The sequence below is a fragment of the Euphorbia lathyris genome, chromosome 8 (genome assembly GCF_963576675.1).
Source record: "Euphorbia lathyris chromosome 8, ddEupLath1.1, whole genome shotgun sequence".
Lineage (NCBI taxonomy): Eukaryota > Viridiplantae > Streptophyta > Magnoliopsida > Malpighiales > Euphorbiaceae > Euphorbia > Euphorbia lathyris.
The window spans coordinates 58,587,398-58,659,486 of NC_088917.1; the positions used below are offsets into that span (position 1 = coordinate 58,587,398).

At 37.6% G+C, this 72,089-nt stretch overlaps 1 protein-coding gene and 1 long non-coding RNA gene across 6 annotated transcripts; both read right to left on the reverse strand.

The window, feature by feature from the left end:
* Positions 1–2,810: 2,810 nt before the first annotated feature.
* LOC136201954 (uncharacterized) lies at positions 2,811–6,094 on the reverse strand. The gene is made up of 2 exons (XR_010674222.1): positions 5,235–6,094; positions 2,811–4,717 (listed from the first exon to the last, which is right to left on the reverse strand). It is a non-coding gene; the product is annotated as an uncharacterized lncRNA (long non-coding RNA).
* Positions 6,095–20,184: 14,090 nt separating this feature from the next.
* Positions 20,185–37,903, reverse strand: LOC136203213 (ubiquitin-like domain-containing protein CIP73). 5 transcript variants are annotated; one of them, XM_065994311.1, is made up of 17 exons: positions 37,724–37,903; positions 37,018–37,105; positions 34,662–34,805; positions 32,828–32,945; positions 32,243–32,323; positions 25,264–25,370; positions 25,111–25,185; positions 24,688–24,837; positions 24,506–24,575; positions 24,233–24,411; positions 23,733–23,897; positions 23,566–23,637; positions 23,353–23,467; positions 22,836–23,264; positions 21,390–21,826; positions 21,137–21,214; positions 20,185–20,505 (listed from the first exon to the last, which is right to left on the reverse strand). In XM_065994311.1, the coding sequence occupies exons 2-17, from the start codon at positions 37,018–37,020 to the stop codon at positions 20,497–20,499; spliced, it is 2,232 nt and encodes a 743-aa protein (XP_065850383.1). In that variant the 5' UTR covers positions 37,021–37,105; positions 37,724–37,903; the 3' UTR covers positions 20,185–20,496. The 5 variants fall into 5 exon arrangements, with proteins under 5 accessions (XP_065850383.1, XP_065850382.1, XP_065850384.1 ...); XM_065994310.1 differs by having other exon boundaries at positions 23,353–23,482; XM_065994312.1 differs by having other exon boundaries at positions 23,353–23,482; positions 25,264–25,349; positions 37,724–37,902.
* Positions 37,904–72,089: the final 34,186 nt, after the last annotated feature.

The following is a 72,089-nucleotide window of genomic DNA, read 5'->3' on the forward strand; positions in this document are numbered from 1 at the left end:
GCCCTAATAAGAAAGACAAATGTGATCAAGATTCATCTAACATATTCACATGCATTCGGGTGACGGCTTGATTAGGCATATACCATAGGTCATGCAAAGCATTAGGTTCTTTGGCAACGAAGGCTAAAGCCGTAGCCCATCCACGAAGCCGCACTCCTAGTGGTCTCTAGCGAAGGCAGGTTTACACAAATTCAGCATAGATAATTCCATGGTCAGGTTCTTATCTATCTATAATCCTATTTTTGTCAGGTTTATAGGCATTAGGCACAATATATACATAAAACAGGCTAGTTGATCGTCATCGAGTCTCATTCTAGCAAAAATCCTATTCCTGACAATTTCAAGGCATTAAGCATGCATAAACTGATCAATCAAAAGGCCTTGGATCCCTAATCATACATATTCATACAATCAATTTCATCCTCATCACAAATTGGATGAGGATTAGTTCATAGAGAAACCAATCATAGCAATAGGACAATAGGAATAATGGAAAAAGCTTCAATTAAATATAAAAGTAAAAGACAATAGTGAGAGATAGAAATCCAAAACCCGCTTTGTCGATTCCGATTACAGAAATAGAAGATAACGAGCTTCTCCCATTAATTGTTCTTCAACAAAAGAAAATAAAAACTGAAATAAACCTAATCTAGAAAGTTGGAAATCTAATCTAAATAAAAATATAAATCTACATCGTGGAGGAGAGAAAGCCCTAGCGGCTCTCTGATTTATTGAATATCTAATCTCCCCCCTCAAAGATTAGGATTAGCTCCCTATTTATAGAGTTAGGAAGGAAACCCTAATGCCTCAGGGGTAAAAAATGACATTTACAAAGTGTTTTAATGGGCTTCAGGCCCAAATCCGCGCATTCCAGCAAGGGGGAAGGCGCTGGTGCGCCTTTCCCCGCCTCGTCTCGTCGAGACAAAGAGTGTCTCGATGAGACGAGGGCCTGTCTCGATAAGACATGTAATGTCTCGACGAGACAGGTCCTAAATGGGGCAATTTTGCTCCGATTTTTATCTGTTTAGGTCATTGGGCTTCCAAAATATGCTCTAATGGTCCCTGATGAATCCCAAAAGTGCTCCGACGGTCCCTGAATAATCTAAAAATGCTCCAATAGGCTTGGGTCTGGTTCGGAAATGCTCGAATAGTCCCTGAAAATCCCTAAAAACACTGAAAATGCCATAAATAATGGAAAATATTAATTTTAACTAAAAGGTAATAAAACGATACTGAAATCAAAATACAAACAAAAGGAAAACGATCTAAAACGATCCTAAAAACACTATACAAATGGGAGCTATCATTTGGCCATGTTGAGCTCTAGGGACATTGCTTTTACTAGAAGCATGTCAACCAGTTGGAATGAATTCAAATCACAACAAAAGTGATAAAATAAGTGAAAGCAGTATTGAACTTACATCCATCATCCATCTGACAGTTGTTGGTCCAACATGAGGTTGTGGGGCATTTCCATGTGATGATGTTGATGCCTTACAACTCCTATTATGATTTTTGCCTCCTGCTTAATCTTCTCTTTGATCCAGATGCTTCAATCTTTTCCGACTCCTTTCTCCTTGCTCTCTTCTTTCGACCTCTCTTTGTTTTAACTAGAGATATATGTATAACAGGTGGATGCCTTTCTACTACGAGCCATTAATCATGGACATTAATTGGCTCAATATAGTAGCTATATACCTTCTTATATGTATTAATACTATAGTTGTCAGTCAAGTAGTCTTCAGGATGTTCAGTTTGCTCTATAATAACAACTACGACATGATAGCAAGGGATTGCATTAAGCTACCAGATTTTGCAAGAGCATGATCTATCTCCCAAATCAATAATGAACTACTCTCCACCACCACCACTCACTTGCACCCTTTCCCTGCTAGAGAAAACACATGTATATGCCCCTGCCAACTATTTTGATTTTTCTAAATGTTTCAAGATTTTTGGGCACCATTTGTAATTGTATTCCTTGCTCCAGTCTCATTTTAATTTCACCCTCCTTATCATCTTAATTCTGATTAACTCAAACATTGTTAGCAGTCCTTTATCCCTCGCATCTGTAATATACTTATTAAATGATTCGCACATGTTGTTTAACAAAATATCACATTGGACTGTGATAGTGAAGAATGCCTTTGACTAATACTGCCTAGGCCTTTCCCTTAGCCATTCTCTAGCGTATGTTGGTCTTTTTATAAAAAATTTCCAACCACTTGTTCAATTAAGCCTTGTAAGAAGCCCAAGCTGCATTCTATAAAAGGTCTTTCAGTTTCTTCCCTTTGAACCTTTGCTTAAAGTTTATGTACATATGGCATACACATAACCTATTAGCAGCATCAGGAAATAATGTCTCTACTGCTCCAATCAGCCATTGTAAAAGAGAACATCAGAATTACAACTAAAGAATATCCATGTCTTTATAGATAAAACAACGAAGAACGTTACCTTCTGCCTATCGGACATAAAAGTCCACTTGCTGATGTCATTTATCTCCAAATTAACAGTAATGAGCTCTAAAAACCAAGTCAATGTCTCTTTGCTCTATGTTTCAACCATTCTATATGTGATGGGGAAAATACAGTCATTTAGATCAATTCCAACTGCTGATAGAAGTTGTCCACTATACGTACCCTTCAACCAACACCCATCCAAGCAAATCAAAGGCTTACAACCTGTCTTCAAACCTTTTTTAGTGCCAACAAACCTACCATCTTTATACCTTCCAGTCACAGTACTTCCAGTGTTGGTTCTCAAAATTTCAGCGTTATATTTACAATATAATAAACATAAGTAATATATGCACAAGAATGAGTACATTATCATAAGTAACATTACAAACAAGGAGTACAATGCAATAAATATAACATTACAAACAGTAGAAACATACATGAATATATTATCATATTATGATCGTTCATCACTAATAATCATTTCAAGTGCTACATATTTTGCTCTGTACACCTTCATTAAGGTCGTAGTTAAACTCTTTTCCCTTTTCAACTATGCAAGCAAACTAGCCATTTTATAATCATTACCGATTCTCAAATCCTCTAAATAATGCTCCGTAATCTAGCGTTGGGTTAAGTGAAAGTTATTGTGCACCTTTGGACATGTGTGCTCGAAAGTCCCTGACTTGATTTGGAAGGTTTTATTTGCTTTAACCTTCTTATCCACCTTCGAAGCCCATACCCTCCACCAAAATCTTTTATTCTTGCATATTACACAAACTTTGTCATTCTCATTGGGATTGACCATATTTGCCACCTATAAGAAGCAATTACACTCTAAGAATTAAGTATAAGCAACATAACATATAAACCACTAACATGTTATTGATTCCATGGTTTTTTCAAGCTTTCCTGAACTGTCTAGCATTATCAAACAACATTCCAATTTGAAATTGTGGATTGGGTATGTCATGCACACTAAAATTTGGAAATCATTGAATGCTCTCATCTTTTGAATCCTTTCTGTGTGTAACTCATCTTCATCCTTATACTTGGACTTATTATCAACTACTTCAAAGTTCATTTATGAGTCTATACCAATAGCCCTCACACTAGCTCCACTTCCTCTAGGTCTTCCCAATGGGTTTTTGATTTATGCGTTTTGTACCCCTTATGCCAGATCTTCATCACCCTCTTCTAAAGGATAATCATCATAGAAGGAATATGATTCCTTGGTAGGTTGAGCTTGAGTAGTTTCTAGTTGAGGTTGAGCTTGAGTAACTTCTAGTTGAGGTTGAGGTTGAGCTTGAGTAGCTTCTGGTTGAGCTTCTGGTTGAGGTTGAGCTTAAGTAGCTTTTGGTTAAGGTTGAGGTTAAGCTTGAGCTTGAGCAGCTTCTAGTTGAGGTTAAACTTTAACCCTTGAATCTTTCATAGTTGGAGCTATTAACTCTTCCACATTTGGTGCTCTTGACACTTCTACATTTGGACTCATTGGCTCATCCATTGTAGCCATATAATTATCAAACCATTTATTATATCAAAATTTGGTGCAGTTGGTTCTGGATTACCATCATTCTGTGCAATTGGTTATGGCTCAACATCATTTTGTTATCCCTCATGATATTCAGTTGCTTCAGCTTCTGTTGCTTCAGGTTCAAGTGTAAAATCATGATGTTTAGTATCTTCCTAAATCTCCATATTGCTATCAACACGTACATGGGTTCTTCCTCATGATTTTCAGTTGCTTCTTGTATCTTCATATTGTTGTCATCATATACATCTTCCTGCCACTCTATGAATAACTGGCTTGTAGTACCAATTATGCCCTTAGCTTTATTTCGTTTGGAAGGTCTCACAAAAGGTACATATTCATTTTCAATCTCCTCTATCACAACTGTATTGTGAATTGGAGAGGTCTGCAACAAATGTATTTCCTTTTCAATTTCTTCGATAATCACTTATTCACATACAAGTTTATTGGTCCATCCTTAGCATCCTCAATGGCCATATTGTACACATCTCTTATCATTTCCTAAAAATCTTTAAGTCTTTCAAACTGTAAAATTGATTGCAACTCTTCCAATAATATCTTAAGGTTCCTTAACAGTCGATTGATTTCAGCCTGCTGCTAATTGCTATTAGGGATAAGGTGTCCTAGTAAGCATCAAGATAGATATATTTCTTGCCATCGAAATAACCATATTCACCAAGATCCACATCATAATTTATAATGATATCGAAACATCCATCATCTGGATCTGCATACACATACACACATCTATCAACAATGGAAGCACTAATAAAAGTAGAGTGCCATAGACAATACAAAAGTCCATACTTTCATAAAAAAAACAGAGTGCCAATTATGAACAATGACCCAATAACAGAGAGTCATATTAAAAAAAATCCACACTTTTCCAAAATATCAAACCAAACCAGTATAAATAAACACCAAAGCAATGACAGAGTCATATTTAATAAAAAAAAACATCATACTTCTCCATATAACTACACTTTTACCATTTTTAAACTAAACAGTAAACAATAAACTGTAACTTTACAACCATAATTTTTAAAGAGGGGAAAGAGAATCAGTCACATTCCATCACTTGCGAAAAGTGGTCTAGAGTTTGATTGCACAAGATAAGATTATTGTTAAATCCTTCTCTAGTTAAATAGGCAATGACAAAATGAAGCACAAAAATAATCAATAAAAATGCTCTGTCAAAGCATCAATACAAAAACTAAGAGGACACCCATGAACAAAGAGGTTACCTTTCATTTTGCTGAAAACAGTAGAAATAGAGACAACGTCATTTTTTTCCTCTTTCGTTCCTTGGTTTCGTTCTTCACTAATCTTTGCACTAATATCTTCAGTTAGTTTTGCTTAGGGTTTTAGAAAGGTTGGTAGGAAGGAGAAAATGAAAATTGGAGAACTGTAAATGGAAGTCTTGTGGGAGATGAAACGTGAGGAAGGAGATAAAATGTGAAGTGAAAGGGAGAGAAAAACTTTTTGATTGATATGAGAAGTGGTGAACAGATGCCAACCTTTTAAAGGGTAAAATGGATATTCTATCTTTTAAATGGAGGGAAATGAGAGAGGTAACTGGTGGAAAACGGGAGTCAACAGTTGGAAAAGTTGGTCAATGGTCACAGTGGCTACCGATGCTAAAAAGTGTAAAGTTGAGGGACTTTTATATTACGTTTGGAAGTTTAGTGGTCATACCGTTAAAAAAAAGCAAAGTTGACGTGGTAAGGAGCATTCTTCTTCTTCTTCTTCTTCTTCTTCTTCGTAAATATAAAGAGGCTTCGGGCCAAGAGATGAACTTCTCTAAATCTTCCGTTTGTTGTAGCCGAAATGGCTTAGGGGATGTCTATTAAGAGCTCAGTCACACTTTATGGGTATCACTAATTTCCTGTTCGGGTTAATACTTAAGTCTTCCATCTTTAATTGGTAGGAAGAAGATTGAGATTTTCAGCTACTTAGAAGAGATGTTTAAATAAAAATTAACGAATGGAAATCTAAATTTCTTTTTTGAAAGCCAGTAAAGAAGTTATGGTCAAGGGTCCATTTGGTTTACCTGATGTTTGTTGTGTTGGAAAAACATAGATTCACTGTTGTTGGAAAATGCTACTTTTCATATATAAAAGTCAAACAACGATACTGTAACCAAACATCTAAAACTCTCAATATGAAAATATGAAAATGTAAACAATAAAAAAAAATGGAGTAAAACAAATACCCCAAACTCGTCTTGCAAGCTCTTACTTCATATACAGTCAGTTTATTCCTTATCCTAGATCTCCTTTATGCTGACTTGGAAAAAATGTCAAATTCTTTCTTGTGGGATTCAAAGAGTAACATTAGAAAAAATATTCGTTGATAGCCTTTACTTTCATTTTTTATTGATTAAATTTTGTGTAATAAAATATGCATTTTACTTTTTATTTAATTTATGTAACCAAATGGTATTACTATTATTCATGGGAAAGAAAAAGGAGGATTCCTCATATTTTCCATTACATTTCCCACCTGAAACACGTTTACTTTCTTTAGTCTTCAATTAAACGTTTTATTAATATCGGTTGATTGGAATTCAATTTTCCAACTGAAATGGATGCACCACGTGTTGCACATATTTTCTTTATTTTATCTACACGTGTCCATTATTTAAAGTATAATAACATTGAATGCAAGAAAATAATAGTTTCTCACTTTAGTACGATATAATTAGAAAAGATAAATAAATATAGGGAGCCCAAAATATAACCTTAACATTTTAAAAGAAATACACGTATGATAACATTTTTAAATAACATCAATTTTAGTTTTGTTTTATAAAAAATCAGAAAAGAATAGTACGATTGGTATTCAATTGTCACTTTTTTTATAGAAATTGGGACGAGATAGAACTTGGGCGGGGTGAACACCCGTGGCCCAAGAACTGACAAACCCGCAATATATTAATAAACGAAAAATGAATGTTTGAACAAGAAAAGAGGAAGGAGAACAAACAAAAAGAAGGAGGGAGGAGAAAAGTTTAGGAAAGTCAAGAAAAACGCAAGTGAGAAATACTACAAATGTCATCATTGATAAACCTGTGGCAAAAAGCAGGAGCTGAAGGCCACCAATTGATCACTGAGAAAGAGACTTCAAACTTTGCCAGTGCATCAGCAACTCTATTTCCTTCCCTAAAGATGTGTGTAAAAAGAATGTCCATCCTAGAGCAAATGCTAAGACAATGCAACCATTCTTGACGAATACTCCAAGGAACATCCATGGAACGATGTCTAAGCAGATTAACAACGTACATTGAGTCTGACTCAACCCAAAGCTGATGCCAATTTTTCTCCTAAGCAAGTTCAATTAATAAAATAGCAGCTCTCAATTCAGCCATGTAAGCAAAAGAAAGAGGGGTAGAAAAAGCAAAACAGCCTTTGGAAAATCCACGATAGTTGCGAAAAATACCTCCCGCTCCTGCCTCGCCTGGAGTGCCAAAAGCAGAGTCGTCCACATTGACTTTAACCCATCCCGGAGGAGGTTTAAGCCAATGGACCGGAATAATATTGGGAGCCGAAGGCGGCCTAGGAGAAGCCAGAAGACGGGATAAGATAACATCATCTCTCCGTGAAGAGCAAAAACCTTTAGAAGTGGCAAAGGACTCTCGAATCATTCGAAAGAGGGTGATCTTCGAGTGCTGAATAGAAGGAGAAACTTCCTTAAAGATTGCTTCATTCCTGCAATGCCAGATTAACCAGATGCAAGTGACAACGGCAACACGCCAGATCATCGACACTTGTGAGCCAAAATGAATGCTACGAAGAGAGCTAAAGAAGTGGATGAATTGTGAATAACGAGGCAAAGAGCAGTCAAAGTGAAACTCAAGGGCCCTCCAAAGAGAATCTGCAAAAGAACAGCTAGGGATGTAAACGGGGCGGGGATTACCCGTCCCTGACGGGGCCCCGCCCCATCGGGGATGGGTAATCCCCGCCTCGTTTTATTATGGAGCGGGGACGGGGACTAATATGTGCCCCGTTAGCGGAGACGGGGCGGGGATGGGAAAGGGTATCCCCGCCCCGCGGGGATCCCCGAACCCGCCCCGTATTATGCCCCGCGGGGATTCCCGACGGATTATCCGTTTAATCCCCGATAACATATTATTAATCATAGAAAATAAAAAAATACGTATAGAAAAACTTAAAACTACTATATTGCACGAAGACGAAAACCGAGAAACATAGTTAGGAAATGGAAATAGAAACGGAAACGAATACGAATCACAAAAACAATGCTGCTGAAGAGGAATTTATGTGCAACAAAAATTCAACTATACAAGTGCCATCTAAAACTTGGAATGGCCATTCTTCTTCATTTACTTACATGTATTAAAATTAGGTCTTCAATTTTTATTTTATTCTTTTTTAAATTTCTTTTTTTCCTAATTTTTTTTTAAAAATATGTTATCTACCTTACCTCAGAAATTTGTAGTTTACTCCCTGATAGAGCTTTGTGAAAGTTGTCTGTGTATAGATCTCATACTGTTGGAAGAAATGATGAGTTTCCTAGTGTGTAAAATTATTTATATTAATAAAATGCTTTTTCTTTGGCCTTTATTATCTCTCTAAGCTCATGAGAAAATTAAAAAAATCCCCTAAATTATGTCAAATTTTTCATATGATAATTTTCCATATAAATCAAACCTATGATTAATCCGATCCAAATGCTTTACCTCTATTCAATATCTATTTGTTCATCCTATTATCTTATTTCTTTATTTTTTTCTCTATTTTTTTCATTTATTTCTTTTTTCATATATGCTTTTAAACTTTAAATGGGTAAATGGGGATACCCGTGGGGTCGGGGATTCCCCGCGGGGCGGGGACGGGAATGAATTTTGTCCCCGTTTGTTTCGCGGGGCGGGTATGGGGATTCCCCGTTTAGTCGGGAAACGGGGATGGGAACTCCAATCCCCGCCCCGCCCCGTTTACATCCCTAAGAACAGCTAATGAATAGGTGGTTAATGGACTCAGCATCCCTACCACATAGAACACAATGAGAGGCAAAGGAGAATCCAAGATGCTGCATGAGGTCGTGAGTCAGAACCCGGCCATGCAAAACTCTCCAGAAAGTGAAGGAACGAGAAGGGGGAGTGTGAGCATTTCAAACAAATTTATACTAGTCCACCAAAGAGGAACTAGGACTGATAATCGAATAGTACTCTTTGGTAGAGAAAATACCCTTCGTAGAGGGCTGCCAAACGCAGAAATCAAGATCATCTCTACCCCTGTGAATAGATCGAATACTGTCTTGAACAACCAAATGAAGAGTGCCTAAGTAAAGCCACTCCGAATTAACCAAAAAATCATCAACAGAATTAAAGCATGAACGCTTATCCTGATGATCAAGACCCAATTTGTCCGCCACCGATGGAATGATCCACCTATCTGTCTAGAAATTGAGCTTTGAAGAATGGTCAATCCATCAAAAGATCTGGTCCCAAATGGATTAATAAACAAACTTACAAGAAGACCAAATCGAAGATGGAGCAATGGAAGCTTTAGGCAAACTAGAGACAGCCAGAAATCTAGACTTCATCAGAGAAATAGCAACACTGGTGCCTTGAATTAATTCCCAACACATCTTATCCAAGAGAGCCTAGTTAAAGATCCTAAAGTCCTTAATGCCCAAACCTCCATCCTCCAAACTTTTGCAACAAGTTTGCCAGGGGACCGTGATTGACTTTCTCTGGTCAACACAACCCGTCCAAAGGAAATTCCTAACACTTCTATTGAGCTTATTCAACAAACCCACTGGCCACTTATAGATCAAGAATGAGTGAACCAGAGAACCAGTAATAGCAGATTTAATTAGAGTTAAACGCCCTACAAAGGAGAGAGAGCTACCTTTCCACTTGCTAAATTGAGAGAGAAATTTATCTGCAAGGCTACTGAGATAACAAGCTCTTGGAGATCCTTTAAATAGAGGGACTCTTAATTAACTGAAGGGGAGAGACTCCAGACGGATGCCAAGACAGTGAGCAAGACGAACCCTCCTCGAGGGACTCACTTGAGAACCAAAAAAGACAGCAGATTTGTCCCAACTAACCTGCTGACCGGAGATCTATCCATATAGCAGGAAGAAATTCTTGAGAGCATGCAAATTGCTTAAGGATGCCACTCTAAAAATGAGCATGTCATCAGCAAAAAGAAGGTGAGAGGGAAAAGAATTTCCACCAGAATAATACATAAGAGAATAAGTACCCTCCCTCACCGTCTTAGCAAGCCAACGAGAGAAAAAGTATTCAGCAATGTCAAACAGAAGAGGAGAGAGGGGGTCCCCTTGTCTAACCCCTCTAGAACAAGAAAAGTAACCCTTTGGAGAACCGTTAATCATCACAGAAATACGAGCAGATGCCAGAATGTTTAGGATCAAATCTCTGAAAGTGAGAGAAAACCCAAAAGAGTCCAATACAGCCAAGAGGAAGTTCCAATCTAAAGTATCAAAAGCCTTACGAATATCAATTTTTAAGGCCATGTGACCACCAAAACGTTTTCTATCAAGCATATTAACTCCCTGAGAAGCTAAGGCAATGCACTGGTGAATGCTTAAAGGAAACCATACTGGTTGGAAGAGAAAATCCTTGATGCAATAACTGCAAGTCGATCTGTAAGAATTTTTGAGATGATTTTGAAACCAAATATCAATTATGTCCAAAATATTTAGTGTAATATTAACAAACTAAAAAAATTATGTTAAAATGTTAAAAATTAAATCTGCTACATCTAACTTAATCATAATTTTTTTTTTGTCACAACTGTCTAAAATGTTTAAAATTGATTTTTTTTTGTCCAAGATATATCACATAGGACTAGTTTTTTTTATCAATTTCCTGGTACTAGTTCAAAATGGTTTACATTTCCTTTTAATTAGAAAAATATTTCAACTAACATGCTTTTTTATTAAACAAATGTATATGTGTGAAAACTGTTTGATTATTTGTTCTTCTAAAAAGAGATCTACGAAATGATTTAGAATTTATGTTCACACAAACATGAGTAGGTAATTGAAAAATAGAGACAAGGTTTAAAATTTACCGAAACTAAATATATACTTTTTAATTAAAAAAAAGTAAAATTTTATCTTTAACATTTCCAATTTTAAACTCAGACCGTAAATGAAATAATTTTGTATCTATATAAAATTTGAATATTATCCCTAAAATATATAAGTATTTTAAAGTGATATATTCATGATGGAGACAAGACAATGATAAAAAAAAAATAAAAAAAAAACTTTTTAGAGAAAGAAATGGCATTATTATTGTCAATGATTGCAAGAAAGTTAAAACAAGTGTTTAGGCAAATGAAAAGGACTTGATTGAGGTTTCTTATACAGTACTGATGCATTATGCTAAAGTTGCATCCTAGACATTGGGATACCTTCTTACTTAAATAAATAATACTCCTACAAAAAGATTTGAAAGTGAAGTTTATTAAAAGTTGATTGGGTAAGTTAATGTGAAATATATGACATTTCCATCAAATGTCTTTTAATAAAAGTTAGTGAAATAAACACCAATATATATATATATATATATATTGTTCATCAAATATCTTTATCCATAGAGCTCATATTGCTTTAAGGTCTTTTTTTTTAACAAAATAGTGCCAAAATGGTGACTAACCTACAATAGAAAAGAGCTTCTTTTCTTTTTCTTTTTCAATGGAAAAAGAAAGGAAAGAATCTTATCCTAGTGCTCCCAATTCTTAATTAATTACAAAGTCAAAATATACTTATTTGATAAAATGCATGAATTTGATCTCTCCTTTTATTTATTTATTTATTTGATCATCCTCTATAGAAGAGTGGTTGATGAAAATTAGAAATAGTTTTGAGTTTGACACCTTACCTTACCTACTAATATTAATGTGTGAGCTAAAAGAGTGGCCATTATTATTATTTTGTGTTTAAAATCGCAAGGGCCAGCCACCAGTACTTTAAAAAAGGTCAAACCAGGGCACAATAAATGGGCTCAAGATGAAGCAGCTATCTTAGTGGGCTGACGTGGCATAATTGGGTTCATCAAAGATTGAATTTTTGTTTTTATTGAAACAAATAAAATATTAAGTGTTGGTTTGACTACTTACTTAAAGCATCTCCAACAGACTCTTAGTTCACTCCCTAAAAATAATATAAAAAATTAACTCTTAGTAATTTAAAAGTTACTAATACATATCATCTCTAATAATGCTCCTTATATTCACTCTCTATTTATTATTTTATTATTAAAATTATTAACTTTTGTTATATTAACCAATAATGAAAGGAGAGAGACAAATCAATAATTAATTATTATTCTATCTACCAATAGTGAAAGGAGAGAGAATCCTCAATAATAAATTATTAATAAAAAAATGAGTCAAGTGTCACTAAGAGGTGGAGAGAGGCTCTCCATTAATAGAGATGATGAGGAGGCTCTTAATTATTTGAGGAGCCACTAAGAGGTGTTGGAGTTTATTTTTAATCCTCCCTCCTTAAATTTTAACTTAAGAGCCAATTTAAGAGACTGTTGGAGATGCTCTTACTGTTTACTGTTATGGTTTGCTGTTTGCCTTTCGAAAATGATACTTTTATGAAAAACAGGGATTCTCTGCTTTTGTAAGAAATTACTTTTCAGCTATAAAAAGCAAATAGATGGTGTCTAACCAAATATCTAAAACTCTATCTTTTAAAATGAATAGACAAATAGGAGATGAAAAGTATTTAACCAAATACCCTCTAAAAGTGTTTTAATTTGCATTTCGGCATCCAAATAGCTAAGTTTTATAATTTGTCTCTTCAAAGCAATACTTAATATGGGATAAAAGTTGTAATCATATTGTCTTACACACTCCTTTACAAATTACTATTACCTATTCCTTACGGGTTTTTTTTTCAAACTTCTATAATAATTATCTTATATATTTTCTTTCACATAATCCTATTCATATATTTTCTCTTTTATATATATATTTTTTTGAATAATAAAGAAAGGCTAAACGTTCGGACAAAAAGAAAGAAAAATAAACTACATGCAAATAACTCTGTTTAACACGAATCCCTACTATCATCAGTGAAAATTCACTAAAGGACTGCAGGAGGCACACCAAACTCATGGTGACCTAAAGAATAAGAACCTGCGAAGTTCACCAACCAGTTAACCACTCTATTACCCTCTCTATAGCTATGTGTAAAAGTGATGATCCAATCTCTGTCTCGATACAATATGCATCACTTGATTAGCTAGAAAAAGGGATGATGTAGCTCAAAGGCATAGATAAAGGTACGGTCAAAGACAGTCGCAGTGGTTATTTCACCCAAAGCCGGAGTAGATTCACTCATAGCATAGTCAAAGGTAGGTCAGCTTTTGGCTAAGTAAGACCGAATTTATTTGGTTAGTATGAATAACCAAATTTATTTAATCAAATGAATGTTCGACTAACTAAATTTATTTAGTGAAATAAGCAATGTGCTACACAACATGTTACTCGCATGTAACTTTTCACTTCATTTACTAAAGGTAAAACATTCATTTTGATCCCTAAATTAAAACTTCAATCAGGATTCAAAATCATTAATTAAATCTCTAAACTAAGAAAAATCGTCAATTGAATCCTTATCATATATTAAAATCAGAAACTATGACTATTTGAGATGGACTGTAATAATATCTGTGTTGGCTCAAAATGGATTTGAGAAATGACTCTGAAACTATTCAACCGAATGATTTTCGATGATGATTCAATTGATGGTTTTTGCTTAGGATGATGACTCAATTGATGATTTTTACTTGGTTTAGAGACCTGATTGATAATTTTGATAATTTAAAGAACTAATTAATTTTGAAGCTTTAGTTTCGGGACCCAAATGAATATTATACATTTACTAAATGTCTAGCGTAAAGTAGTTTTTATCAAAATTATTGTTACATAATACGTTGTGTCTAAGTTGTTTTGCAATGAAGTTTTTTTATTTTGAAAGAATTCTAAAACTTCTCCTCGGTTATTTTCAACCTACGAGAACCAACATAAATATCTCAATATCATTAAAAAAAATATTAAATATTTATTTTTATTAATAATAATATTTAAATTGCAAGGAAATAAAACTAAATACTTACATGTTCATCTAAAAATTTAATTAGAATGAATACTGTGAATATTTTTTACCATAACCAGAACTTAAATTTATATTATTAATTGTAGAACCTTTTTTAAAGATCTTCACATTTATTACCCTATAGATATCTCAATAAATGTATTTACACAAGAACCGCAAGAAGGCCGAAATTAGATTGTCGGAGAAAAATAATACTAGACTGCTTGGTTTTTTTAGAAGAAACAACACTTTATTAAAAAAAATAGAAGAATCGTCCTTGTACAATGCACTTTGAAGAAAAACAGAAATAACAATCGAATTAAAAATATTAGCATTAGAACGAGCATTACGGACCATGACATGAGTTGCATCATTCGCTTTTGGAGCAAAAGCCACGAAGAAATCTGGGTGATTAAAAAGAAGAACACAAATATCCTCCAATACGTTTCCGGTCTCAGATATATCCATATTCTTTGAAGCCAAGCAATCAATGACACCCTTAGCATCGACCTCAAACCTGATACGTTCATAACCTGCAGCGAAAACACAGTTTATAACTTCACGGAGTGCAAAAGCTTCTGCAATCTTTGTAGGGACAACGCCACTGGTTACAAAGTTGTAATACGTGACAAACGATCAGTTGATATCTCGAAGAACAACACCCGCTGCAAACTCAAATGAGGCCTAAAATAATGCAGCATCAACGTTGCATTTCAGCGTACCAATTGACGGTCTCTCCCCACCTCACCTCGTCTCTCCTCTGACTTTCCGCCACTGGTTGGACCGATGTAACAACTTCGACATGATCTCTACAGTAACCATTCCATACCTTCTCATTTCTCTGTTGGCAAATGGTTTAAAGGCTAAAAGTTGCATGGCTAGCAACAAAAACATTCGAAATAGTACACATGTGAAGCACCCAATCCTTAATCCATTCCCACTACCCCGAGAGCATCGAGGCCATCAGCAGACCAACACCAAGTGGAAAATCAACAATAAGAGAACAAATGCTACTCGTGCTCAATGCCATTAAGGTATAAGATAACGGTCATATGGATTGATACATGTCTAGCACACAAACGGGTGCGCACAGGTAATGCCTTAGCAACGAGATTCCACAAAAAATAAAATCATTTTAGGTGGAACCCCCAAATTTCAAAGATTGGACCAGGCCTTATCATCTTGCCCAACTTCATGCAAGCTTTCGAGTAATTGTAACCGCTTTAGATGAATAGACCCCATCTTTTTCTCATAGTGCCATATTAGCATGTCATGGCTATTAGACATTGGAACAACCACTTTACCAATACTTCTTGTCTGCTCTTATTGGAAGCAAAGATTAAGCTTTCTACGATCCAATTCTGGAGCCTGAGATGAATAAGTCGTTGACACGGGCATTGCAATTAGCTTTTGTACTGTTTGAAGCAACTCAAAAATTCATTACACAAGACAACCACATAGCATTCCCTACTGAGATAGAATCCCCCCTACCAATTCTCCACCGAACCCCTCTATTTAAAACAGTAATAGAACTCCACAAGCTCCTCCAAATAAAACCAAGATTAGTGCCCAATTTGAAAGACAGGAAAGACCCTCTAGAGTAGTATTTAGCTTTGAACAAACAACCAACATGTGAGGATTATAAATGAGTTTCCACCCCTGCTTCCCAACAAGTGAAAGATTAAAATCATGGAGATCACGAAAGCCCAACCCACTTTTATCATTTTTAACATACAAACCCGCCCAATTGAACGAGTAGATATTTTGTCTGCCATTATCCTTTGAACCACATCAAAAAGAATTCAAACATCTTCTGCAGGTTGTCACAGATAAATCTTGGGAGGAGTAGGGTGCTAATACAAAAAGTTGGAAGTGCTTGAGCCACTGACTTCAGAAGCACATCATTGCCAATAGAAGATAAAAATTTGGATGACCAACTACTGAATTTCTTAGCCAATTTTTCTTTCAAAAAGCTAAAGTTTGCGGAGTTTGATCTACTAATAAAGGACGACAATCCTAGGTAGCACGTAGTCTCAAGTGGAGAATAGACTCGTAGAATTGAACAGATAACATCTTTTACTCCTCTTTAACATTAGAGCTGAAGAACATTCCCAATTTTTTAAGATTGACTGCTTGACCCAAAACAGCCTTATAATCAGCTAGAATATAAAAAATTGACCCACTTTTACCCTTTGTAGCACTGAAGAACAGAAAACTATCATTAGTGCAAAATAAGTGGGAAATACTAAAAGCACCAGTACAAACTATAAACCCTGAAATTAAGCCATCTCTTTCCACTTTAGAGATCATCTATGAAAGTACCTCAGCATATAAAATAAAAAGGTAAGGAGAAAGAGGCTCTCCATGTCTCAAACCTCGTCTAAGAGTAATAGGCCCAAACAACATCTGAATTCACATAGATAGAAAAGAGATTGTCCTAACACAAAGCATAATCCAATTCACCCACTTACTACAAAAGTTCATTCTTTGCAGAACCACTCTAAAAAAACCAATCGACAATATCATAAGCTTTCCTTATGTCAATCTTTAAGGCAACGCCGCCTTTAGTCCCCTTCTGCTTATGTTTCATATAGTGGATAGACTCAAAAGCAATCTCAACATTATCAAATCGAGATATACAAGGGATAAAAGCAGACTAACTTTTTCTAATACCATATCACGGAGAGCAATTTTCAACTTATTAGCAAGGACTTCAGCGATAACCTTATACAACATGTTATATAGGGAAATAGGTCGAAGGTCAGTCGTACGAGTCGAATTCTCACATTTAGGAATAAGAGTAATAATAATGGCATAAGTTCGATGGGAAATTCATTCCTATCTAATCACCTAAGCAGTAAAAACCTCCATACCAATGAGATCCCAGAAATGTTGGAAAAACATCGGACTCAACCCATCAGGCCCGGGAGATTTGCCTAGATGCATTTGAAATATGGCAGTTTTAGTTTCATCATAATTGAAAGGAGCAGTCAGGAAAACATTCATATCAGGAGCAACGTAGCGAGGAAAAACATCTAATTAACCACTTGTGAGGGAAGAAACAAATTATTAAAATAGTTTCTAACAACATTATGCATACCATGGCTATACAAATGCTTGAATCATGCATCATCAACAAGGCAATCAATCAAATTATTTAGTTCCTGGTATTGACACGCGCGTGAAAGAATTTAGTGTTCATATCTCCACCTCAACCAAAAAGTCTTGGTTCTTTGCTTCTAGTAAATGTCCTCGTGTTCAAGAAGATTATGCAATAGGCTACCTCTCATACACAACTCACGAAACGAGTTAGAGGAAACAGCTTCAACAAAATTTGAAACAAGATTTGAAGGATAAGTAGGGCCTACAAAAATTTCTTCTTGGGATAAAATGATGCTAAAGTCACCAATGATGGTCGGGTGGAGAAAGGAAGCAGAAGCGATTGAACTCAGAAGTTGCCAAAACTCTTGGTGCCTATTTCTGTCTACTAAATCGTAAAACCCAACAATTCTCCAATCCCTCTTATTTGAGTTTGTCATGTCGATGTGATGGCTTGAAAAGGAACTAATAATAAGCTCATCCTGCCTCTTCCAAAGAACTGTTAAGCCATTGTTGTACCCACGAGCATCCACTGAGAAACACCCTTCAAACAAAAATTTCCTACAAAGGTCCTCAATACGAGCTTTGTTAACCAATGTATCATCTAAAAACATAATAGAGGGTTTGTAAGCCTTCAATAACTCATAAAGAACGAACTGCATGTGGGTTGCCCAAGACCGATAGTTCCAACTTAAACAACTCATATCCTCGATGGACCTAAATGACACGCCTTGTGGCATTTGAAACTGAAAAAAAAAGCTTGATCTACCTTGCTTGACGAAGAAAAATTTTCATTAAGTTTAGTTTGAATAGAAACTGCGATTGCACTGTTGGAGGTGGTCAACTTCAAACCAGTATTAATTCTCTCCCTTTGTCTTTTCCTGTCATCCAGCAACTCAATGCCCAATTCTTTGACAGGGTCCATGTCCGCATCCGGCCCAAACTTCATACAAGTTTCCAACTCTTGTGACTCGTCCAACACCTTCTGTACTGAGCTGTTAAGTGTGGTAATAGGCACATGTTCATTCAAAATTTGTCTCCCACTTTTACCTTCTAAGATATCGTGACATGCAAGATTTGCTCCTATATGCTGCATGTTTTTAGGGTTTTAAACCCACCTTTTACTCTCCCTATTAGTTGTGTTTCCACAGAACCCTTTAGTTCTGGAGCCACCACGATATCACTTAGTTCTAGGGCTTTAGCCAAGTAATTTCATTATGCTGGATTCAAAAGAGTTTCTAACAAAATTTGTCTATATGACCGATAATCCCACAAATATAACAGTAATTGCATAGTCTTTCGTATTTAAATTGAATTAAGGACTATTATGTTATTGATCGCCACACTTTCTTACATCTTTTCAAAGGCTTTTTGCACATCCATCATCACATGTATTCTCATGTACTATCACCTTATCCCATCATCGTTGTGACCATTATATTCCAGAAATGAACCTACGAAATCTAAATATGTCTCCCAATGGAATCAGACATGAATCCTATTTGCAAGTCATGTATTTGCATTGTTATCATATTCATGGGAACTTGTTCGGACATAATTCTGAACTTCCAGTCCAACCGCTCAAAGGAAGGTGCCAACCCAAAGGAAAGGCACAAGAGGAAAAGCGATGTACAAATCGCTTCCTTTGTCTCTACTGAATGGAGCTTTTAAGGAGTCGGTTTCACCACTTACAAGTTCTATTGACCGATAGGAAAATCCAAATCTGATGAGAATTCAACTTCTGGCCCTCGCTCAACCATGGCTTCCTCTTCAAGATTCGACCCATTTATCGAAGATGGAGCTTCCTCTGCAGCCTTGTCAGATTTGAATCTGGAATCAGCTTGATCGTTCGCCTGCATCGGCAACATATTATTATTGAATGACTAAGACCCTCCAACAATCACTCTATCTTCAAGTTAACATCAACCTCAGATACCGCAACACCTCTTCTCAACCTCGAGAGATTAGCCAATTTAGTTTTTATTGCCATGAAATTCACTGATTTATCTATAAAGAATTTTCCTAATCAAAGACAGTCCATTTCTACTTTCATCTGAATCCGAAGCATTGGTCACAAGTTCTAAGATATCTCCTCCATCTTAGCTTTTAAGAAATATGTTTAGTAATTACACAGCTCTGCCACACTCCAAAAAGTAGTTGGCAAGATGCAAGTAAATCAGAAAATTAAATATAAACAAAATATCAAGATCCAATTACCACAATAAAAAATAATAATAATAATAAATCTTCAGCTCAAAGGCAAGGTAATTCTTGGAATACCAAATCAAATATGAGAAGTTTCTAGTGACTTCAAACAAACAAAAAGGACTACCGGAATCACTCTTAGATTAAGAGTATTTTAATGTGTTTGATTATTTGTATTCAGATTTCACTACAAAATCTATGTTTTGGTGTAATGTGTAAAATCTATGTTTTGGTGTAATGTGTTTTGCAAATTTCACTCGCAATTTATTCCAAATAGTGAACCTCTGTCAATCATGGATGCAATACATATTGATTTGGCGTCTCAAAAATTCCATGTGTGTGTATTTATATTATTTCTTTTAATGTGTGTGTATTTATATTATTTCTTTTAATATTATAAGCTTTAATCTAACCGGTAAATTTTTAACATGGACACAACATTACAATTTCAGTAGTCTTGTTTGTTTGAAGTCACCGGAGTGACCATTGTTGACCATTGAAACAGAAACCAAAATTGGATGACTTTATTAAAACAAATTGAAGTTATCATTTTGAGACAAACCCCAAAATTCAATGACCAACGTTGGATTAGTAAAGGGAATATCTTGTAGCATTCGAGACGGATAAGGTAAAAGGCAAATCCTAGAAAAAGAAAAGATGTAGTACCAATTTGTTTCATGTATATATTTAAATTCATGCAAGAGCAATTTCGCTCTCATTACCACCAATCAGCTTTGCTTGGGTGAAGCTACTATGGACTAAGAATTGGAAAATAAAGCTAGATACAAGAACAAAATACCAATGCATATAAAACCTTCGCTCGGGAATTACTAGCGCAACATAACTATAAACCCTGTAGTCTACTCTAAAAAGCTCATACAATTCTAGAATGATACAAGTTCAGCATGAACACTGCTTTCTTCTGAAGTGACCATCCTGGTTGCAATGATATTATAGAAACAAAAACTCAACTACATCCAAAAAATCTTAAGACAAGCTGCTATTCACCTTTAGAAATATGCACTATGCATAGCCCTCCCTCCACGATCATTGATCAAAATTTCAGCATTTCTCAAGTTCACTTTCATGTTAAAACTACTCTCTCTGCAATGAATGAAGAAACCAAGGTATTAGTAATTTTCACGGTCTGCAACAAGATTCTTCTTTACATAATTTTATTTCCCATCATAAAACTAAAAACGTTCCCAGAATGAAAAGAGCATAGCATGTCATGTTCATCACAATCTATCAATGCACCAAATTTTTTATCAAAAGATTTAATGTACTGCAAATGGAAAAGAAAGAACCAGACACCATATGCCATGTATTAAACTAGTTAGGCACAAAATTTGAAAACAATTATTGCCCCCCCAATATTAGTTCTAGACATATTTGTGATAAATCTTGTGTGCAATATGTATTATTGTGCTTACTTATTGACACTCACCTTAAGACATCTATTTCTTCTAAATCTTATACCAATTAGCAATTCGCTCTACACAAACAAAAGTTGAATAACATGGAAATTCACCAGGGCGAAACAACATTAGGTGTATCTTAGCTTATATTGGACAAAAAGAATATTACAATTATAATTAAACTGTTCAAGCACTTACCTCCCTTTACTACTATGGGTATACATGAATGTTGATTCATAATGCATTCTATTACATTGATTGAAAGAAAACAGGAAGAGGTTAGAAAGGAAAAGCAGAACTGAAACTAGTGAAAGTACCTTTTGACGTTTTGAATTAGGTGGGCTGGATTCATTATCACTATGACGATGAGATGCCCCAACATCAGAGGTTTCAGCCTGCAAAAATTTACATTTTAAGTCTTGCGTTTGGTTGCTCTGACAATCCCTAAAAGGCAAAATTGCTAGCTTCACAATTTCATGCATTAGACCTTTCACGTTATCTTACAATCTATAAATGTTAGGCATATGGCATAAACGGCCATGGAAAGGGAAATTGCTGTAGCATAAATACCTGGGTCGAAGATTCTTGAACTCTTTGATGGTCAGGGGCATGTGCATCTTCCTGAGTCCTACTATTTGGTTCTGCACCTCCATGATGAGTTATCAAGGGCATGATTTCATGAAGCAAATTAGACAAAAATATCCCTTCACCAGTAATCTCTGATTGTGATTCAACAGAGGCAGCTGGTGTTCTTGCATTCTCAGCACTAGAGCCAGTAGCCATTCTATGTACACCTGCACCGTCCACGCGGATTTCCCCAACTGGAAAGAGGTTCCTTAGAAGCTGCAAAATACTGCCTTGTCTATCAGCCTCAGAATTTGTTTGAGTCCTGTGATTGCTTTGGATCCTGGAATTGCTTCGGGTGCCACTTCCTTCCATAATGTTAATATCCGGTCTCTGTCCAATATGCACATCATTTTGTCTTGAGATGGATGTTGGTAAAGACCCTAGAAGAATAAAAATGTTAGTCTTCATCAAGTAATTGAGGAATTGAATATACAGGAATATTGTCTTATATATTATCAAACACTAAAGCAAGGTACAGTGACCAACCAATGGTCTGCATAACAAAGTTCCTTCCAAGGAAGGGGAAGTTTGAGGAGGATAGTGTAGAATACAGAAGACATTCGATACAAATCAACTAGAATGGCTTCCTAACTATACCTACTCAAATCAGAGATGCTCAGATCTTTGTAAACCTATTGCATTGCCAGGAGGCAGGCGAAACCCCTTCATCATGCAAATACATGGACAGTTTTCCAAAGGCATTAAGCACTTGTCAAGAAACCACAATTACAGATTCTTATTTCACGTGCTTTCTGAATGAAGGCTAGCTTACGATAATATGCTTCAAGTAACATCACTGAAATGATATTTATCACCTTGTACTTCAGTAACAATATTTACTGGAGGAATCAGCAACAAAAATAATACCAGAGAAAATACTCATGTGACACACAGCACAAAATATAGGTCAAATCAGTACGAGGGTGGTCTCACTAGTCATTACCAGGATTAACCCAGAAAGGACAAAGAAGTAACACACAAATATAGGCAATAGATGAAGGAAATAATATTACTTCTATTCTCAGCGTGCAAGAGTCATCAAGTCCTGTGTGTGCTTTATTGTATATTTCTTAATTGCATAAGTCAATATATTTTGACATCTTGCTACATTTAGCAAATATAAGTTAACTGTTCTCACCTTATTGTTAACAGGGTATAAGTAACATGTATCACTAGATTAATGCTTCAACTCCAATTGAAGCAGGAATAGTGCAGAAATACAGGAGTAATTAATGGAGTACCAGCAACAAGCAAATTTTGAAGCACAAATATCAATAATGCAATGCAAGGATGATAATGCATTCAAGCCTCTAGAGCTATCCAGCCAAAGGTTATATGTGTCATAATCCTCGTGATTTAGTTGAACTACTGTATTAGATGATATACTACCATCTCTTATCTGAGGTTCGGCATTTTGCTGCTGCACATTAGATTCAGTTGTCGACTGCTGCTCATTTTGGACACCTGCAGGATGATGCTCACCCGATGCTTCGGGCCCTCGTGCACCAGCACCATTCACATTCCCAGAAGCAACATGTTGAAATCTGCCAAGAATAGGATAGTATAACCCCATCGAGTTGGTAGAAGAATCAGAAGGAATGCGGCTGAACGGACCAGGAACTGCTGCAACCATGGTCCTAATAGGCACAACCCGTACTCCATGCTCTCCACCAAAGGATGAAGCCTCTGTGACCCTTGAAGCTGTTTGATTAGCAAGGCTTTCACCGCCTGAACCTGTTCCATTGTTTCTCTGACCTGATGGATTTGGAATATCACCTCGTTCCTCATTATTAACATTTTGTGAGGTTGTTGATGAACCTTAAGAGATAAACAAATTGGTTAAGAAATGGGCACAATAACAGCAATGTAGCTGCAAATGTTATTCTAGGTATAGAATTTGATATACCTCTTCGAATTTGTATATCAATGCGCCGTGGAAGAAATCCAGGCCCAATGCCATTAACTAAACCAGACCCAGGCTGCACAGATCCAACAGGGATGGCACCAAAGCTTGTTCCTGGCTGAAAAGGAAGAGGCTGCATGCACAGGAGGCATCAGCAGATGCATATATAAGTATATAAAATTTGTAAGTCAACTAAAATGATTCTGAGACGATGACCTGAACCATCAAAGGATTAGGAGCAGATGGGCTTATGAAAACTGCAGGGCCAGCATTAACCACAGCTTCAGACTGCATAAAGTATAATTGATAGTAAACATGCACCTCAAAAGAAGTCTCGGATGATGGATAAGATACCACAGATGATAAGTCAGAGACTATCTTACCGGTGCTTGACCTAGACGTAGAGTCATGGTCGTACGTCCAAGTTCAAGTAGAAATGCACCTAAATTGTATAGTTGAACCCCAGTCCTCCATGCACTAGACTGTGTGCTAAACCGGGCAGCAGGATCAGTTACATTTGCTTGACTCTCTAGTTGCCTTGCAAGTTGCTGTCAATATTTATTTATTTTTTTCAAAAAAAAAAAAAAAGAAAGGAAGATATGAAGAGGGGTGTGTTAATTCTGAGAAGGAACTGAAGATTGAAAATTAATAATAATAATACATTTGAAGTAAAATAGTATGCTAATAATGATATAAATGACAGCAGAAGTGATGAGGATGAAAACTAAAAGAAAAATCCAGATTCGTATGCCATGCAGCAACTAAGCTTCAAGAGGGCATGTAATAATAGTATGCTATCTAAGAAGAATAATCATTAAAAAAAAAAAAATAGTACTCAAACGATAACAAGCAACTCAAGAAGGTAAACTGGTGATAAACACACTTGTAAGCATTCTGAAACTTGTCCATTCATAAATTGTCTGCTAGACAGCATCACTTCTGCCAAGGATGCAGGTGTTGGTAGGTTTTCTTGTGCAGTTCCTGATCCTGATGTGGAATTAGAGTCTCTTTGCTCAGTCCTCTGTGGGGCATCTGCTTGAGTAACATTTTCACCTCCTCTGCCTGTCATTATAATGCACCACAACCATATCAACCATGCAATCACCATTGCAAAAACAACTAAAACATATCAAATTACTATATTAAGTGAACTTACCAAGGGCACTGAATTCACGCCCCAAATGCCTTAGATATTGGGACAAAGTTGTCAAGGCATCAGGCATTACCTACAATAAGTGTTGCACAACAATTGAAGCTCAACAACATAAATACATGCTCCAAGATATATTTCATAAATGAAGAAACGAAATTGGGGGGAGAGAGGAAACCCAATCTTACAGGAGGATGCAGAGACCCTAAAGAAACTGATGTGGGAAGGCCAAAAGAACTTTGTGATCTATCAGACTGAATCCTGTTGCCAGCTTGTTCAGGTTGAAGGGTTGCATCTAAAGTACCAGTAGCAGCTGATGATCTTTGCTGGCCATGCTCCTTCCAAATTGAATAATACCACACAGATTAAGCATATAACGGAAACATATGCTTATGGATGCAGAATGACACTAAAAGATAAATTGGCCCAAACAAAGAAAAACACACTTGATTTGTATTTTTTGTATACAAGACAAAGCTCGCCAATTTTTTCTGTTATATGCGAGGAAGTATCAACATCTTAATAGATTAGAATAATCTACCTTCTGAAAAAAGAAATCTCAAAATAACAAATACAAGCTATGATTTTCCAGAGTTTAAATTGAATAATACCATTGCCACATCAACTCCTTCATTGCCACTTCCCATATTTGGAAATCCAAATGAACCAAGAACGGCAGAAACAATCTGCTTCAACATTGAGGAGAAATTACTATAGTGCAAACCATCAGACAATCTCCATTGAATATTTAGAAATAATCTCACCCTACTGATTTCTGGTGGAACTCCATCCCCTCGATCAGGCATGCTGAAAGTTTCTATTACAACACTGGGGGCCACATGACTGCTGTCTATAGTTGAAGGAAAAGTTGCTGTAGCATTAGTATCTAAGTAGATAAATCTAAATTGTTTCCAGTGTGAGTACAAATCATCATTACAGGTACATTTTCAAAGATGAAGGCCAAGCAAGTTCATGTTAAAAGCCAAAATCTTCCGGCCAAGGTTAACTACAATATTGATATTAAGCAATATTGTTATTTTGCATTTACAAGACCCAATAGATGCTTAAGTAACTGTTATGTGGCATCATTACATATTCATTATTAGAAGCAGCTTAAACACAAATATGTTCATCATACAAGAATCGATTTATTCAAATAATTAGATGCAACTCTGAAAGTTACTTCTACCATCCCAAGAATCCAATGGTCCAAACAAATTTAGAAATTGCACAAGCTTGCACAATGGCAAAAAAAAAGGGACAAAAGCAATGAGAATTTTCTCATGCTATAATTCATTCATGTAGTGTACCAAATGTCATATTTTTTAATAAGAAAGATAATTATTCTAATAGAGAGAAAATATTGGCTTATAGCTGATCTCTTCAATTCTTAATTAAGTTCACCCGTTTTTCTACTTTTTTTCCCTTCATCCTTCTGAATATGGGCTTTCGGAAATCACTTTGCAGGTCAAGACCATAGGAACAGGGAAAAACATGGGAGAATGTCTAATTAAAGACGGGACTAGAGCTTCATCTCTCTCTTTTTATTGCTTAGCTTCGGAATTGGAATAGTTACTTAATAGAACATCTCTTTTAGTTTAATACAGCATCAACCCACCTAATGGACTATATTTTAATTCATTTTGAAAGGCATTCGTGCCCAAAAAGCTTTCTCCTCTTACTATTCTTCCACTTTTCTCTGGAATGAGCATTTAATATTTTTCTTCCTTCCCTTCCTACAGCAACCTGTTCCATCCAGGAATATTCTTCCAAATTTTAACTTTATGAACAATTGCAACACAAGCATGCAAAAGAAAGATCAGTTCAAATTTGACATGCATTAAGAAGGATAACTCATAGTGCCTATTGCTTCCAGATCAGATCAAATGGCCAAGTTGAATCAACCTCCCACACTTCCAAATGACAGTTTCTCAAGTTCATAATTTGAGAGACAAGCTACAGACCATAAAGTTTCTGATGTATTGATACCAGGCCAGACATACTCAAAGCTATACCAATCTTTCGAGCCAGACCAAGCTACTAGAGAATGTAGGTTGTTAGCTTTGAAGAGTGAGGTGGTTGCACATTTTAAATGATTGATATCACTGTCATCAGAATCTTACGACTCACGAATCATACGATTCAGCTCTATTTCGAGCCAGATCTATAGGGCGAATCTAAATTATAACATAATATTACAATTCGTGATTCGAATCGCACAATTTGATTCGATTCAGCTCTATTTCAAGCTGGATCTAAAGGGAAAATCTAAATTATAACAGAATCGGATGTGAATAGTTGGAATCGGTGGAATAAGAGGTGAATCCACCGATTCGGTCAAGTCGGCCGAATCCACCGATTCGGGAAATATGCTAAAAAAATCGTGATAATAACTACTGCAGCAGATTCCAAGTCGTAGTTTAGGAAAACTAGGAAGTCTCTAATGAAGGAAGGAAATAAATTAATCAAAAAGAACCAATCAGAAATTTAATAAATAAGAAATAAAATCAATTATAATTAATCCTTAACAAATCAAAACACATTAAGATATATGACTTTCCAACTTCAAATCAATATGCAAGCCCATCCCATCCCATTCAGAAAATGTCTTTGGCACTTTGCTTTGTCGTGGTGCAACAACAAATGATCAGAAGCAAATTATCATCATGACCGTTCATCAAAAACTTCAACAACACTAACTACTAACCTCACTCTCCTCTAGTCCGATTGTTTTTTATCAAGTTATCAACTCAAACTAGTTCCATTCCATCATTATCAAGTTGACAATAAGGCAAAAAAAAAACAGAGTCAGAAACTCAAACTCTCCATCTCCATTCTCCACTAAGTTATTACACAGTCTCCGATTTGTGAATTACTTTTATTAAGACTGCATTTGCATTAGATTTGAATTTTAAGTACTTGGTTGATATGATTTCTTTTTTGACATTAACATTGCATTTCTACACTAATATTTGATAATATTTTAAATTCAACATGGTAAATATTTTTTTTATATAATATTATGATTTCAATTGAATCTAACGAGTCACGAGTCACGATTCACAAAATGAGGATTTCGATTCACAAGTCAAATCTGGATTTGACAACTATGATTGATATAATGTTATTACATGGGATCTCTAGTCCCCTTACCATTAGTGAAGTATAATTACATACTAATTTCTTTCTGGAACAGTAGTTAATGCACCGTTAGCAGTTGCGCCACTATGTCTATTTCTAGTCACTAGTTCACTGTGAAATCCCAAATTTCCACAGCCAGCAGTTGTCTGCTTCTCCTGTATCTCATGATTTTTCCAAAATCTCTCTCACATCTTCAAATATAATCCTCCATACCCAGAATGTAGGCAACTATCAACTACTGGCCTTCATACTTTGTGCTGGTGATAAAGTTATATCCGCAAGCCTAACTAAGTCGTAAGCTAGCTTTGGTATTGAATCAGATTTCTAGTTGTCAAAGCCGGGCCTCCAGGCGCACAAGGCACTAGGCCGAGCTCCTTAGCAAACCAAAGGCAGGTGCTGTCACTCAGGCGACCACCAAGGCTTGCCTTTGTGCGCCTAGCTGAGGTTATAAGAAGCACACCTATTTATCACATGGGTTTCTTTTAGGGCTTTAAAAAAGTTAGATACATCTTTAATAAATTAATATCCACCTTGGTTAGGAACATCTAGTGTCCGAATAAACAACAAAAAAAGGAAAGAAGATAGGATTTGAAGAAAGAGAAAGAACGCAAAAGGCAAAAAAACCAATAGGAAAGAAAAATGGGAAAACAAAACAACAGCATCGATTAACAGCAGATAATGATTTGCTCGACCGGTTTTCCCAAAAAAAAAAACAGTATCGATTAACAGCGGATGATGATTTGCTCAAACAAATAAGAGGAATAGACTTGCTCAACAGCGGCTGAACGATTTGGCATTGTGAAGTATAATCTACCACTTCGCATCGATATGTGACCCTATTTCTTTATGAGATCTAGATAACTCTCGTGAATGGTTGATGGATAGATTGGATGATTAGGGATCGGATGATGTGAACTGTGTTTAAAGATGATAATTGAGCAAGGGTTTCAGTTGGTAGGGCTGCTAGAGTTGAAGAAAGTGCTTATAACACTAGAGCATGAAAAAATGTCACAAATACATCTACTCTTCAAGTGCTAGAACAAAGGAAAAGGCTAAAACACCACCTTCTAGTGTTAAGAGGAAAAGCTCCTGGAGTAATTCGATATGAGGAGAAAGAAGAAACTCACTTTGTATATGAGTGTGATGAGGATGAAGAGGATGAGATCCTTGAAGAAGAATGTGATGATGTTGGAGGTGGGGAGAGGGATGGTAATGAGTGTTGATTGATGAATTTGGACTCTTTGATGAGAAGAGGCTATTAGTCAACTTAGGATTTACTATTTAGTTTAACTCTTCAGCTTTAGAATATGGGGTTTATTGCATATTAGAATTTATGATTAAGAATATTGTCATAATTAGTATGCATGGTGTCGCTTAGGCAAACGCCTGAGCCTCTGACAATAAACCATAGGTTCATTGTCTTTATGATGAATTTAAGCTGATCATTCAGAACATATCATAGAATTAATGACCTCCTTCACTATGTACTAGCTTTGTGTCCTGCAGTTCTACAAAAAAAGTCTAGATAACTGTTGGGTTAGGCTTCACCAATTACACTAAAGCTATGACAATCCATAATTTATTTCAGGGACGGCAATTAAATTGATGGATGTGTAGCAGCAGGTACTTGGGTAGGTGTGTTTTTTCTTTTAATTATTAGTTTGTCACTTATCAATCACTCTATGTTATGGGTCCACGAATAGGATCTCGTCACGGGCCTTTCTATTGCGAGGTCGAGCGCCATCTTTTTGTTCTGGTTACTGCCCTTCCTTGGAGTACCTATTATTCTTAATTTAGGAATGGTGGTTTTTTTTATTAAAGAGGTCACCAACTCTTCCTTAGGTTTCTGACTAAAAATTCTGCATAAGTTTATTAGATGAAAATCCCCTTTTAAAGAGGTACAATGATTCCTGGTCACATAAGGTATCCTTCCCCAAATAGGATTCTAACTGATAAATACTAAAGATAATCCTAAATAACAAAAGACTCCTAAATAATAATAAAAACACGTAAATCTGCCTAAATAATAAATAATAAATAATAATAAAAACTCCTAAATAATAACAACTCTTAAATAATAAAAATCCCTAAATAATAGAACATTAAATAAAACAATCGCAACATTTCGCTCGAATTTAGGAAGGAATTCATATTTGTCATCCTCCATTTCGTCCATCAGAAGGCAGAAGAGTTTCTTACACTAATGTCTTGCTGAGTAAAGTTCATCAGAGCATTGTTTCGACTTCTCTCTTGGGTTTCTGGATTAAGATTCCAGAATTTGTTTTCTGCCTTGTGAGCAGAATTTGTGGGTTTGTAATTTTGGGCTGTTTCTTTCAGCATTTCTGTCTGCCTTGTGAGCAGAGTCTGATTTCCCCTCAACGGATTGTCGCTGTTCCTCTTCTGTCTGTCCGGTTAGTTTGCCGGTGAATCTCCTTTTATGCAATTATGTTGCTGGCAGCCTCTTACGTGTTGCTTCGATTGAGTTTTGCTTGTCTGTTTCCTACGAAGTTTGATGTTCCTCTGGCATCTCTCCTGTTCAATTTGTTCTTCTTAGTAGCATCTCCCCTGTTTTATATCCTGAAGTATCTTCAGTTTCTTATGTTTTATTTTGTTTTGAGTGGTATTGTCTTAAGACTGTGTTATCTCTATATGTAGCAAGCTGAGCATGATTAAAAGCCATGCTTCAGCTTGAGGGGGAGTGTTATAAGTCAATGTAATAAATGTAAGCATGGCTAAGTCAACTAAAGCATTGTTAGAGGCTGCTGTGGGCTTACTATGTCTCCTTGATTGAAGGAGAACATTGTATATATATGTGTATTGTTCTTAAGTAAAATATATTCATGTAGGTTCTTAATCTACATGGTATCTCATGTATTCTAGTGTATTACATGGTCTGTTACAACAATTAAAACACAGCCCTCGAGTTCTGTGGTCTTCCATTTCAGTTTGGGACAGCCTTTTGATTGGAGGCAGAGTGTTGTTACTCATGTTTGATGTTGTTGAGGTGTTACTCGCACAAGTTTTTTTTATCACTGACAGTGGTTTGAATCGAGGGTGATGAATTGAGCCCCTTTGGGACTACCCATGAAGAAGTGATTTGCCCCATGCTTAATCCTTGGCTGATTAACAACTTCCTCTCAAAAGCCCTGACAAAATTCATGGCAGTAACTAGATTTGGAGGATTTTGCATCTCCACATCCATCCTTAAGGTTTCAGATAATCCAGCAGTAAAGAAATCAACTTGTTGCTCAACCCTCAGAGACACAGCCCTCGCCAGAAGGATCTGAAATTGTTCTTGGTACTCTTCCACCGTTCCCGTTTGTCAGAGGTTAGTTAATTCACCCAATGGATTGCTGCTCAATGGTGGCCCAAAAGGCAGCAAACAATAGGACTTGAACCGGTCCCAAGTGAGTCCGGCGGTAGTACAATAATTGTGCTTCTCCTGTCATGTGAAAGGCAGCTAAGCCTATCTTCTCTCTTTCGTCTGTAGTTTGATTGCTGAAAAATTGCTCGCGGCGGTACAACCAGCCTAAAGGATCCTCCTTTCTGTTGTAAGAAGGAAACTGAAGTTGAGTATGCTTTGGAACGGTGTTTGAATTTCGCTGTTGGCCACCGTAATTCCCTGTTGCCTCTGATTCATTGCTTCCAGCTGCAGAAAAGGTGTAACTCCAACAAACGTTGGATTCCTTTCATGCCTTCTCTTAACTCTTGCAACTCGTGGCTAAATTTTTTATCGGATTCGGTTAGTGGGCGTCGGTTAGTGGGCGATGCGCCGGTTAGGAGGACTGAAGAGTGGCAAAGGGATGTAATGGTGAGGGGTAGGGGAAGACCTAAGCAAACTTGGAAGAGGGTGATCGAGAGTGATATGAGTTTATTGGGGATTGAGGAAAATATGGTAGTGGATAGGAGGGAGAGAATTTATGTCGCCGATATTGCAAGGTCGAGTGCGATATTTTTGTTCTTGAGTACCTATTTTTCTTAATTTAGGAATGGTGGTTTTTTTATTAAAGAGGTCACCAACTCTTCCTTAGGTTTCTGACTAAAAATTCTGCATAAGTTTATTCAATGAAAACCCCCTTTTAAAGAGGTACAATGATTCCTGATCACATAAGGTATCCTTCCCCTAATAGGATTCTGCCAAAAGAGGATTCTAACTGATAAATACTAAAGATATTCCTAAATAATAATAAAAACACGTAAATCTGCCTAAATAATAAATAATAAAAAAAGACTCCTAAATAATAACAACTCTTAAAAAAAAAAAAAGGCGGCCCGGTCGCACTACGCGTCCCCGCTGAGCGAGGGTCCGGGGAGGGGTCCCACCACAAGGGTGTACTGGGGGCAAGCCTTCCCCTGCCAATTTATTTGGCAAGAGGCCGCTCCTAAGACTTGAACCCGTGACCTCTTGGTCACTCGACAACAACGTTTTACCGTTGCTAAATAATAGAACATAAAATAAAACAATCGTAACAGTCTATCAAGGTCAATCAATATGGCCTATCACATTGTACACCATAGCTACAGACTAAAACCTGAACAATAAACCAAGTAAACAGTAAAATATGAAGAAGCACATATTAATAAATATGCTGCAAATCAGACCTGAGTCATTGGAGAAGCCATCAGATGATTGCACAACAGGTTGCCTGACCACCATATGCAAGGTATGCCCATCTTCGACATCTAAACTATGTTAAGTAATTACATCAAATCAACTGCTTTAAAACTTGGAAGATGAGGACAGAAAAATTACAATAGGCTATCAGTAGAGCTGATCAGAGGAAAAGGACAAGAAAAGGTAATGAGCCAACAAACAAGGTTAAAGTTGCAGTATATAACTAAAGATCAACACAGATGCAAGAAATTTTATTTGTTTCCCTGTTGAATAAAGATGAATTCACTATTACAAGAGAATAAAGCATAAAACATAAGAGTAATAAATGACCACAAATATAATGAGAAGTACAAGGAGAAAACTCAACAGAAAATCCTTCCACTCCCACTGGACATCAACAACATATCATCTGAACAAGCATACATTTTGAAGCCAAAATTAATCCTCGATCCTCTCCAAAAGGTAATTTCTCCCTAGAAATTACTATATTCTATAATGAAAAATTCCATTGAACACTGCAATATCCCTTAAAGGTCCTAAAAGAATGAGTAATATGGAAGAACAAAGGATACGATAGGCAGAGAGCAGTTGATCATCCTTTAGAACTCTGCCACGGCATATCAAACGTTGTTGCTCAGATAAGACGCCAGTCACAGAAGCAATCTGTTCTTTTAAGGCAGGAACAGGCATCTGCAAGACAGTCAAAAGAAAGGAAATAATCGGTTGAAATAGAAATCTTTCATAATAAAGGTTCCCATCTAAGTTTTTAGCAGCACATCCTCACTTACAAATTACTACAGTTCTTAACTAAAATGGCAAGATCACAAAATAAGATGCACTACTACAAGTAATAGCTTAGTACACAGAGAGAAGGTAGGGACTATGCAGTGTCTCATACATACAAAACTAATGTTATCAGAACCGGACCGGACATCAAACCGGATTGGTAACTGGGTCACGGGTCACTTGGTCGGACCGGATGGCTCGGATTGGTCGAACCGGATGATGTAATAAATAAATAAATAATATTTATATATATTAAATATATATAATTAATTTAAAATTATTTTTTATACATTATATATATCCAAAATAAATTATAAACAACTTTTGGTTTGTTATTTTTTGTTAATTTGAGTCTTAAATATATAACGAATAAATTAAGTTCAGAATAAATTGAAACATATCAACGTGTTCTATGTCATGAGATCTTTTTAAAAATCTACTCATAAACTCAAAAAGGACAAGTGATGAATGAGAAATTGATACTCAAAGTGAACGACTTGAAATGGTTTGGAAGAAAATAAAAGGAGATTAAACATTCACATCCCACATAGGAAAGAAAGGAAAAACTTAACTAGCTTATAAGCAAATGAACTTTACAAGGCTTTAACCAATTACTAGGGAAAAGGCTCTCTCACGGGCAGGGGGGGTGCAATCGATTAATCACCGGGTTAGGGGCGCACCCGCACAACGCGAATGCCGCACCGTAATGAGGTCCCTTGACTTGATCGCTTTTGCTATTTTTTTTAAATTTCAAATTTTTGTATCAAATCATTTTTGTATTCCCGCCTGTGACAATTTTTCTCTTTCAAAAAACATTTACAGTGTTCCCGGTCGAACCGCCGGATCCCGGTTCAATCCCGGGTCCCTCCGGTTTATTCAGCAATCAAATAACCGGACAGGCTCGGACCGGTCTTCCCACCGGTAACCGGCTGAACCGGTCGGACCGGCCGGACCGGTCCGAGCCTGATAATATTGTACAAAACATTCACAAATTGCTTTTTTGTTAGATCATAGGATAAGTACTTCAGTATATTCTGTCAAATATCTGGTTAAGCATTAAGTCATGTGGTCAAGCCTCATTCTGTGTTGACCTAAAAGCTCCAAAAAAAAATAGAGAGATCACTGGTATCAGTGATGATGTAGACAAAAAGCATTTCCTCCTGCCTGATGAACAGTATTCACCGGTATGTATCAAAATATCAGCTTCTAAGAAGCATTGTCGTCATATGTTGTAAGAAATAGTGGTTGTATTGGTCCTTCATAGGCTTGTATTATAGGAGCATTAATAAGAGCTTCAAAAGAATTCTGCATGATGGAAGGGCATTACTGTTTCACGGTTTGGTTATGCAACTTATGTCACGTGTTTAGGCTAAGAGGGAATTCCCATCAAGAGATAACCTTTTATTGAAAAGGAGGAACCCACCTGTATGCTAAACTTCTTCAATCATTCAAAGAGTGGTTGAAGATTTAGAATCTTCTAATTTTATTCTGTTTAATTTTCTCTCTGTTGTTCATATTCTAGCAATTCTCTCCAGAAACTTACACCTAAGTGCTTTCAATTCATGCAAAAGCGCAAAGCATTGGTCAAAGCCACAGTATAGTTGAAGTCAAAGCAATCACCTGTTTATCCACTCGTAGGGTATAGGTTTGTGAATCCAAAGTTTTTATTTTTATTTCAATTGTTGTCTCTGCCCTTTCAGCTTCATCTGCCGTAGCAACTTTCTGAGCACCATGACTTTCCATTCTACTTAAAGCAACAAATGCCTACACACAAAGTATAAAACAGGAGATTATGCTTGGTTTTAAGATGAAAAGAGGAAGAGAGGTAGAGTGAAGAGAACAAAAACGTTAAACCACCAATCTGTTTAACGTGTTGAATGCTAATGCAAACAATCCCAGCGAAGGGGAATAAGAAATCTAAGATAGAAGATAAACAAATCTCGAGAGATATTAAGAAACAAGAATTTACTAATGTCTTCCTACATATACGACCTCTTTAAGAAGTTAGAAAAAGCAGTCAACACTAAGGCTTCCATAAATGTACACTTGAAAAGAAAAGATACCCCGTGCGAAAGCAACATAGAGTAAGCTCCCATTATTCAAACACAACAAAGTGATTAAAATGTTTCATTAGTAAAGCTTCATGTCAATTCCAAAACAAATAATGCAACTTTAAAAAATAATTAGTGTCCGCATCCATTACAAGATGATGCTCTTGGACATTGTGAAGAATGTCCCTTAATGTGTCATGGTGGCAGCATGTTTAAAGCTTGCACTTTCTCACGATATACAAGGCAAATTACCACTAAAATATGGAAAGGTAATTCCTTTTAATGTAATCACTATACAGTGTGGTTCAAATTGTATATATTTAGAAGGAATTATGGTAGAACACGTTTAAGGATTGCACTTGATATTAAACATTAAGTATCATAAGAAACAAAACGAAAATGAATTTCCATCATACAATCATAATTCACTATCATTCAAATCGTATGCACTTATAAGGAATTATGGTAGAACACCAGTTAGAAAAAAAATGGCTGCAGACAAGGAAGTTTCAGCTGTAAGCACAGCATTGTCCAATAAGCTATAAATGAATTAACAAAGTTTGGACAGTGATATTCAGAATGTTTCAGATTCTGGCGAACTCATGATATACATTGGTAATTTTGCCAGTACCCAATAGAGCCCATCTGCTCTTAATTTGATACAGCTGATACACAACTGATGTAGCTGATACAGAGGCTTCTTGAGAGGTTCCTAGTGGTAGAACTAGATGACTGTAGGTAAAAGCATAGCATCAATTCTACCAAACATTAAACCCTTATAACCTGAAATTTATCTCCAAAATTCAATTTTAACAAGATTCTAACCCATAAATTCCAAGGATAGAACTAAAACAATTGTACAGAATAAATATAAATGTAGATTGTTTCCAGTAGGTCTTCAAGTATTTATGATTTATCTACAATGTATATATTAGTAAACAAATTCTAATTGAACTATAAATTTGAGTCACTAAACTATTATAAAAAAAATATTGACAACAGTGACAGCTGTAATATCCAATAAAGTGGCAGTGTTCTGATTAAATATATTAAAACAAGGACTCTATCATACAAAAATGAAGTTAAATCTCAAACCAGTCAGATCACTCCCAGTGTTCCTGATCAAATCAAGGACCCTACAACACAAAAATGAAGGGTAATTTGAAATGCGTAGATGGATCAATATCCATCCGAATAGCCCCCTTATGGTTATATTAAGCAAAGGGTTTCCCCCTCGCTTCAACAAGGATATATCTCATACAGTATAGCTTACTATCTAACCATGACCCCGTACTTTAGAACCTTTTTTGCCCCTTCTTAAAGGGATAAGTAATAAGCTAGATAGAGCACTATCCATCCGAAAAGCCCCGATATGGTTATACTAAGCAATGAAGGGTTTCCCCCTCGCTTGAACAAGAAAATATCTCATATGGTATAGCGCATTATCTAACCATAACCCCGTACTTTAGAACTTTATTGCCCTTCTTACAAGAGAGAAATAGGAAGTGTGATTTTACCAGTTTGCTTAAGCTTTTTGTCTAGCTGCACATAAAGCACTTGACTAGTAAACTACCTCAATTTTATCTTTCAACTGGATCTTTTCTTTTATGGTAATAAATTAAGTTAAATAATTAGATTCATGCATATGAAATTGATGTCCTCTTTAAATAATAAAACCAGGTAACAAAAAGACAAATCCCCGCTATTGTAACGTTCTAAATTTAAAGAGGCAACTCGCAACAAGAACTTAATATTTACAACGTATGGACCGCAATGATTACTTTCCAAATGTTCTACTCGCTATTGGGGGACTCGAACAACAGTTACATTTCTCCATTTGCCATGTTAGCAAATATTAACTAATACCAAGACGAGGTTTAGTCAACTTTGCTGCTTCAGAGAATAACATCAATGAGGTTACTTACCATGCATATACCTTTCTCTAATATAATAAATTACTGCAGTAGAAAGTTTTAACCTAGTGAACAACAACCTTGACATATTCACGTTTATCTGCAATAGAAGCAGCAAAATATCTAAAGTCACTCAGCCACATCAAGTCAAATGCATAAACTTTGGGCTCTGCTCTACATAGCAATATCAACAATGATTCCAAAGTCGACATTTTGAATAGAAAATTATTATATAGAATTGAACCAAAAACTCAACATTAATTCTGCATCTAAAAAAAAACACTAAATGTAAAGGATTGAACTGACACAAACATAACAAAATTAACATTTTAAACCAACTAACTCATGCAATTGACTAGATAAGCAAACTATACCAATATTGGCGAACTTTATCAAGAGAAAAATGAAAATCGCAATCACAAACCTCGCATATAATGTAACCATCGAAATAGGTAACAAAATACACGCAGCCAGTTTCGGTATACGAATCTATTGGCAATCGGACATCACTCTAGGGCTTAAAAAAATCCAAAGAAGCCAAGAAAAGCTTGAGACTTTTAAAGCTATAGGATGAAAGCAATAATCAGATATACAGAAAATCAAACTAATAAGACTGAAATTAGACGACTTGAAAACCTAATTGAAGCAATTAGACGACAAAAGATAATCGGTGGGCACAGGGAAGCAAGAAACGAGAAGATTATAGTGTTGTAATCACCTGAAACGAATATTTTCCTCTCTATAGAAACAAGAACTGAATAGATTAGCGAGAAGGAGAAGAAGGGGAAGATTGAAATGGTAAGCAGAAACAAGTAGAGAGAAATCACTTTGTGGTCTCTCTCTCTCTTCTCTCTGTATTTGGCAACTGACACCTGATATCAAAGTACGTCGGATGCGGTTCATCATTTTATTACTAATCTTCTTTTTGCTTTTATCTCCTCTATTTTTCACATAATCATCCTTCATTGTTTTTATCTTCTTTTTCTTCCAAGTATATATTTTTAATTCAATTTTGTAATCCATAATTTTATATTTTTTTTTTTTTTTTGTAGAAAGTGAGGGTTGTTTTGCTCGGTTCGAGATTTGTCGGGGAACAATTAGGTAAATTCTCTCCCAATTAATGTTTTCTAAGTATATTAGCTTCTCATACGGAATAAAAATTTCATTCCCAAAATCATGTCCCTTGTCTCGTAAGGGGTTAGAGTTAGAGGAGATAATGGAAGAGAAGAGAAAGATATGGAAATAAAAGTTAAAAGTTAACATTGTTTGGAAGTTAATGGAATATAAATGAGAATTAAAAAATTTAGCTCTCATTAAAAAAAAATTCCATTACTTACATTAACTCCTAATTTGGAAGGGTTAAATAAAGTTAGAGTTAATTAATGAAAGCAAAATATTACGTCAACCTTCATTTACTCTAAGAAAACTTACAAACAAGGTTAATTTAATATTTTACCTTTCATTACATGCATTAACATCTTCTAACCTCTTTCCAAACAAGGGTTAAGAGTTTAACGAATGAGCCTCGTAGAGATGCTCTTAAACGGCTTGAGACTCTTAATCACTCAAGTCGTAAGAAAATCTACTATCTACCGTTCTCTATACTCTCATTTCTCTCTTAATCAATTTATGATACGTGACACACTAACCAATTTTAACCATATTAACTTTGGTTAACTCTAACACATAACCTTATGAACTTGGATTAAAGTATGATAAATATGTCATATGTAATAAATTAAGTAAGAGGCATAGAATTACAAACCGGAGATTTTCTTCCAATCAAACTAATTTGAATTGGTTATTGTTTGGCTAAAAATAAAGTTTTCTTGGTGCATTGCTTTGTGTACACTTGTCGTTGGAGAAATGTTTTATGGGGGAGGGGGGGCGTTTTTTGAAGGAAGACTTTTTAGAAAGAAAAAAAATTCCTTTCAGGAAACTTTATCTTAGGCCTTGTTTGACAACAACATTTATCACTTAAATTAAAATATTAAGCGTTTATTTAATTTAAGTGTGTTTGATAAGGGTTGTTTTTCCACGATTTAAATTAGTTAATTAAGTTAAAAATCACTTATTTTGATAAGTCAAAATATTTAAGGGAAAATTACAAAACTAGATCAAATTGGAGGCTCATTTACATATTTAACCCATTTACTCAACCTATTACATATCTAGACTGATTTTGTGTGACTTTCCCATAATACCCTCAATATTTACGCGCGTCTCGCCCCCTCCCGTCTGACTTCGCAGATTCACATTATGCGAAGCCTGCGAAGCTAAAGTATGGTTTACTTGATGAATTTAGTTCGCATATGCGAAGCTTGCAAAGCTAAAGTTTGGTTCACTTGATGAATTTAGTTCGCATATGCGAAGCCTGGATATGTTTTGAAGCTAATTCGCGAAATGGTATATAACAAAAAATGGTAAGCAACAACGGATTCTAACATTAAAATCATAACATTATCAAAATTTACAGCAAGATTGCCACAATAACAACATTAAAATCATAACACTATCAAAATTTACAACAAGATTGCCACAATAAACTCCTAACAAATCACTTCAAAGTGAACCTGACTAATCCGGTACCAATTTTGAAGCGGATGAGTAATCTTGGTGTGCACCGTGGGACACATCCATCCCAAAAGGTCTGGACTTCCATTTCTAGAAATGGCAGTCCAGACCTTTTGGGATGGACGTGTCCCACGGTGCACACCAAGATTACTCATCCGATTCAAAATTGGTACCGGATTAGTTAAGTTCACTTTGAAGATTGGCACCATGGGATGGACGTGTCCCATGGTGCACCCAAGATTGGCACAATCTCTCCTAACGAACCATTTTAGGAGTGAATGTGTCAATCTTGAGGGAAGTTCATCCTTATACAGGAAGGAAAATCATCTCCCCTGAAGCCCAGTACGCCGCCTTCCAAAAAGGGATATTACATATTCAACCACCTTCAGAAAAAATTAATCGTGTTAGGCAGAAAAAAGACGATTTTGGCTTCACGAAATGAAGATTAGGGGAAGCATGTGAATGTAAATGTGCAGGAAAAGAGGTGATTTTACTTCGCTAATCGATATTTTCGCGAGGTATGCGAGCTCTGAAACGTGACGATCTACTTCGTGAATCGATGCTTTCGCGAAGTCTGCGAGGACTGAAACGTCAAGATCTATTCGCAAACTTCGCGAACTAATCGATTCGTAAGGTAGATCCAAACGTTTCAAACTCTTTCTCTTCGCAGATCTTCACGAAATCATCGATTCACGAAGTAGATCGTCACTTTCCAGACTATTTCTCTTCGCGAAACCATCGATTGTGAAGTGAATTCATGAAAAAATATAGAAAAAACAACAGATACTTACATTTTTCACCCCTTTCACCCCCAAAAACGACAATAACAATATGATAACATGGGAAAAACGACGGAAATAACGTAGAATAACCATTTCTAACATGGTAACAAGAAGAAAGAAACCAAGTAACGAACAAGAATATGAAGAACCATGGCTTCTAGGAAGTTGCAGAATCAAGAGATAAAGAGAGGAAAAAGAGAAATTCATTGTGATTTTGGCGAAATGGTGCAGATTTCGTGTAATTTAAAGGAAGAAAGGAAAATCAAAAGTCTTCAAATCATTAATGCAGGAGCAACTTTTCACGTAACCAATGAGATAGGGGGAGCAGCCGTTCGCGAGTGGTGGGAAGTGGGAAGGTTGAGGGTATTATGAAAAAGTCACACAAAATCAGTCTAGATATATAGTAGGTTGAGTAAATGAGTTAAATATGTAAATGGGCCTCCAATTTGACCTAGTTTTGTAATTTTCTCAATATTTAACTTAACATTTTAAGTTAAATATTATAACTAATATTTTTATATTCAACACTTATTTTTAGTATTTATCAAACAGTTACATAATTTTAAATTTTATCAAACAATACCTTAGACTTTGTTCTTTTTTACTGAAATTAAATTAATTGAACTTAACTTAACTAAATTGAACCAAATAATTATAATTATAATAAATTAAATTATTTATAATGATGAATTATATATAAATTATATTACATTATAAATTATATATAAATAGTTATAATTATAATAAATAATGATTAATTATATATAAATAATATTAAATTATAAATTATAACAAATAAATTCTAAATAAATAATTATAATTAGAATAAGTAATGATGAATTATATATAAATATACTAAATTATAAATTATATATAAATAATAATAAATAATTATAATTATAATAAATAATGACGAATTATATATAAATAATACTAAATTATAAATTATATATAAATTATAAATAATAATAATAAATAGTTATAATTATAATAAATAATGATAAATTATATATAAATAATATTAAATTATAAATTATATATAAATAATTATAATTATAATAAATAGTGATAAATTACTGAACTTGATTTAACTCAATTTAACTTAATGTTGTTGAACTTAACTTAACTTAACTAAACTAAACTACTAGGTTGATTTAGATGTTTCATTTAAATTAATAAATTAAGAGAAAGTAAAAGAGTGAATTAGGTAATCCTTATATTCTTTAATCAAAAATTTGAATTTTGATTTATTTATCCTTTAAACCAAGGATCAACGAACACCCAATGAACTCAATCTCTGGAATCAGGTTTTCTCATTATTGAATTCCAATTTACTTTACTTGTTTAATTTGATTTAATCATCCATCAAAATCAAAACCCTCCTTCAATATTTTAGCTTGGTTGAGTCATTTGAAGAATTGGTTGCTGATAGTTGTTGAAAAATTTACTTGTCAATTAATTATCCTGCTTATATTGAACTAACGAGAGAATTTTACACATTTCAGTTTGACAAACCTGATAATTTTGATCCGGATAGGCCTAGGGTTATTCAATTTAAATTATTAGGACATGAATTTAAATATTAAGTTACTGAATTCAATTTAACCTTGGGTTTCATTGATAAAGCATTTGCTAAAACTGAAATTTATAAGTAGTCAGTTGTTGATTTTGGAAAATTTTCACCTGTTAATGCTTGAAAAGAAATAGTAAAATTAAGTCAAAAAGAATAGGGCCTTAAAAGAACTTTTTCAATATTTTTTTTATGTTTTCCTAACACCATCTTTCCTTCTCGATGCACTTCACTTCCACCTATTTATTTTCTCTGGTGCACCGTTCACTCAGACTTTTCTAGAGTGAACCTTAGTTTCCATGAGGGAAACATTTTTCCAAGGAAGACTTTTGAGGAAACTTTTCCTTTTAGAAAACTTTTTCTTAGGAGAACTTTTTAGAAAAATTTTGTATGTTTTGCTAGTGCACCATTTTTCCTTCTCATGCACTTCACTTCCACTACTTTATCTTCTCTAATGAACCATTCATTTAGACTTTCCAAGAGCAAAGCTCAATTTCCTTGAGGGAAATCGCCTAAGGAAAACCATGAAGAGACGTGAGGGAGATCTAAGGGAACCTGGGGGAAACCGTTTGAGGGAAACCATTTGAGGGAAGTTGTTTGCTGGAGTGAACTTGAAGGAAACCTAAAGTAAACTTAGGGGGAAACTGCTTTACGGAGTGAATCTCAATTACAAAAGGGGAAACCGAGTTAAACAAAGGGGAAATTAGGAGGTTATTTAATATTTTAATTTCTATTATGTGAGCCAATTAAAAAGTATAAAAGATAGAAAATGCTAGAGTCAACCCATAGTGGAAGTCATTGTTGGTCCCGTGTAACGTAGTAGGATTAGTTCCAGGGGGGTTAGGAACTAATGTAACTTTTTCTCTTAATAATGCTGACTTAATTGAATGTTTGATAGTTTAACTCAGCTTTAGGTCAGCAAGGCTGAGTGAGATGTAAGACAGCTTTAATCAGATACTGGCTGGAGCTGTTTCAATATTGAGTTGGGAAATAACACTTTAAGTTAGTTTCCAACTCAGCACTCTGGTTACTCAGCGTCGGCTTTTACAGATTATTTACTGAGCAATTTTAAGCAAGCAACACACACACACATATATATATATATATATATATATTTATATATATATATATCAAGAGAAAGGGTTAGAGATTACTCAGCAGACTTATCCTGGTTCGGCCTCACCGCCTACGTCCAGTCCCCGGAATCCTTCCGAGCTTTTTCAATCCTCTACTGAGCTCTTTAAAGGTAGAGCATAAAATGTTTACAATAGCAACTGAGTATGCAAGAGTACCGTCCTCTATTCATCTACTCAATCCTATCTACCACTGAACATTATAACCGAGTATTCAAATTTTCTCTACCACTGAGTACTATAACCGAGTACTCAGCTTCACTCTTCTAACCTTTTACAAATGATAAGAAATTGTTCTTAATACAACAAAGAACACTTTAGATGACAGAGTCAATCTAGACTTTTACACAATGATTGGAATTTGGTGTAAGAGCTTGCTTTTTCTTTTCACATAGCTTCTATTTTGGATTAACACTTAGTGAAGATTTTGCTTGTCTGTATATCTCTTGTATGTGTCTTATTTGATCCAAGTGATGATTCGGCCTATTTATAGCAATCTTTGGGTGCCAATGATTTGAATTCCGACATAGCCGTTGTAGGAATAACGGTCTTCTTCATCATCACGTGGTCAGCTTCCAGAGCTACAGGCCAATCCTGTCTTTTTACCAGGAGCCAGGTGTGCCAGTTTCGTCTTCTTGCGCCAAGTTTGTCTTCTTGTTAAAAGTCAGATGGTCCATGCATCTCGAAAAGGTCCTTAAAACGGATTTCCAAGACTTCTGATTTGTGTCAGACCTTGTCTGCCAAGTTGACGGATCATTGACACTGACTTGGTTATTACTCAGCTTGACTCAGCGGCTTCGCCTTTAAGCTTTTCTGAAGAAGACAATTCTTTCGTAAAGCTGAGTTGCATTCCACTCAGCTTCTGCTGTGTGACTTGCTTATGCTGACTTTGTTCTGTCTTTCTTTTATAGACTCTCAGTTCCTGTTCTCGTTAGTCAACTTACTCAACATTGAACAAACTCATTAGTACAATTAAATCAAAGCACTTAAATTTAATTGTTTTAATCATGGGAATAATTTTGTTAAATCAAAATCATGTGGAAATGTGTTTCAACAGACTCCCCCATTTTGATGTTGGCAAAAGTATTCAATTAAGGAACTCAGTGTTGAGCTTCCCCATGATAGTTGACCTTTTTAATTCTTTTGAAAGTGCTCCCCCGTAAGGGTTGGATCTCTGACTTAGTTTAACTCTAAACCTTCCAAGATCTAATTGAGTGAAACTAAGGCTTGATTCTGCTGACTTAGTTCAGTTCTAAACCTTCTAAGATTTAATCGAAAAGAGTCTAAGGTCAGCTTGAGAAGTAGGTCAATACTTGGAACATTTTATCATTACTCAGTTTTGATACATAGATAAGTTCAGATATCAGAGTTGAGGTATACTGAGTATATTTTACTTGTTAAATTTTTATGTTCACAAGTTTTAATTGATTGTTGTTCAATGGATAGTTACATGAGACAGATCAGCATATAAACACAACATGTAAGCATCATAAATATATAAAGACATTTGGTAGAAAGGATGCTTATATATATTTATAGCCAGCTTAACAGAGAAAACATGCCGGATAAGATACAACTTTCAAGCTAAGTCTAGTTCTAGTTCTATTTCTTGATATTGGCTTGAACTTGGTTAGATTTGGCTTTAGGCTTGGCTGTTCTTTGTTGCTGACTTTTATTGCCCGGAACAACAGAAGTTGAGCCAGGAGGCTTCTGTTGAGTTTGACGTTGAGTTCCGTCAACTGGCTGCTTAGCTTGATCTTTCTACCCCGTTTTGCCAGCATCATTAGATGGAAGGGGAGGAGCAAAGAATTGCCCTTGTTGAACAACACGAGTCAGTATGGTGGAATAATGTTGCATGTGACTCGTACTATCTTTAAGACCTTTAAAGACCTACATGCCATCAGCCATACTTGAAGAGGGGATTTTGATGTGTGCGCTGAGCATACTGAGTAAAAACTCAAGAGACTTCCCTATCCAAGTGATGGAGTCCGTCATCTATGCATAGGATTGATAGTACATCCTGAGCTGTGAAAAATCATACGAATGACGCTGAGCATTGATGTGCCAAACATGCGCAAGCGTTGTCTGGGTGCAGTGAAGTATGTCATTGGTCTTTGCTTGGTCAGTGTCCATTTCCTCTTTGCTCAGGTTGAGTAGGCGAATGGCTTCACCAATCTGTTCGATGGAGCATTAGGAAGTGGAGGAGATAAGTTCACGAGCTTCGTTTAGCTCGGCGGTCAGCTGTGTGAAGTGCTGAGTGACTTCAGTAGAAGTTGCCGATGATGAGTTCACAGCAGATAAGGCATTGATTTTCCCTTCGATGGAGTCCATGTGATTCACCATCATTAGCTGAAGTTCTGCCAGCCTGACCATGAATTCTTGCTTGGGCTGCTGAGAGACCAAGGAGGTCATAACACTCATAAGCTCCTTAAGACCTTTGAGTTCGGTCAAAAGTTGCTTGACGGATGAAAATTGAGTAGACTCAACAGGAGCGGCCCCAGCAGCATCGGCTTGAGACTGATCTATTGCTTGAAGAGGCATATGAGCTGAGTTGATGATTCGTCGACCTGACTCAGAGGCATTCACAAAGTTGTAGGAATCATCTTCAGTCTGGTTTTGCATAGTCTCAGCGGCCGTTTTCTGGTTAGCAACAAGCGGTGGAGTGCTTTGGTGCTGCCTAGAAGTTGAAGTGCCAGCATGGTTAGTGGCTGCACTTTTATTGAGGCCAGCAGCAGGAGCTGACTGGCTTTCTAACTGCTCAGTAGAAGAAGGAAGTGGTTGCTCAGCAGTGTTATTAACCTGCTCAGGGTCAGTCTAAAGTTGAGTTGGAATTTGAGGTTGAGACAACTCAGAGCTGTCTTTAGCAGGAGGGGTTTCCTTTGCTAACTCGTTGTGTTGAGTAACAGGAACTTCGAGCACTTGCTCAGTGGAGGGTGGAGCAGAGGTGTCGGCAGAAGCTTGACCCTTAGAGACTTTTGGGTCGGTTTGTTCCTCAGCTTGAGAAACAGAGGCTTGATTTTCTTTGACTTGGTCCGGAGTGGGTTCAGTGATGTTTGTGAAGAATTAGAATTGAAGCCCTGTTAAGTCAGTGATTGGGTCCCTCAGTGGAGATTCATCCAACAAGTCGATGACGTTGGGCTTCTGAGCTTTGCGTTTGAGCCGCTTTTCCTTACTGCCCTTTTTGGTTTTGGTTTGAGGAGAAGGGGCAGCAGCAATAGACTCTGATGACCCAGAGGAGGAGTCAAGTCCAAGGTTAGCATAAAGGTTCTCCACAACCTTGTCCTTCACTGGTGACTCAGCTCTTTGCTCAGCAGCAGCTGTGTTATTAGGCTCAGCAGAACCCATCTTATCAACTTGAGGCTGTTCGGCAGTCCAACCTTGCTCTTCTTCCTGAGGATTCTTTTCTAGGTCAATTTACTGACTTCGCACGAAGTGTGAATCTTTTGAAATCACAAAGTCAAGTGGGTCAACGTCTAACGGCTTCATTCCAGAGGTTTTCTTCCTCTTTAGAGGCTGTTCAAGTGTCTCCTCACTTTCTTCCTCAGGGCCAGCTCTCGTCTTCCTTTTCTCAGTCGACACTGGTTCATCTTGAGCTGGCTCAGTAAGAGCAGCTTTCTTCTCTCTTGTCACCAGCCTAATCTTTTTCACAGTTCTATTAATGTCTTTAGCTATTGGTGTGACAGAGGGGTCAACTTTCCTCTTTCTTTCCTTTCTGGTTCGCTCAGCAAGTGCTGCTTCAACCATATTTCCCTCAACCGGTGCTTCTTCAACCATAGCCTCCTTTCCCTTTTTAGATTTAATAGGAAGACTATGGGCTAGCCCAAACAGAATTGTTGAGGTGATCTCAGTGCCCTCGACGTCAATTTCTCCTTTGAAGCTGACCTGGTGATCCTGAAGTATTTTGGTGATGAGAGAACCCATCTGAAGGATCCCAGTGCTGCATTGGAAAGCCCCTATGAGAAAGACATGCATGTTGAGCGGCTTGTAGTTCAACATGTGCCAAATGAAGCACTGCTCAAAGTTTGAGGCTGAAGAGGAGGCGTTGATCTTAGGAAACAGATAGTTGGTCAGGATGTAGTGTGCTTGTCTTTGAGGCTGACCCATGTTGGTACTGTAGATTTCACCGCTGTGGTTTTTAGGTTTGCAGAACTCAGCTATGTAGTCAAGCCGCTTATAATCATTTGTGCATCGTAGTTCTGCGCCTTCTTCCTTTAGATCAAGTAGTATGGCGAGGTAGGAAGGGGTGATGGTGATTTCCTTATTTTTGACCTTAGTAACCATATAGTCATCGTTATCGTCGGCTACTTTTAGGTTCGTGTAGAATTCCCTCACCAGTTGAGGTTAGGTGGTTCCAAGGAGAGAGAAGAGGGTGGTCCATCCATTTTTCGAAATCCAATCGCAGAACGGTTTCTCAGCTTCGACGAAGCTTTTAGAGAACCATCGGGAGTGATAAACTTTGAGGTTTTTAACGCTGCTGGAAACTGGGAAGAACTTTCTTTCCCTGGGTTTCTTGTTCTTTTTCTCCTTTTTTTTCTTTGAAGGAGTCGTCTGGTCAGTGCGAGGATTTTCACCGAGGATGCTGACCTCATGCATTGGTTGGTCAAGCCGACCATGGGTCTGTTCCTGAGACTCTGAGGAAGTCTCATGATATTCCTGCTCAGCAGGAGATGGAGGATTAATGTTGGAGCGGTTGTCATCGTATTGCTCACTGGACATATTCTGGGAATCGTTCGACATGGTGTTCTTGAGGATTTTTGAGAGAGTTAGAAGATTAGGGAATTGAGAGAGAGAAATCGAGTGTGAAATATTTCAAGCATAAAGAGGAGTTAGTGGGAATTCGTCCACTATTTATAGCCGGTGCGTGTTGATCTGATAGGTCAGAATGGCAGTTCAATTTTGAATCAATCAATGGCATTTAATTCTGACATTAATGACATATTCGGCACATGGGTTTCTAATCATTATGCTTACATCATCCTAGGTGTCTACATAAATACGCGTGCAAGTATTCTACTCAGCATCTAAGATACTAAACGTTTGGTGTTTTGAGTGCTTAGTTTAGCGTAGGAGGGGTTCTTAACATGTGTAGTAACTCAGCTTTTAAAAATCACTCAATATATATACCAATTCAACAAGTAGTGATTTTATAGCATTCATATCTACTCAGCATATGATAGTTACTCAACATGTAATAATCACTCAGCATGATATAATCACTCAACATACTCAGAATTTTATTGAAGAGGATTAGACATACCGATAGCTTCCCTTAGTATGCTGAACTGCTCACGAGCCAATGGCTTCGTGAAGATATCTGCAAGCTATTCACATGTTGGAACATAGGCCAACTTGATCTCATCCTTGAGTACATGATCTCTAATGAAGTGATGCCTGATGCTGACATGCTTCATCCTGCTGTGTTGGATTGGATTTTTAGATAAGTCAATGGCACTTTTGTTGTCACATTTGACTTCAGTTGTTCTCGTTTGGACTCCATAATCATCCAGTTGTTGCTTGATCCATAGGACTTATGCAACATAGCTTCCAGCAGTAATGTACTCGGCTTCAGTTGTTGACAGGGCAACTGACGACTGCTTCTTACTGAACCAAGACACCAGACAACTTCCAAGGAAATGACATCCTCCTGAAGTGCTTTTCCGCTCAAGCTTGTCTCGTCCATAGTCAGCGTCAGTGTATCCAACGAGTGTGAAATCGTTCGTGTTGGGATACCATAAACCTGCATTCACTAGGCTTTGCAAATATCTAAGGATTCTTGAAATGCTCCACATATGGTGGGACGAATTGAAGGGGAAAAATGCTAGTACCAGAGGACAATCATGGATCTCTCTATGGAGATCTAAAATTAACAATTCTTGGAGAGACATTTTAGTTCCATTGAAAAGAATGTGGAAGCTTTAAGGGGTGACACAGATCAGAAGATGGATAAGATATTCTAGAAGGTATTAGAGCCAAGGGTCGTCAATAGTCGAAGAAACCATATTCCTCAAGGCTCTTCGGAGTCCAATGAAGAGTGTGGTGTGTCTGGAACTGAGAATTATCAAATTTTGAGTTTGAGCGAGAATGTAGTCTTGTAAAAGGCCACCAATTCAGTAGAAAATTCTAGTAACTCATCTATTCCTCAATATTTTGGAAACACTAATCATCTCCCACACATCTTCATATCATGAGGAGGCAAGAGTCCACCATATCACTTGAGAGATGGGGGAAAAATATAGAGGAAATATGAGGAACACTGGGATTCCTCATGTGCCTTATGCACACTAACAGAATGACATCCCTCGACAAATTCCCCTTATTCATTATAGAGACAATTATAGAAGTTTTCCAGGAGCTGTATGGGCATGGCCGTTGTCAAGTTGGCTGCCCTAAGTTCCATAATACATACTCTCATGTAATTGACATAGAGAGCCCTTATCCAATAGGATAGAGAGATTACTTGAGTTCATCCAATTTTATAGGGAAAATCATTTTCAACTTTGAAGTAAGTGGCAATATTCATAATCCAATATAGAGAACTTGCCAACTACTCTAACTTCAACCATCTTAAGTTGAGGCTCGCTCCAAATTCTTTGATGGATCAGCCTTCCTTTGGTATATTACTCTCTATAGGAACTCCATCCATAGGTGGAAAGATATGGAGATGAAATTTCACACTCAATTCTTCTTGGCAGAATAGGAAGTACGTGTTGCTGAACTTTCCAACCTTGCTCATAATGGAGGAGAAAGGGCAGACCAATTTATTGCTCATTTCAAAAATATGACGAATAGTTGCAATGTCTATCTCCCAGAGGTAGAGTATGTAAAGATGGCCTAAAGAGGACTTGACATCAAGTTGAGGAAGCCATTTTAGAACTATAATTAATTTAATTTATTTATTTATAATTATAATCTAGTTACAATTACACCATAAATTAATTAAATATTTTATCCTAAATTAATTGTGTAATTTCGGCCCCTGTCTAATTTCTTTCTCAAAATTGGAACAATTCTAAATTACCATTTTGTCCTTTGATCTTAATTCTTAGTGTGTGACTTATAGGTTCTTACTGCAACTAGCTTTGTAGGTTTATTGCAATTAACTTAAACAAATCAATTTAATAAAAAAATGTATAGAAGAATGAGTGTGTAAACTATATTACCAGAATCGTCTTATTCTCTATAGCCATAAGAAGTTAAGTTGATTCTAATTTTTTACCTTTTAGTATTATATACAGTATAATATAATACTTTATCAACTATATCTTTAAATGAACCGTAACTAATGTCTTCTAATATAAATAATGATCACGATCGGACATGAGAAGGCCTGAAACAATCAACAAATGGTCAATAGGGGGTCAGAGTCCGATGTCCCCTCTACGATGCTTAAGTTAGTGATGTACTTAAAGGAAGTAAGATAACTTGAAAGTAGTAGACCTTGCCATGGGCCGATGAGCCCGCCTGCCCGGCCCGAGCCCAGGTCTAGGCCCATTTAGCAGGGCCTAGACACATAAAATTAGTGTCACTCCCGATCCGACCCAAGCCCGAATAAGCCCGTCTAGAAAATGGGTGGGCTTGGGCTATATAAATACCCATGGGGCCTAGCCCGGCCCGTTATCTATATATACATTTATAAATTTAATATTTATTTAAATGCCTCATATTAACTATTATGTTAATTATTTTTTATTAAAAAAAATTAGTATTTTATTTTAATTACATTTTTTTTAATATAGATATAGGCTTGGGCGGGCGGGTTTGGGATTCCTTTTTTAGGCCCGAGCTCGCTCGAGCCCGAGCCCGACTCTAATTAGTGTGGGCTTATGCTGGGCTTGGGATTATCAAGTTTTATCAAAAGCTCGACAGGCCCGGTCCGAGCCGAGCCCAGCCCGACCCATGCTGAGGTCTAGAAAGTAGTATATGTTTAGAGAATGAATGTGTACCTTGTGGTGTTTGTCTAGAGGTTGTTTTTAGTGATTCAGAAATTTACCTAAGATTAAGTACCTTTCCACGTGTAAATTATTAATTGGTTCCGACACCATTCCCTTTTTCACTTTTCCATAAGATACGACGTGTTCTTATGAATAGGAGCATATCATTGAAGTCTAGAATGGTCATTGGTCCATGTGTCGAGTTAGTTAAGATTTATGCTAAAGCTTTCGGTTGATACATGTGTCCAAGCCTATTCCTTATATTCGATGTAGGTCCATTCTCTTTATTATGTACTACATAAGACGTCCTCTGGACTTTAGGGCTTTGCCTTTTAGGAAGATAGACCCACTTTAGCAGGGGCGGAGACAGCCCGGAGCTTGGGGAGCGGAAGCACCCCCAGCTCCGGCGGAACCCTTGGGTAGGGTACTGTTCCGCCCTTGAGCCGCCCCCCCAAAATTAACAGCAAGCTGCCGCCCCTGTATATTTCCATCTTCTTCGCGAAGAAGAAGAAGATGGAAACTTGCTGAATTGTGCCCTGCCCAGTTAATGGGTTGGGCGCAATTTTTTTTAAATTGGGCCCAGTCAAAACGACGCCATTTTGTCTGGGTCCCATTTAAAAAAAAATCCGTAAAAACAAAAGGATTTGGTTTGGGAAATTTAATTCATTAATTTACCACTTGGTTTGGGCGGGCCTCCTCATCATCCTGTTTTGTTTTCTTGGGCTTAAATTATTAAAATTGGACATAAAACCCTTTTCTTCACTTATTCTTTCCCCAATTCTTTTCCAATCCAAACCTAAAGTCTCATGCCTTGCCTCTCTTCTTACGGGTGTTTTGTTGTTGCCCCTTCTCCATTTATACATTTCTTCATCTACTCAACTCTTCTTTCTTGGTTGTGCTTATTTGTTTTTCATCAACTCTTCAAAAGGTAATGCTCTTTCTTTCAATTCCTCCTTAATTTCTTAATTGTTAATTTTTATTAAGTTGTGATTATTTGTATTGATTTTGATCTAATTTCTATTTTTTTATGAATGAATTAGCCTTCTTGTTTGGTAGTTTAATTTAATTTAGAGTTAATTGAAAATATTGATGGATGAATTTTGAATTTTGAATTGGAATTATAAATTGGGGGTTTTGTTATATGGTATTTGCTTGTAGCATTTTGGTTATAAATTTAGGGGTTTTATTAATTGATGACTTGAATTGGATTGGGTTTATTAATTTAGGGGTTTATTAATTTAGGGGTTTTGCTTGTAACATTTTAGTTATAAATTTAGGGGTTTTATTTTGCGATATTAATTTAAGGCTATTAGTTATAGCCTTAATTTAGGGGTTTTGTGAAATTAATTTAGGGGTTTTGTTTTTATATTCATTTTGGTCCTAGACTTGTAATTTAGGCTAATTAACACATATTCTTTTTTTAATTATAGAACTACAAAAGGATGGACAAATTTGTTATCAAAATAAAGAGAAATCCAACTCCCGAGTCATCCTCCTCAGTAAATAATGTAAAATCTATTGAGCAAGAAGGTAATAAAAGAGCTCGTGTTGATGTCGAAATTTCAGATGAACTTATTGGTGATCCAGGAAAACGTGTTCCAATTGATTTATACCCTGTTAATTTAAGAGGTTCAATGAGGAGACAATATTTGGCTAAAGGCGCTTCTCAACCTAGTGGACATGATTTCCCATTGTTTGAGTTTGGTACTGGTAAAGGTAATAAAATAAAGTTTCAAGTCAACTGGTTTGAGAAGTATCCATGGTTAGAATACAGTATATCAAGAGACTTTTGCTTCTTGTCTTCAGACTTTTCCTTCACCTCGAAATTCTTCATCGAGATCTCATGGGTCAGCAGTGAGCCGATGAGTTCATCATATTTATAGGTGGTTAAGTCTTGAGCTTCCTCAACAGCAGTCTTCTTTGCTTGCCAGTTTTTAGGAAGACTCCTAAGAATCTTCTTGACTTGTTCTTCCTCGGTGAAGATCTTCCCAAGTCTCTTGAGCTCGTTGATGATGTTTGTAAACCTTGCATTCATGTCAGATATTCCTTCATCATCGTTCATTTCGAACAGCTCGTATAGTCTCATCTGCCGGTTCACCTTGGACTCCTTCACTTTGTTGGTTCCTTCGTAGGTGACTTCCAGCTTCTTCCAGATCTCTTGCGCCGACTCACAACCTGATATCTTATTATATTCTGCAGCATCAAGCGCACAGTGAAGCATATTTATAGCCGAAGCGTGATTTTGTAGCTTCTTGAGATCATCCTCTGTCCATTTGGCCTCAACTTTGACAACTGTTTGGCCAGTCACAACTTCAATAGGAACAAACAGGCCTTGGACTATTGAAAGCCATGCACTCATGTTTGTTGCCTGAATAAAGTTTTTCATCCTATTCTTCCAGAAGGTATAGTTAGACCCGAAGAATAGGGGAGGCCGAGTAATGGACAACCCCTCAGGTAAGATCTGAGTTGTCTGGTTTCCTGGGAGAAACCGAGTGCTGTTTTCAGCCATAGTGGGGATCAGCTCAAGGTAGTTAAACCTTTCACAGCGAGCTTTTAAGCTTTGATACCACTTGTTGGTCCCTTATAACGTAACAAGTTAGTTCCAAGGGGGGGATAGGAACTATTTAAAAATTAAGTACGTTAAGGCTGACTTCTTTTTCTTTGAAAAAGGATTACACAGCGCGCTGAGTAAGTAAGACACTAGCTTAGTCAACTGGTGACTAAGTCAGCTTCTTTCGTTGAGTCAGGGGATAGCACTTTGAGTCTATTCCTGAACTCAGACACTCAATACACACAACTCAGCTTGACCTCTTTACTTGGTCAGTTTTGTTTAAGCAAGCAATATATATATTAAGGAGTTTAAGGTTAGAAAGATGTTACTCAGCAGATTTATCCAGGTTCGGCCTCTGAGCCTATGTCCTGTCCCCGGAACACGTTCCGAGCTTTCGAATTCTCTACTGAGCTCTTTAACGGTAGAGCATCAAACCTTTTACAAACTTAGAAGCTGAGTATAACAAGAGTACCTTCCTCTATACCTCTACTCACTCCTAATCTCTCACTGAGTACTATAACCGAGTACTCAGCCTCTCCTTTCTAATATCTAGAAATGATAAAGATTTGTCCTAAACAACAATTGCTAAGACACTTTAGATGATTGAATAATCACTCTAGACTTTTACACGAAAGATATAGAATTTGGTGTAAGTATTTGCTTTGCTTTTTCTCGCAGAACTTTGAGTAGAATTTTGGTCAGCGTAATGGCTTGATAAAGTTATGTGTTGAATGAAGCAACTGAAGGGCTCTATTTATAGAGACGTCTGAGACATCGGTCATTTCGAATTTCGAAATAACCGTTGGAGGGAAACGGCTTCCTGTCGTTGTCACTCAGTTTTGCTCAGAGCTCTCGGCCAATCAGATTTGAGTATCTTCTGTCCTCGGTCAGTGTTGAGCAGCTTTTAGTCAGCTCGGCAGAATGTCTCTCCATTTATGGTAAGGTCAACTAGACAGCGTTCTGTGTCTTCTGAACTTTACCCAAAGTGGAAACACTTTGTCTGGAAGTTGTTCTTGCTCAGCTGCTGTCTTGTACTCTTTGTCGATTCAACCCAACAGCTTCGTTACGAAGTTGTTCAACGAAGGTCTTCTCGATCCTTCTTCCGTTGAGCTGCGTTTTGTACATAACGACAGCGTTTTGCACACGCGGGCCGAGTTGCCTTGATCTGTTTGACTTGGGCCTTGACTTCCATATTGGGCTTTGGGCCTTTTATTCTTTATGTCTTATAAACAATTTTAACTCAACATTGAACAAACACATTATTATAATAAATCAAAGCATTTAAACTTAGTGTGTTTAGAATATATTTAATTTTACTTAAATAATTTTGTCAAATCAAAATCATGTGGAAAAGTGTTTCAACATTAGGCACAAGTGACTCGGATTAGGCTAACAATTGAATGATAAAATAGGATTGAATTTAGTATTATCGTATCACCCCGTTTCATTCCAGGTTAATTACATTATTTAAGGACCACTTAGGAGAAGATTTAACTTAATTAGGAGTAGTTTAACTTAAACAGCCTTCAATCTCAAACCCCCCATAGCCTAGATAACATTAGAAGCCTAGTAGTTTGGTACTTGTGATATAAATCCTATGGATTCGATACCTGGACTTGTCCAGATTATTACTTGGTAGCGACGGGGTACACTTATCCCTTAGATCAATTTTATTCCTTCGGAAGAATGTGCTCCCAAAAGCATAAGGATCTTTAAGCATGAAAAAAGGGAAAGAGAAAGGAAAAAAAAGGAAAATTAGGGTTGAAGCCAATCAACTAACTCTAGACCAAACTACCCTTGATTTGAGTAAAGTAATGCTAGATACATTTAAGATGCATGACCAGCCCTATATAAGCCAATTTAATCCCATCTGCTCATATTATCTTTATATTATCCTTTAGTTTTGAGATAAAAGCCATACTTATCTTGTAAACAATTGTGACATTAGTTATTCAGGGAGAATATATCTCTAAAGATTCTTTCCATTGGCGGAAGATATTGCCCGATTGGTTTATCTTGCTTGATGATACTGAATATTTTGAGAATATATCTGTCTATTCTGCGATGAAGAATGCCCTTAAGCACAAATGCTCTGTAAGTATGCTCCTCTTTTTGTTGCTTTGCAATGCTACCACAACTACTAACCTTAACCTTTTGGAGGATTTGTCTTCTACTTCCATGCTATGCCATCAAAGCCCAACATTCACTATAATTTTCTTATATAATTTCCAAACTTGGCCGGGGGGAGGGGGGTAAAAATAATTGCATACACCTAGTTTTACATTAAAAAGCAAATGCCTTTAGGATTAATTAGCTCATGACCATTTCACCAACCTTACAACTCGTTAATCTATTCACCAAAGCCCAACATTCACCACAATTTTCTTATATAATTTCCAAACTTGGCAGGGGGAGGGGGAGGGGTAAAACAATTACATTCACCTAGTTTCATATTAAAGAACAAGTGCCTTTCGGATTAATTAGACTCATGGCCATTTCACCAGCCTTAAAACTCGTTAATCTATTCACCAAAGCCCAACATTCACCACAATTGTCTTATATAATTTCTGAACTTGGCAAGGGGTAAAAACAATTAAATTCACCTAGTTTCATATTAAAGAACAATTGCCTTTAGGATTAATTAGCTATTTCACTAGCCTTACAACTCGTTAATCTATTCATCAAAGCCCAACGTTCACCACAATTTTCTTATATAATTTCCAAACTTGGAAGGGGGAGGGGGTAAAAATGATTACATTCACCTAGTTTCACATTAAAGAGCAGGTGCCTCTAAGATTAATTAGACTCATGGCCATTTCACCAACCTTACAACTCATTAATCTATTTACCAAAGCCTAACATTCACCACAATTTTCTTATATAATTTCCAAACTTGGCAGGAGGGTTTAAAAACACTTACATTCCACCACCAAAAAATCATAATTTCACTTCACTTTCATCTTTTTTGACATCCTTGGAACCAACTGAATGCGAATGTTGTCACACTATAAATAGTTACAACTTATAAGTCATCAATCCATCAACATTAGTGGCGGAGCCAAGAATTTAAACTTGAGGGGGTTAATTTTAAGTATGCGGTTAAAAGTAAATTTTCAAAGTCTGAGCAAAATTTTTTTTAGCCTCCAATGCGTTAGAATTGTAAAAATGTTATCATTTTTTAGAAATTAGCATTGAACTAATAGAAAATTAAATATGTTGACTTTTTTTAATGAAAAATACATAATAAAAATGAATTCAAAAGTGTTATCAAACTAAAGAGCCTAATTAAATTAATTAATAATGGTAACATGTTTTTATAATTATTTATAAATAGATAAAAAATTTCTAAAAGAAAATGAGGTTAGAGGGACTTGAACATAGAACCTCACAAATAGGAGTATGCATCCTTAACCATCTCATCCATCTTTAACCATTGAAATAAAACTACATATAGTCAATATATACTAATTTTAGGGGGGGGGCTACATGGGAAAAATCGATCCGTACTCAATGGCGGAGCCGGTGGCCAAGGGGACTCCGCCCTCCCCCCCGAGCCATGGGCTGGCTTCGCCCCTGATCAACATTCTACTTGCACCAATAATATGCAGGTAAATATGTGGGATTGGACACAAATGTGAAATATAATAAACACTCTTATTGATTATGATATTATTTACATGTATTTATGATAACAAGGGAGAAACTTCTGATCGGAGCTCGTCCCTGTGGGGGGCGTCGTTGGGTTCGACGGGGGAAACTCCGATGCCAAAGTCAGTAGAGAATATGAAGAATAAACTGTATTGACAAAGCTTAGAGAATATAGAAAAGTCTGAGTACCTTGATAGCCTAGAATGGTAGGTTATATATAGTTGAGAAGTTCGTAACCTCTAGGTAACTAGAAAGTCCCCATTAATGCTCATTTAATGGCGGTTACAAGTTACACTTAACCTGGCGGGTAAGACAGTTAATGACCCATTTAATGATCCTTTATGGCCGAGTCGGCGGCCAGCCGTTACCAAGGTGAATGGAGAGATTCGCCTTATAGATCCGCCAGCGGATCTCCTAGAGCTAGTCCAGGGAGATCCGCCAGCTGACTTCCTTTGCTACGTGGCCTACTTAAAGGCAAGTATCTCTTTTGGTCCTCAGGATAATATCTCGATGTTATCAGAAGCCCCCCCTAAAATGCCTTTAAAGTCCTTTAGGGCTTTTAGACTTCCGCGCGCCGTCATATGCTCCATCATTAATGTGCGCTCTGTTCAACGCCATTTGATGTTTGACACGTGTGGTGACACACTGTCCCAGGTAGGTTCAAAAGAAACCTTTTTCTCCTTCTAATTTCTCTTTCTTCTTCATTTCCTCATCTCTCTCCGTTTTCGAAGCTTTTCCTAGAAGTTTTCCAGAGCTCTTCTTCAACCTTCTACGTTTCCATGTAAGTGCCCTGTTTTTCATCTTGAATGTTTAGAAGTTCATCCTCGTCTTCTGGGTCGACCTCTGAGCTTTTTAACTCGTCATCCCCTCCTAAGATTGAAGTAGATTTTAGTTGGACCACTTCATCGTCGGAGGACTCCCAATCTTCTGTTGGTGCGATTAATTCCGGTTTAGCTGAGTTTAATAACTCGGCGCGTAACCATTACCAGACTCGTTCAACCAGAAATTTCTTTTTTCCTGTTTCCGATGCAGTTCCGGCCGGTGCTCGTAACCGGTTTCTGGGTTCCATGGCCACTTCTTCCCTCCCTGCTAAGAAAAAGAATCCTCGAGCGGAATCCACTCCATCCCGTATGAACGCCGCGGATTTGGAGAATCTGGCGGATCGCTTTCCGTGGATCAAAAATTACGAAACCCAACTTGCTGCTTCTCATCAACGCCCCTCCAATCCGCCTAACGGATTCCTTACTGTATTCTGTAGTCATGTAGAGAGAGGGTTTTGCCTTCCTCTTCCCAAAATGATGGCGGATATCCTCTCATACTTTGACATTGCCGTCAGTCAGCTACATCCTAATGGCTGGCTCGACATGGCCCTAGACTGCTATCTCGCTTCAAATTTAGGCGTTGTTTATACGGGCCGTATTTTTAGGGCCTTTCATAAACCTTCCAAGAGGAAGTCAGAATCATATCTTACTTTCGCCAAATTTGGTGTCTATTCGCCTTTTTACGACAAAATGTCCAACGTTCATAGCTGGGATGAGAGTTTCTTCTATGTGAAGATAAAGGAGGATGAACCGTTAGGTTTCCCTTCAGTTTGGAATTCTCGTCCGCTACATATGGCGGGTGACATGCGGATCTTAACAAGCAGTGATGAAGAGGTGGCGGATCTCATGAAGCAGATCAAGGCGGATGCATGGACTTATGCAGATGCCTTAGCCTTCACGATGAGTGACATTCCATTGATTCGCCGAGAAGGGGATCAATTTATTTATTCAAAAATTACTCAGTTTGATCAAGGTACCTTTCCGTTACTTCAAAAGTCTTGATTGTCTTGATGTCTTCTTTGGCAGGGGTGTATCTAAGGCCAATCACGCTCTTGCAGAGACGCGCAGGAAGCTTTTGGAAGATGAAGCGCGCAAGAAAAGTCAAGCGGCTAATCCTCAAGCCGATACGGGCAAACGTCCTGCAGAGATAACTGTTGATCCGCCACTGAAGAAGAGGCGGCCCAACACTATGGGTAGTACCAAGATTATGGCGGACGCGATACGATCCGCCAAACCTGCTGAGAAGATTGTTCAGGTAATCCATCTTTTGATTTCCTCTGTTGCTCATCCGATTCTAAAGTGATGTATGGCTCTTCTCTGTTTGTGCAGATGGCGAAGCCCGATATTGGAGGATATTGGTCCGCCAAATTGGGGGCCCAAGGTTCTTTTGAGAACGAATCCCTTCTGAATGATCTGGATGAGGCCTTGGGTCAGGTGGGAGAGGTACAGAGGAACTATAACCAAATTCCTGGGCCAACTCATGTCCAGAAGGGGAAATCGGAGCTTCTTTCGGTGAGTTCAAAAAGAATGTAGATAATGATAATTCCTTCACCTCTTTTTCGCCCTTAGACTAAATCATTTTGTCTTTTATAGCTGTATGCCCGTCTGCGTACTTTGGAAAATGGACTCCTTCAGAACGTGGCGGACAGGGCAACCATTGAAAGGTTAGAAAAAGAGATAGCGAATGCCAATTCCACCATTGCCTCTGCAAACGCGGATCTTGCTTCCGCCACAGCGGCCTTAGTTCTTCGGGATGAAGAGATTAAAAGTTTAAAGGCAACGATGGCTTCTGATGCCAAAAGCCATGAGGATGCTCTCGGAGAAGCTGAATACACGGCGGGTGTACAGGCGTTTGACTTTACGGATCCTCTGCTCGCCGTCCCCGAACCGGAAGACGTGGCGAGGTTCAACAAAATGCCAGATGTCAGGGAGTATCTTCGCAATTATGTACGGAAATGGATGAAAGGACCCCCGCAGGAGACCAAACCTTCAACCACAGTTGTGGCGGACAATTCTGAAGAGATGCCGCTCAAGGTAGGCATAGAGCCCATTCCTGATTCTGTCCTTCCGCCGGGTCCTACTTCTTCAAAGGATAAGGAGGTATCTTCTGGTGGCGGATCTGTGACTGCGGAGAAGAAGGATCCTCAAGCAAGCATCATAGGCGAAGGAAGCAAGAAAGAGGATGCCCCTATTATTATTTAGTTTTCTGTTTAAAGATCTTTTTGTAAAAAATCTTCTAAGTACAATCTGGTTAATCTTTTACACTGTTATCTACTTATTTTACTCTCACATTTACGTAGAGAAGTACGTTAAACATAAGCATGTTTAGGATTTTATGTTTGGAGTAGGTGGCCAGCCATACTCCATGGTATGAACCTTTGTGAAGGTTTGAAGCTGTTTTATTCCTTCTTGGAGGAAGTAAAGCTGCCCAAGGGTTCAATTTGCTACCTATCTTTGAGGTGAAATGATCCGCCCGTAGGACTTGTGAATCCCTCTCTGGGAGGGATAAGAGAGTGTAAAGACCTTGCGTCCAAGGATCGTTTTAACTCAATCGGTGATCAGGATCCGCCAAGTGGCGGATCTACATCGAATGTGGAGAGCGTTGGATGCCCCCCTTCTTTTTAAGACTGTAATATTGATATTGCAGTAGTAAACTATAAAAAGAACATGAATAATAAAACCAACAATGTTTATTAATGAGAGAAACACCTTATTACAGCGAATAGGTCTTTATAAATGAGCCTCATTAAAACCTTTAACAAGAAAAACCACATGGGAAAAAGCTTGTTTAAAGGAAAAAGAGTACTCAAGACCATGGTCATACTTCATTTTCTAACAAAGTATTTGCGGAGGTTTTGGAGATTCCATGTGCGTGGCAGCGTATTTCCCTCCATATCTTGTATTTTGAATGTGGCTGATCCAACCTTCTCCACTATCTGGTATGGACCTATCCAGTTGATCCCCAACTTGCCCTTGCCTTCTCGAGATTGGACTTTATCAGCCTTGCGAAGCACAAGATCTCCTATCTTTAGATCCACAAGCTTGGCATTTTTATCATGATAGGATGCGATTCGCTGTTTACATGCTGCCATGCGTACATAGGATTGATTCCTGCGATCCTCAACCTGATCCAGACGCTCCCTTAATCGCTTATCGTTGTCCTTTTCACAATAAAAGGCCACTCGATCACTGGGGACTTGTATTTCAACGGGGATTACGGCCTCCACTCCATGAGAAAGGGCGAATGGCGTTTCTCCCGTAGCAGTTCTTGGGGTGGTACGATAGGCCCATAAAACACTTGTAAGCTGGTCCGCCCATTTTTTATCGTGTTCTCCCAACCTCTTTTTTATCCCCTTTACAATCGTTCGATTGGTCACTTCGGTCATTCCATTGGACTGGGGATAATAAACGGAGGCGAATCTGTTCAGGATGCCCAATCCTTCACAAAAAGCCTTGAATTGGCCACAGTTAAACTGTGTCCCGTTGTCAATGATAATGGTATGTGGAATGCCATATCTTCCCACGATGTTGTCCTTGACAAACTCCACTATCTGTTCTGCTGTAATGGAGGAAACAGCCTCGGCTTCTACCCATTTGGTGAAATGGTCGACCGCTACTATTACATACCTCTTTTGCCGACGAGTTGGAGGAAACGGGCCAACAATGTCTATTCCCCAAAGGGCGAACGGACGGCCCTCAATGATTGGCCTTTGAATGTGTTTGATAGTGTGTGACTCATTTGCATGAATCTGACAACTATGACAAGATTCTACCAAACTTTGGGCATCTAACTCAGCTGTAGGCCAGTAGAAACCTGCTATCCTGGATTTCCTCAGGATCGTGGCGGATGCTTCATGCGACCCACAAGATCCCTCATGTAGCTCCTTGAGGATCTGCTGCCCTTCTTCTGGTAGAATGCACTTCAGCCAAGGATGACTAAAGGTTTTTCTGTAAAGACCATCATTGATCAAGGAGAAGTAAGCTGATCTCCTGACAATCCTCCTCGCCTCTTCCTTGTCTTCAGGTAATGCTCCATTTAATAGATATTGGCGGATGACTGTCCTCCAATCATCTTCCACCATTGTGAGTACGGACACTTCTTCGGCAGCAAATGCTGGAGCCATTTTTACTTCGAAGGGACAATCTGGATCCGCCCAGTTTACTTCACTAGAAGCCATTTTGGCCAATTGATCAGCCTCCGTATTGGATTCCCTTGGTATGTGAATCAATTCCCACTTCATTTCTTTAACTTCAAGGTGATCCAGCAACTTTTTGGCTTCTGCTACATATTTGGCCAGAACCTCGTCTTTCACCTCGTAATTCTTAATTACTTGGTTGACCATTAGTTTTGAATCGCTATATATCACGATCCGCTCTGGGGTGATTTCCTGAAGTAGACGTAATCCCAGTATCAGAGCTTCGTACTCAGCAGCATTGTTAGTGGCATGGAAATTTAATTTTGCCGCGTATCGCAATCTTATGTAGTGGGGACCTTTGATCACAACTCCCACACCTGCTCCATCCGCCGAGGAAGCTCCATCAGTGTACATCGACCATTCTTCTAACGGAGGCTTGGGATGAGATATCCCCTCGTCAGTGAATTCATTCACGAAGTCCGCCAGGACCTGACTTTTCAAAGATGATCTGCTTTCATATCTTACATCAAATTCGCCCAGGCGAATCGCCCATTCCATCAACCTTCCTGAAGTGTCTGGCTTCTGTAATACTTTTCTCATTGGTATATTGGTTCGAACTATTACAGTATGCGCCTGAAAATATGGCCTAAGGCGAACTGCCATGGTTACAACAGCCAGTGCCATTTTATCCAGCTTTGAATATCTGGTTTCAGCGTCTTTCAAAACTTTACTCACGTAATAAATTGGGAATTGTTGGCCATCTTCTTCTCGTATCATGACTGTGCATACGGCTTTATCCGTGACCGATACGTACATGTAAAGATCCTCCCCTTTCAAAGGTCGGCTCATCATGGGTGGTTCTGTGAGGAACCGCTTGATTCCTTCAAAGGCATTTTGACAATCTTCAGTCCACTCGAATGCTTTTTGTTTTTTGATGACTTCGAAAAAAGGCTGACATCTACGAGCTGAGCAAGAGATAAACCTGCCCAAGGCTATGATACGTCCGTTGAGGCGCTGTACTTCTCTGATATTCTGGGGCGCTTGCATTTTTAGGACTGCTTTGACCTTGTCAGGATTTGGGCTGACTCCTTTTTCGCTAATCATGAACCCTAAAAACTTCCCATATGTTGCCCCGAAAGTGCATTTCTCTGGATTCAACTTGATGTTGTGGTGCCGAAGTACGCCCAATACCTCCTTTATATCTTCTGCATGCCTTTCTACAGTTGTGCTTTTAATGATCATATCGTCTACGTAGACAGAATAATTACCGCTTTTATTGTCCGCAAATATCTTGTTCATCATTCTCTGATAGGTAGCACCTGCGTTCTTAAGCCCAAAGGGCATGACTTTAAAATAATAAGTAGCTTGATGCGTTACGAACGAGGTCTTAATTCTATCTGAGGGCTCCATAGGGATTTGATGATAGCTTGACTTCACGTCAGTAAAGGAGTACATTGTGTGACCGGCAGTTCCATCTATAAGCATGTCTATGCATGGCAAAGGATAATTATCCTTGGGGCAAGCTTTATTGAGATCTGTAAAGTCAATGCACATGCGGTAAGATCCGCCAGCTTTCTTGACTAGCACGACGTTCGCCAACCACTGTGTGTAGAGTACCTCCTCAATGGCATCCGCCTTCTGGAGCTTGGCGATCTCTTCCTCTATCACCTTTTACCTTTCTGGACCATGGTTTCTCCGCTTCCGAGCCACAGGAACTGCATCTTTATCGATGTTGAGCTTATGGGTGATCACATCTGGGCTAATTCCTGGGAGAACTTCGTCCTTCCATGCAAAGACATCTTCAGCTTGACAAAGTACTTTGGTGATTGCATCTCTGATCTTGCCCCGTAGCCCCTTAGCTATTCGTACCTGCTTCTCCTCTGCCATAAAGTACATTTCGGTCTCGCCTAAGGCCATTGTGACACGCTCCTCTTCATCTTCTTCCTTAGATTGAGGGCGAATCATTAAGGATGCCGAATATGTTTCTTGGGCCACCTTTTGACAACCTTTGACCATCACACCTCCCTTGAGCGTGGGAATGTAAAGTGTCAAATGGCGAACAGAGATAAGAGTTGCAACTTCGGAGATAAAAGGTCGTCCGAGGATAATATTATAAGCTAATTGTCCATCCAAGATCGAGAACTCCAAATCTCCTCTCCAAACTTGATCATTATCCACAAGCTCGCAATCCAAAGTAACTTGGCCTTTCGTTTGAATGGTATGACCTGTCACTCCCAAAATGTCAACCACCGTCGGCTCTACCTGGACGGGATCTATCCGGAGTCTGGCGAATGCTCCTCGGGTAATGACATTACATGAACTTCCCGTATCAATCATTACCCTCTTCATTTCCCAACCTTCGACCATCATGGTGACGACCAGTGCATCCGCATGGGGTGGAATCTCAGGACCTGCGTCTGAGAAAGGGCGATTTAATGATGTCCTATCAAGGGCGGTCGTCTTTGCCTTTTTCGATGCTGGCTGATAACCAGGTCCTCCTGCTATGACATTGATGGTACCCTTTCCTTTCTTCTTTGGGTCCTCCTTGGATCTATCTTCTTCTTTTCCTTCAGCTTGGATGAACCGATCCAATTTACCTCTTTCAATGAGTCGCTCAATTTCTCGAGCTAACTCCCAGCAAGCATCCGTATCATGGCCATTTTTCCTGTGATACTTACAATAATTTTTAGGATTTTTACCTTTATTGGTGTACTCCCCCCCTTTTGGCTCGGGGTATGAAATGCTCCGCTTGTGCTGACTGTTCTCAATCCACAAAAGAACTTCACTCTTAGAGGCATTGAGAGGTGTGAAGGAGGTAACAAACGTTGATTTATTCCGAGAATCCCTTCGTTTGTTCCGAGAAGAAGAATCCTGACGTCTGTCCTTGTCCCGGTCCCGAGGACGAGATTCGCCTCTGTCCTTTTTTGGTGATGATGGCGAACCTCGACGAATGTCATCCACTTCTATAAAGTCTTTACAACGCTCCATTAACTCTGCCATGCTAGTGGGCTTTTTACGAATGAGATCTTCTTACAAACTTTTACAAGTAGTGTTTCTCACAAAACACTCCACAGCTACGGAGATATCTACATCAACGATTTGTATACACAATTGGTTGAAAGTGTCCACATAATCTCGGAGGGGTTCATTCGCCTTCTGCTTTAATTCAAAAAGCTTTCCAGATTTCACCACTGCAGGAATACAACCAGCAAATTTAGCACAAAATTCCCTGCTTAATTGATCAAAGCTGTTTATTGATCCTGGAGGTAAAGATTGAAACCACAAATAAGCTGGACCTCCCAGTGTGGTGACAAACATTTTGCAGAGCACGGGTTCGGTGGCTCGATTGAGCCTGGCCAAGATTCGATACTTTCGAACATGAGCTTCCGGATTATCTTTGCCTGTGTATATTGCAAGATTAGGAATCTTGAAAGCTCTGTCGGTTTCCTCTGCCTCGATCCAGGCTGCAAAAGGCGAATCCCTATTGGCGAATGGATTGTGCCTAGCATTTTCTTCGTTCATTTGGAGTACTAGGGCCCTCATTCTATCATCAAAATTCTCCGGATCCGCCCTGGGCGATCCCTTCGTGGCGATCTACTTGGAGAAGAAGAAGAAGAAGAAGAACTTGAATCAGACGATGGATCCGATGGCAAATGTCTTCCAGCATTACCACGTCCGCTCCCTCCTCTTCCTCCACCATATCCCCCACCACTTCCTCTGCCTGGGGGAGTTGGACCATTTCCTCACTGCTGGCCTCCAGACGAGGTGCGTCCACCAGTTCCTGAAGATGGATGTGGCGGTGGTCCACCTATATGAGATGTTTTTTCTGGCCTTTTACTTCTTCTACGACCAATAGATGGAGGTGATCTGCCACGGCGTGGGGATCCTGCTTGCTTATTTTTATCCTTTTTATGCTTTTTACGAGTGGGCTCCTTAAATCCGCCAAGAGACGAATTTGTCCGCGGACGCCTAGGTACATTTGGTCCATCAAGATTAAACCTTGGAATCCCTGATCCGCCAGGAGGGACCGTATCATTCCTTCGACTTCCCTCGCCAGGAAATAACTCCCTGATAACCGGTCGCCCGCCACCCGATGCCGTAGTAGTTATCATGGAATCAATGTTGTGAGCTTGAAGGAATGAAGAGCTATGGGCACCTGGTCCCAGACCAAAGTTTAATGGAGGCAAAGATGAGACAGCTGACGTAGATACCGTACTCCAACGAGGAGGAAGAGTCATGAACGCCCGGAGGCGGTTCCCAATTTCAAGCCCATATCGTGCCTCGATATCCCGAGCACACATATCGATGAAAGAAGCAGTGGGCATGTTTCCATCGATATTTGTTACAGGAGCAGTTGTGTTAGTGCGATCAGCACTAGATGGTGTAATTATCGGTGATTCAATCCCAGAGGAGGGATTTTGTCCTCCGTCGGTCATGATGTTTCAGTGTGAACGAAAAACCCTTTATTTGATCAAGGATTCCACGTTCACCGCACCAATTGATAACAAGGGAGAAACTTCTGATCGGAGCTCGTCCCTGTGGGGGGCGTCGTTGGGTTCGACGGGGGAAACTCTGATGCCAACGTCAGTAGAGAATATGAAGAATAAACTGTATTGACAAAGCTTAGAGAATATAGAAAAGTCTGAGTACCTTGATAGCCTATAATGGTAGGTTATATATAGTTGAGAAGTTCGTAACCTCTAGGTAACTAGAAAGTCCCCATTAATGCTCATTTAATGGCGGTTACAAGTTACACTTAACCTGGCGGGTAAGACAGTTAATGACCCATTTAATGATCCTTTATGGCCGAGTCGGCGGCCAGCCGTTACCAAGGTGAATGGAGAGATTCGCTTTATAGATCCGCCAGCGGATCTCCTAGAGCTAGTCCAGGGAGATCCGCCAGCTGACTTCCTTTGCTACGTGGCCTACTTAAAGGCAAGTATCTCTTTTGGTCCTCAGGATAATATTTCGATGTTATCAATTTATACTATCATTTACAATGTCTAATTACTATTCTACCCTTTATATGTTTATGTAATTACATCAATACTAAATACATTAATACCCCCTTCTTAAACTGGAGGTTGTAAGGAAACGAGATCCAGTTTGGGAAGAAAAAAATGAAGCGCTACTACGGGTAAAGGTTTAGTAAGTAAATCAGCGAGTTGAAGTTTAGTAGAAATATGTGGAGTGGAAAGAAATCCGGAAGTAATGTGATCATGAAAAAGATGACAATCGATATCCAAATGTTTGGTTCGTTCATGAGAGACCGGATTAGAAGCAATGTGAATAGCGGCTTGACTATCACAATGTAGTTGTATAGGTAAGGGAAGCGAAATTTGAAATTCGCGGAATAAATATGAGATCCATTTAAGTTCACAACTGGTAGTTGCCATACTATGATATTCGGCTTCAAAGGAAGATTTACTGACCGTAGGTTGTTTCTTTACCTTCCAAGAAATGAGAGCTTTTCCAAAAAAAAAAATGCAATAACCACCAATGGATCTGCGTGTTTCTTTGCACATGCCCCAATCAGCGTCACAATAAGCCGTGAGTCAAAAATCCGAATTGAAACCATAGAATAAACTATAATAAAGTGTGCCTTTGAGGTAGCCTAAAAGATAGAATAATGCCTCAATATGATGAGAACATGGTTGGTGCATAAACTGACTAAGATGTTGAACTGCAAAACTAATGTCGGGGCAATAAGCTTTCGATACTGATCGGGAGCAGGAATAGGAGTGCTAAGAGAGGGGTCCAAATTAGTACAAGATTGCATTGGACATGGAGAGGAGTGAGTGGAAGCTAAACCCGTATCAGAAAGCAAGTCAGAAATATATTTTTGTTGGGATAAAAATATGCCCATTTTATCACGAGCAAGTTCAATACCTAAGAAGTATTTAGCAGGACCAATATCCTTAATAGTAAAAAGAAAATATAAGTGATCTTTTACATGACAAATGACCTCCTCGGAGTTACCAGTAATAAGTACAATAAAAATATCCATTTGGGTATAAGTGAATAAGCAATAATCATAAGAGGCTTGGATAAAACCAAAAGCAAGAATCTGAGATGTGAATTCCTTATTCCATTAACGACCCACGTGTTTAAGACCATGGAGAGACTTACAGAGTTTACATACTTGGTCGGGTTTAACCTTTAGATACCCATCCGGAGGATGGACGTAGATGTCTCCGTCCACAAAACCGTGGAGATAGGCATTATTTATATCAATTTGATGAATGGGCCAAGCTTTGGCGGCAACAATGGCAATCATGAATCGAACGGTGATAACTTTGGCCACCGGAGAAAAACTCTCTAAATAGTCAATACCTTGAATTTGGTTATAACCACGAGCCACTAAACGAGCTTTATATCGATCAATCGAACCATCAGGTTTATGTTTAATACGAAAAATCCAACGAGTGGAAATAGCTTTCTTTCCATGAGGTAAAGAGGTAATGTCCCAAGTATTATTTTCTTCTAATGCTTTTAATTCAACATCCATAGCTTGAAACCATTGTAAAGGCAGCCTATTTGTAACTAGTGGGTTCAATAGAGGTGTTGAGTGTGGAAATAAAGCAGAATGTGATTAACTAAATGGAGGTAAAATTAAAACAGGAGAAGAAGAAACATGAGAAGAGGAATTAGGGGAAGTAGTATCAAAATCTTGAAGCCATAATGGAGTTTTAATTGATCTTCCAAAGTGAGAATGACGTGGAAGAGTGGGAGAATTATGTGGCTCTAAATTTTGTGAAGAAGAGATAATGGGTTGAATAGAAATGTTATTTTGAGATGGAGAATTACGATTAGATAAAAGGCAAGAAGGGGAAATAAATGGAATAGCAGGAGTAAGAGATTTGTCATGTAGTGGAGGAAAAGATGATGGATTAGGATTATTAGGAGGAGAGATGTCAGATGGTAAAATGATGGTCTCAATGGGAGGAATAGTGGGTGATGAAGTGATAGGTGTAGAAGAGGTGGGGGCCGAAATAGTAGGTGTAGGATTAATAGTGTGAGATATGGTTGGTGTAGGGGGGCGAATTAAGAATTGGTACTGAAGTAATATTAGATGGTGTACAAGGTATAATATTTGTAATTGGAAATGTGGTAGAGTTAATTTGTATAGAATTTGAATTGGAAGGATTTGAAGCATGTGGGAAAGATTGTTCATTAAACACAACTGTAGATACCCATTTTTGTCCGAACCAATTTTTAAGTTTTTAATAAATTTCACTCAAAATTTGAACAATTCATGAATTATCTAGAATACATGGTATTATCTCGAAAATAATTTATTGGGGAAAAATTGTGCTATTAAGGCTAATTTGTCATATTTCGGTATAAATCGGTAAAAATATCGAATTATATTCAAAATGCGACTTAATAGAATTAAGGTATAATTTTAACCTATTATGAATTTTATTCGAGATATGTTCCTCGTATTTTAAATAACAATGAATTTGCTTGAATTCGAGTAATAATTTATTAATTAAAGTTCAGATGTCAATCAATCGAATTAACATTTCAATGTTTATTTATTTATCGTAAACTATATTTAGAAACGCCTATAGTCTGAATTGCGAATTATGATGTAATATCGTATATTAAAGTTAAAGTTAATATTGACTTTGGTTACGATTTATATTGTAATTAAACGTTTAGAATATAGTTGATTTCTAAATAACGAATTATGACAAATGGATTCAAAAATTGAGAAGTTAATAAATTAACGACAATTGAACGCTTAAAAATGGAATTTTCGGTAATAAATAAATATTGCATTATTAATCTAAATATTTCTCTTATTATTTTTGTTTATTATTAATTTTAACGGATCCAAAGACCCGCTCGCCAATGTCTGAGATACCCAAAAATTCTCGCTATCCCCGAAAAAGCAAGATCAGAACGCACACTCGATTCAAGAATATTCTAAAAAGTGATCAAATCATATTCAAATCACTGAGTTATCTCGTTGCGGTACAAGTTCAACAAATCGGAAGTTCGGAGAATTATCCGTACGAGTCCAACAAAATCCAAAGTACGGGTAATTGTCAGTTCAAGCCCGATTCCAAAGCACGGGTAATTGTCAGTTCAAGTCCGATTCCAAAGCACGGATAACTATCAGTTCAAGCCTAACAAATTCCAAAGCTCGGGATTTTGTCCGTACGAGTTCAACAGAGTCCGCTCGGGTCAAAAATAATTCAAATTCAATCCGGGTCCGCGTCAAATTCAGGTCAGAATTCAGTCCAACAGCGCCAGTCTGTAAAAAATCACAATTACAAGGACCAAATGGCATTTTTGCCAAAAAAAATCAATAATTCAACAGAGATGATATCATTCAACAAGCATCGAGAAGTGAAAATGGACAAGCAAAAAGACTAATCAACCCTCAAGGGCACAGTTGGAAATAGAAAGAAATGATGAAACTCAATAATTCAAAGCAAATTCTTACTATAAATAGTAGAGGTTCATCACTGTAAGGGGGGAGCTGTAATCTCAATATAAAGAAAAAGGACCGAAATTGTAAAAATTCCATCACTGTAATAGAAGAAGAGCCTCACTATAACAGACAAAAATTGACCAATTCAACTAGTTTTCCAAGCCTTTTCCATCACTAGTACCCTCAACCTAAAAAGACCTTTTGATCTCTAGTCATGAAGTCGGTCTACATTAGTGGAGAGGAATATGAAAAATAAGCATATGGTAGTTTTACTTTCAAAAAACGACTTAATCTTGATAATCCACCTAGAAACTCATATGATCAGATGCAATCAAAACGGATACGTTGAGCAGCGAGAAACAATATCTCCTCTTCATGAGATCATAAGGATTTTCCTTCGTTATTCTAAGAGAAAACTCTTCTCACAAGGGTCAGATCATATACAGCAAGTTCAGAATCTTTCAAAATTACCCTCGGCAATAATGTTGATTAAGTAGATAAATTCTGAACGCTCGGAACCAACATGATTATGACAGAAGATCATCATCTTTGACTAAAAAATTCTTAATCCAGTGAATCACCATTGATTCCTGAAGCGAAGGTCGAGATGGAGTCCCGACACCCTGTATGAATGAATTAGTGATTCAAAAATTCAGATGCTCTAGTGGATATCTTTCAAGACAATGAGTCGCAAATGAAATCTCAATTGTGAGGCCCGTGAAAAAGCAGCTCAATGAAGCTAGATGAGGAATTGAAAGAAATGGAATGTATCAATAGCAAAAATATAAGAAAGTTTGGGGAGGCATCAGATCCATCTCCTTAGCATCACCAAGTCAGTCATATCTGAACATGAACAAATTGGGGGGGCAATTGTGGAAACGCTGCCAAGAGAAAATTGCCATGTTGTCGATCTAAGCACAAATAGACGAATCCGGGGGGCAATTGTGGAAATGCCACCAACAGAAAAACCCTCATATCATCAGTCTAAGCATGGATAGACGAATCCGGGGGACAATTATGAGGTCCACCAATGAAGATCACTGACCTCATTGCCAAGAAAATGAAGATGTAGAACACAAATAGGGGGGCAACCAAGGTGTTGCTACTGGAAAAAAACTTGAGAATCAGAAGAGAAAACATCGCAAGTGGACGTGTTAAGCAGTGAAATCTTCGCGGTCATTAGAGCTTTTGATGGCTTCATTATCTAAGCCACTCATTTTAGCCACTCATATCTCAAAAAGAATAGATAAAAGATGAAAAAAACAAAAAAGAGAAAGGGATGCCAAGATAATGCTCCGATGTTTGAGCATGTTCATGTAGAGTTTCTGGGGGGCAACCAGATTGGCTTCCTCGACACCAAATTCATCAGCCAGAGACATCGGTAATTCTGAAACCGAGAATAGAAAATGTTGGGGCACGATACCTTCATGGTTATAAAGAACCATAATCTTCGCAAGCCTTGAGAGCGGAACATCCTCAGAGGTGTCAACCAATG

Bases quoted from the DNA above. Each gene is read 5' to 3' on its own strand.
- LOC136203213 (XM_065994310.1), bottom strand. The intron at 32,946-34,661 runs GTGATTGCTTTG...ACTGTCTTGCAG, and splicing joins CCCTACGAGTGGATAAACAG to ATGCCTGTTCCTGCCTTAAA. The intron at 23,898-24,232 runs GTGTGTTTATCA...AAATATTGACAG, and splicing joins AAGTTTCAGAATGCTTACAA to CAACTTGCAAGGCAACTAGA.